This window comes from Dreissena polymorpha, chromosome 15 (assembly GCF_020536995.1).
Source record: "Dreissena polymorpha isolate Duluth1 chromosome 15, UMN_Dpol_1.0, whole genome shotgun sequence".
Classification (NCBI taxonomy): domain Eukaryota; kingdom Metazoa; phylum Mollusca; class Bivalvia; order Myida; family Dreissenidae; genus Dreissena; species Dreissena polymorpha.
In genome coordinates, this window is record NC_068369.1 from 10,990,979 (window position 1) to 11,063,067 (window position 72,089).

The window sequence follows — 72,089 nt, forward strand, 5'->3', positions numbered from 1 at the left end:
CGTTGAGATCAGTATTCATAGAAACGTATTTACATAGTCAACTTAAAACAATGACAATACCTCATATTTTATTTGTTTAAATAATTTTTGGTGCATTTGTGTGTCTGGTTGAGATTGGTACGACCGCTCCGGAAAATCATTTTTACTTTCGATTTCATTTTGTGACACATATGAAGCTCCGCTATGAGTTTTTCACATTGGCAAGAATATAGTGATAATGAGGATAAGTATGTTATTTTTCTCATTGTATAATGCATGTATTGTAGAGTGGCATATATCAGTCCCACTGTCAGTCTGTCCATCTGTCTGTCCGTCCTGCGTGTTTCGTTTCTGGAGGTTTTTTACGCAACGCCTTGGTATGTGAATCTACTATTTGCAATAATTCAACTCTCAGCTTTATAACCCAAAGGTTTGCTGAGAGCACAGAGCTGCCATAGAAAAAATCATCAAAGGCTCTGGGAGAACGTTTATATGGACTAGTGTAATAGCAGGGGTTTTTCAGCACTGTCTGCGCCTCCGGACAACGGAGGCACTCCCAAAGCAAACGGACCTGATCCCAAACCGAAATTATAAAAAAAATTCCCAATTTCCAAAAAAAAAAAAAAAAAAATTTTTTTTTTTTTTTTTTTTTTAAGGATAAAGTGTCTTATAACTTGTGTGACAAACCAGTGTTTGTTTTGGTCAAAAACATTTGCTATAAGGTTTTGACTGTTCAGTTCTTATCACAGAGTGTAACTGTAACTGAAAAACAAAACTGCAGTACTTGAATTAACGTTGAACATGCCCAATATTGCATCTGTTTACATAAAGAAGACAAAATAACAAATAAAAACAAATTTATTTGTTAAACCACTGAATTATTTAAGCATGATTGATTCACAATTTTTTCCCAAATGAGCCGTTTCATCGAAGCAAAAATTCCCAAAATGACCAATTTTGTCGATAAAAATTCCCAATTTGGTCAGACTCCTTTTCCCAAAATAGGCAGAAAAACCCCTGAATAGTCAGAGCTCCAGATAAGGTTTTGTGAAATTCTTACTACCAGATTTGTAAAAAGAATTCTTAACTCAGAAATTTTATTCTTAACTTCCTACTAAGTTTTGGAAAATAATTCTAAACTTTTTTAAATGACCAGAAAATAAATAATAATGGGTGTCATCGTATAAGATCTTTTTTATAATGTCTTTCATAACATTCAACTTCGGCTCGCTTTGCCTAAAATATCCTGGAAGGACCAAATTCCGTGGGGGTAAGAATCGATTTTTAAAAAGAAGTGAAAGTTAACAAACACAACACAAAATTGTGTACATACCTTGATGGAAAAATCCTCTATTTACATTTACCAAACCGAATTTGGCAAATATGTGCTTAAATAAATAAGATTCGGCTTTGTAAAGTAGCCCTTGTCGAAGCTGTCTGCCATTTTTTAGAAAGGACCTAATTCCGGTGACGTCATTCAAAGGGAAATAACTCAAACCTAATGGTGTATTTAGGCCAAGCAACTGCTATTTGTTAGTTTTTCTGTATTATTTTTTTAACTTGGACATATTCTTTATTTTTTTTATAACAGTCAAAATATATAAACTTATTTACAATTAGTTTATGCATTTGTATTTTCATTCGTTTTTTCTTCCTTATCACAACACAAACAGAGTAAAGTGTAACCCCTCTTTAGAGCTCCAACTTATAAATATTCTTTTAGAATAACTCTTTTAACAGTCAAACACATAAAAAGGTTAACTTATTTACAATTGCCAGCAGTTTATTCCTCATGATCTTCACATTCAGCAATTCATTGCATATACTTGAAAAAATATGAAAAAGTAGTCTAAGGGATACGACCACCAACCTAATAGAAAAAATAGGTTGGCCTAATTGAAAAAACGAAAACTTCCGGTCTACTTCTACGAGTCAACTCCAGCCGACAATGCAAACGGACTGTCACATGTTTAAAAGCGAGTTTGGGACCAAATAAAGGGGTTTAAAGGGGGCCATGAATTAGGAATAGTAGAAAACATACAAATTAAGGTGTTAGAAACATTATACACGAGTGTTACCTGTTTTGGTCTCATTTCGAGCGTCTTTTCGTAGGTGACAGTTGCGTTGGCATCTGTCAATATTTACCGAACTGCGCGTGAGTGACGTCATCTAAACTCTCGCGATATGAGACAAAAAAAATGTCACCGGAATTCGGACCCCCACGGAATTCGGGCCTTCGAGGATATGTTAAAAGCGTGTTTTTTTGCACGCTTTGCAGTTTTTAAGGACGTCCTAGGGCGCAGCCATTTTTTTTTACAGAAAGTGCATGCTGCTTTTATTGGAAAAAATGCGCTTTGTAAAACAAACCCGATAACCATTCTATATAAGTACCAAAAAGGTCTTTAATACGCTAAAAGAACTCAATAAAAATCAATACGAACCGATGTAAAAATAATATTAGTAACTTGATTTTGTAATTCTTAATTGTACAACCAGATTTTGAAATAAATACGTAACAGACTTGAAAATTATTCTTAATTACGAAAATACGACCATTACCTGGAGCTCTGGTAGTGAATGTACCTACATGAGCTACAGATAAAGTGTAAAATTTGTTTCATTCCGTTGATTTTTGATGAAGATACAGGCCTTGGACTGATCTAAATTTTGCTTAGGTCCAGGAAAGCAATATGCTTTATTTTTCATTTGGCATGTATTGCTATGTCTATTTTTGACAAGGGGAGTTATCTTTTTTAACAGGATATAATCCAAGCGTGGAGCTTCTATTAATAGAAAGAAAGAGGCATGGAGAATTGAGACGAAAGTGGATAAATTTTTTTTATATATATAATAACCGTTTTCAGGTTTTTTATACAATGCTTTTAGATATTGAGCTGATTTTTGGAATGGGAATCTACATACATGACCTACAGATGAAGTCAGTGTGAAATTATTTTCGCTCCATTGATTTTTGGCGAAGTTAAAGGTCTTGGACTTCAATTTTTCTCTATCATAACTTTATTCAGGAGGTTTTTTAAGCAACGCTTTCAGATATTAAGCTGATTGTTGGTATGTAAGTCTACCTACATGACCTAAATATAAAGTGTGAAATTCGTTACAGTCCTTTGATTTTTGGCACAGTTATTGGTTTTAGACCCAAACATTTACTATAAAATATTAATTAAATAACGGGAGGATTTTTATACCCCCATTACCATTGGTAATGGGGGCTATATAGGAATCACTTTGTCGGTCTGTCTGTCTGTCTCGAAATTTCTTCCGATCTTCACCAAACTTGGTCACAAGTTGTATCTAGATGATGTATAGGTCAAGTTTAAATATGAGTCATGCCGTGTCAAAAACTAAGTCACAGGGTCACTTAGTGTGTTTTAAACCGAAAGTTTGTCCGGACCATAACTATGTCATTTATCGTTAGATTTTAAATTAACTTGGTACATTTGTTCACCATCATGGGACAGTGTGTCGTGTGAAAAAAATACGTCAACATCTCAAAGGTCAAGGTCACACTTGGAGTTCAAAGGTCAAATGCATGTCCGGGCCATAACTTTATCATTTATTGTGAGATTTAAAAATCATTTTGCAAATTTGTTCACCATCATCATTTGGCAAATTTGTTAACCATATTGGACGGTGTGTCGCGCGAAAGATTTTCGTCGATATCTCCAAGGTCAAGGTAACACTTGGAGTTTAAAGAAAGGTCAAATGCATGTCCGGGCCATAACTTTATCATTTATTGTGAGATTTTTAAATCATTTGGAAAATTTGTTCACCATCATTGGACGGTATGTCACGCGAAAGAATTACGTCGATATCTCTATGGTAAAGGTCACACTTTGAGTTCAAAGATCAAAAATGGCCATAAATGAGCTTGTCCGGGCAATAACTATGTCATTCATTGTGAGATTTTAAAATCATTTGGCACATTTGCTCACCATCATTGGACAGTGTGTCGCCTGAAAGAATTACGTTGATATCTCCAAGGTCAAGGTCACACTTTAATTTCAAAAGTCAAAAATGGCCATAAATGAGCTTGTACGGGCCATAACTATGTTGTTCATTGTGAGATTTTAAAATCATTTGGCACATTTGTTCAGCATCATTGGCCGGTGTGTCGCGCGAAAGAATTACGTTAATATCTCCAAGGTCAATGTCAAACTTTGAGTTTAAAGGTCAAAAATGGCCATAAATGAGCTTGTCCGGGCCATAACTATGTCATTCATTGTGAGATTTTAAAATCATTTGGCACATTTGTTCACCATTATTGGATGGTGTGTCGCGCAAAAGAATTGCGTCGATATCTCCAAGGTCAAGGTCACACTGCGAGTTCAAAGGTCAAAAATGACCGTAAATGATCTTGTCCGGGCCATAACTATGTCATTCATTGTGAGATTTTAAAATTACTTGGTACATTTGTTCAAAATCATTGGACAATGTGTCATGCGAAAGAATTACGTCGATATCTTCAAGTTCAAGGTCGCACTTGGAGTTCAAAAGTGAAAAATGGCCATAAATGAGCTTGTCCGGGCCATAACTATGTCATTCATTGTGAGATTTTAAAATTAAAATTAATTTTGTTCACAGTCATTGGACAGCGTGTAATGCGAAAGAATTCAAAAGTTCAAAGGTCAAAATGGCCATAAATAATAATGGCATAATAATTCTTAAAAATCACCATTTAGATTCTCTTGTTTTGTGAAGACAGCTTGCAAAATAGTCTGTGTCAATGCGGCATGTGGGGGTATACGTCACGTCTGTGACAAAGCTCTAGTTACTTTTAGATATTGAGCTGATTTTTGGTATGTGAGTCTACCTACATGACTTACAGATGAAGTGCCAGTTTCGTTGCGCTCCATTGATTTTTTGATAAGTTATGGGCCTTGTTTTCTCTAAAATAGCTGCTGTGGGACTTCAGTACAGTAGAGGGCACTTTGTTTCACAAATGCAGCTCTTGTTTGAATAATGTTTGTATCCACATTTTTGGACACAATATCTGTATCCCCCACCAAAGGCATAGGAGGTATAAAGAAATGGCATTGTCCGTCAGTCTGTCATAAAATTTGTAAGGGCTATATCTCAGAAACTATATAAGATTCAAACATGAAACTTAATGGGTGTATAGATATCAATAAGGAAAAGTGCCCTACACAAGAACAATAACCTTCACTTTCTTACATAAGAGTTATTTCCCTTAGACATATATGTGTAATGCAACTTTTCAGGGCTATATCTCATATATGCTACAGGATTTCAAAATGAAACTTCATGGGTGATATCAATTAGAAGAATTGCAGTTACCATAAAGGGTAATACATTTATAGCAAAAAAGAACAAAATAGTGGTTCATGATCAATATTATTCTTATCTCTTTGTTATTAAAAAAGTTATTGTGTCAACAAGTTATCCCAGCTTTAAAAAAATGCACAGGACAAAACATAATTCTTTAACAATGCTCTTTATACCTATAGACTGGAATAACTCCTCTAAGCAATCTAAATTAATTCACAATTTGCATTGTTTTACTAGCGTTTTAGATTACAATATCATAGTTATTTACAGGCATTTTAATCAAATATCGCCTGAAAGTATAACTAATTAATACAGCTCCAATAAACTCAGTTTGTTTAAAAGCAATCTTTATACAGTCAAAACTTGCCTGGTGGTCAGCTGAGCACAATGGTCAACTACAAACAACAATCAGTTTGGATTCCCACTGACAAAAATCGCTCTTTATTACATTTGAGAATAACTGTCAACTGTCCATAACAGCCAATGGAGAGTATATTTTACTCTGAAAGTTATTTTTGAACTGAGAACAACAGTCACTAGTCTTTAGTTTTGAGTTGCAAAAAGAAAAAAGCACAAACAAAACAGGTGCAAGTAAAAATAACAATGTGTATAAGTAGCAATGATCAGCTGCAGTCATTACGACAAAGCATGAGCGCTTGACAAAGTCAATAGATCTCTATGGCTGATATGGTGTTTAAGTTAAAAACAACACTAAGCTGGCAAATTTTGTGAAGGGAAGGAGATAAAACTTAAAGGATAAGTGATTTTCTATTAAGGAAAAACATACATAAAATTGCAACTTTTATAACAAACAAAATAATTTTTAACAATATTTTGGCGTTTTTTTCTTTCCATAAGAACAATACAGTTGCACCGTACTTTCCGTTTATGACAGCAAATGTGCTTTTTATATTTTGCTTAAGTGATGTCAATGACATTACGAACTGTTTGATTACTGAATGAATGAGATGCAGGAGTAAACAACAATACTATCATTGATAAAGTCATAGATTTAGTTTTAAAATAGGTACCAAATTAAATCAATTATAAGATATTATTCTGTATTATTAAATAGAAGTTATTTATGTTATTATGCTTAGTTATCCTTTGTTTTACACTGTGTGAATGACTGGATGTGGTAGCATTACTACCAACAGGCAACTGACCAACCATCTGATAAATGTTGATTTAAGAACAGCAGTCACTTGTCTACAACAGTCACTTTTGCCATTTCTCTTTACTCGCCTGCTTTTCTCAGTTTTGACTGTATTCTATGAAAAATTGCTTTGAAATCAGATGAAGGGTCACATAACAGTGCAACAATATGTGAGTTTTGAGAAGTTATCTCAACATGTTTTATTTTTTCTAACAGCAGACAGTTGAAAAAGGAATAGTTTATAAAGTATAATCAGGGTTCCCACTGCCATTTTCAATTTGCCAAATGTTAAGGTTTTAGAAAGTGGGGATAAAATCTTTCAATTAGAAAACACAAGTCTCGATTAAAATCAATTAGATGTGAAGAATTGCTGGTCATAAGAGTAGTCTCTGCCATAAGTTGCACCATTTACAGGTCATTACAAATTTGACCATTGAAATGTACAGTCAGGGGCCATAACAATTGTTGAACTTGCCTTTATTAATTGCCTTGTGATATTTAACTTTGCAGCTTTGAAGTTAAATGGCGCAATAAAACAGCACTCAATAATGAGAAAATGGGAAGAGTTAACCTCTGCTTAAATAAAAGTTTTCCTGGCACTGGCAATGAATATATGGGTCATTTACAGATCAGATTTGGGATTTCTGCTGTTAAATAAGATTTTATTTGATTTTTATGCCCCGTGTAGGGTGGCATATAGCAGTTGAACTGTCCGTCAGTTACTATGTAAGTATGTGTGTATGTCAGTCTGTCCGTCCGTCTGAAAACTTTAATGGCCATAACTTTTTCAATATTGAAGATAGCAACTTGATATTTGGCATGCATATGCATCTCACGGAGCTGAACATTTTGAGTGGTGAAAGGTGAAGGTCAAGGTCATCCTTCAAGGTCAAATGTCTAATAAATGGCGTCTGGTCGTCCGTCCAAAAACTTTAACATTTGCCATAACTTTTTCACTATTGAAGATAGCAACTTGATATTTGGCATGCATGTGTATCTCATGGAGCTGAACATTTTGAGTGGTGCAAGGTGAAGGTCAAGGTCATCCTTCAAGGTCAAAAGTTAAATATATGGCGTTTGTCCGTCCGAAAACTTTAACATTGGCCATAACTTTTTCACTATTAAAGATAGCAACTTGATATTTGGCATGCATGTGTATCTCATGGAGCTGAACATTTTGAGTGGTGAAAGGTTTAGGTCAAGGTCATCCTTCAAGGTCAAATGTCAAATATATGGCGTCTGTCCGTCCGAAAACTTTAACATTGGCCATAACTTTTTCAATATTGAAGATAGCAACTTGATATTTGGCATGCATTTGCATCTCACGGAGCTGCACATTTTCAGTGGTGAAAGGTGAAGGTCAAGGTCATCCTTCAAGGTCAAATGTCTAATATATTGCATATGTCCGTCCGTCCAAAAACTTTAACATTGGCCATAACTTTTTCACTATTGAAGATAGCAACTTGATATTTGGCATGCATGTGTATCTCATGAAGCTGCACATTTTGAGTGGTGGAAGTTCAAGGTCAAGTTCATCCTTCAAGGTAAATATTGACCACTATAGTGGTGGGGGACCTATAAACATTAATACCTACTGGGTAAGTGTGTTTGTGTACGTTTTCACCCAAACTGCAATATGTGAGTTGTTTCTGATAAGTGATGATAGGCTTGGTGTATTAAGGGGTTTTGGAAAATGATGCAATGACAACACAAACAAGCTGAAAATGAATGTTTGTTTATTGATAATCCTCAATCAAAATCGGCAAGATAATAACACTTGTGTAACGCTTGATAATTTAACAAAAACACGTTTCACAAATATGACCTTGAAACTGCTTCAGAAAATAAAAAGCCTCTGAGCCTGTATGTTGTATTGGTTGTACGCGTGTGAGCTTTTGCTTAAAGAGGTCAGGCTTTTTTTAGCCCCAGGCCAGGCCTTTAAAAAAAAATTGATCCTTTTCCCTCATATTATAATTATTTAAAAGGATTTCTAGTATTAGAGATTTCTAAGTTAATTCATTAAAATACATTTTTCATACAAACATGGGTGGATAAGAAACTTTAATATGTTTCTTACTGGTAATCACCCTTAATGATAAACAGTGACTGTATCTTTGTTATCTTGTGGCAGTTTAGGCACATTTATATTTAACAGTTCAAATAGTTGTGTAAATATTGCCAGTTAATTTGTTATGACAAGGAACCACACTATTACAGTAAGTCTTCTAGTAAGGATAAACTGGATTCAGGTTGTATGTTTACTTTCCAGATTACATCAGATTTCCTTTGTGGATCATAAGCTGAAAATAATTAAAGGTTTCAATTTGAAATTAAACAAAGATAGATCTGGTCGGCAGACAGTGCATTGTGCACAAGAGCCGTAACTCCAGCATCCATTCATATTTCTTGCTCCCCTAAACACCACTGTTAATGCTGGGCCTGTGTGCTTGCTCTTTGTGAATGTTTGATAGTCTATGGTGGGTCTTTTTTCATTTAAGGACAAAAATGGAAATGTGCCTTTTTAGCTCACCTGAGCAAAACGTGCTCATAGTGATCTTTTGTGATCGCCTTTTGTCCGTCGTACGTTGTCTGTTGTGTGGCGTCAACATTTGAATTGTTAACTCTCTAGAAGCCACATTTATTGTCCAATCTTCATGAAATTCGGTCAGATGATTGGTCTCAATGATATCTTGGATGAGTTCAAAAATGGTTACGTTTGCTTGAAAACGATTGCTGCCAAGGGGCGGGGCATTTTTCCTTATTTGGCTATATATGGCTATAGTAAAATATTGTTAACACTCTAGAGGCCACATTTATTGTCTGATCTTCATGAAACTTGGTCAGAAGATTCATCCTAATAATATCTTGGACGATTTCAAAAATGATACCAGTTGGTTGAAAAACATGGCCCCCAGGGGGTGGGGTATTTTTCCTTATATGGCTATAGTTAAACCTTGTTAACACTCTAGAGGCCACATTTATTTTCCGATCTTCATGAAACTTGGTCAGAAGATTTGTCCAAATGATATCTTGGATGAGTTCGGAAATGGATCTTGGATGAGTTCGGAAATGGTTTTGGTTTCTTTAAAAACATGGCCACCAAGGGGCGGGGCATTTTTCCTTATAAGGCTACATATGGCTTTTGTAAAACCTTGTTAACACTCTAGAGACCACATTTATTGTTCAATCTTCATGAAATATTTGTCTTATTGATATCTTGGATGAGTTCAAAAATGGTTACTTGAAAAACATGACTTCCAAGGGTCGGGGCATTTTTAACCAGGTTTTCCGAAGGAAAAAACTGGTTATTAGATTGGCGAATGCGGGCGGGCTGGTGGGCTGGCTGGCAGGCGGGCGGAACAAGCTTGTCCGTTCTCTAATTCAAATAGTTTTCATCCGATCTTTACGAAACTTGGTCAATAGTTGTATCTAGACAATATCTAGGTCAAGTTCGAATATGGGTCATGCCAGGTCAAAAACTAGGTCACAGGGTCACTTAGTGCGTTTCAAGGATTTAGCATGGTGTCTGCTCTCTAATTGAAGTAGTTTTCATCTGATCTTTACCAAACTTGTTCAGAAGTTGTATCAAGACAATATCTAGGTCAAGTTCGAATATGGGTCATGCCGGGTCAAAAACTAGGTCACGGGGTCACTTAGTGCATTTCAAGGATTTAGCATGGTGTCCGCTCTTTAATTAAAGTAGTTTTCATCTGATCTTTACCAAACTTGGTCAGAAGTTGTATCAAGACATTATCTAGGTCAAGTTCAAATATGGGTCATGCCGGGTCAAAAACTAGGTCAGGGGGTCGAAAAACAGATTGATTTTGAAACAAGGGGGGTAATTGTGATGAACAATCAGTAGCAATGCACATTTTGAGTTGCAATTGTCTCCTTTTATCAGACTTTTTTTATTGAAAACCTGGTTTTGTGACAATTTTGTCCTTTGTTCCTTATATGGATATATAATTATGGCTATAGTAAAATCTTGTTAACACTTTTGAGGCCACATTTATAGTCCGATATTCATGAAACTCGGTCAGAAGATTCATCCCAATAATATCTTGGACAAGTTAAAAAATGATGCCGGTTGGTTGAAAAACATGGCCACCATGGGGGCGGGGCATTTTTATGTCCCCCACTATAGTAGTGGGGGACATATTGTTTTTGCCCTGTCTGTTGGTCTGTTGGTTGGTCTGTTGGTCTGTTGGTTGGTTGGTTGGTTGGTTTGCCCCAACTTTAACATTTGCAATAACTTTTGCAATATTTAAGATAGCAATTTGATATTTGGCATGCATATGTATCACATGGAGCTGCACATTTTGAGTGGTGAAAGGTCAAGGTCATCCTTTAAGGTCAAAGGTCAAATATATGGGTCAAAATCGCTCATTTAATGTACACTTTTGCAGTATTTCAATATTCAAGATAGCAACTTGATATTTGGCATGCATGTGTATCTCATGGAGCTGCACATTTTGAGTGGTGAAAGGTCAAGGTCATCCTTCAAGGTCAGATGTCAAATATATGTGGCCAAAATTGCTCATTTTATGAGTACTTTTGCAATATTGAAGATAGCAACTTGATATTTGGCATGCATGTGTATCTCATGGAGCTGCACATTTTGAGTGGTGAAAGGTCAAGGTCATCCTTCAAGGTCAAATATATGGGTCAAAATTGCTCATGTAATGTCACTTCTGCAATGTTGAAGCTAGCAATTTTATATTTGAAATGCATGTGTATCTCATGGAGCTGCACATTTTGAGTGGTGAAGGGTCAAGGTCAAGGTCATCCTTCAAGGTCAAACATCATATAGGGGTCAAGGTCATCCTTCAAGGTCAAACATCAGATAGGGGGACATTGTGTTTCACAAACACATCTTGTTCCTTATATGGTTATAGTAAAACCTTGTTTACACTATAAAGGTCATTATTTTTCAATCATCATGAAACTTGGTCAGAATTTTTGTCCCAATAATATCTTGGATGAGTTCGAAAATGGTTTTGGTTGCTTTAAAAACATGGGCACCAAGGGGCGGGGCATTTTTCCTTATATGGCTATATATGGCTTTAGTAAAACATTGTTAACACTCTAGAGGCCGCATTTATTGTCCAATCTTCATGAAATTTGGTAAGAAGATTGGTCTCAAAGATATCTTGGATGAGTTCGAAAATAATTACTGTGAAATCATTTATTTTAGCCAGCATGAAATTTCGTCATTTTTATTAAAATGACGTTTTCGTCAGCACTTAAATTCGCCATTTCCTGACTTTGAAAAAAAATGCTTCAGTCAATATCTGATTTGTTTATCCGAAATATATAGCGGTTGCGAAAAATCGTAGTAGGGAAAGAGGGAGGACACTTGAGAGTCACTTGCAGGAGGTGGGGCCTGTTTGTCACATGTCAATATACTAGTCTTTTGTTATCAGGTGATCAGTAATTTGCCCCCATTAGTGTATCATTATTATGATTAGCGGATTAGTGGGACCGAATAACCTTTAAATAGTGTTTGAAACCCGGATTTGAAACAGTGAAGCCAGTTGCCAATTGGTCCTATTCATTTACTATCATGGCCAAACTAATAACAATCTTAACTTTATCGGCGCAAATTAGAGAAGGTGCAAAGATTATTGGTTAAATTAGTGTTAGCAAACTGTTTGGTCAGTTTTCAATAAAGTTTCAAGAGTTTTGCATCGTAAATATTTGATCACTTTAAGTACAATAATTTTCGGAAGTGTAAAATTAACAGTGCATTATCGGACAGCGGTTTCATAGGGCAAAGTTAAGATTTAATTGTAACAACCAATGGACGAGTGAGTTTAAATTAGATTGAATGCAATAGGATACAAAGCAATGTTTTATTGCGTCATACTCAGTCATTCTGAACACGTGATTTCTGGGGATTTCCTGGAAATCGCGCAAAAATAAAAGTGAATTTTTGAAAACAATTTCACTAAGTTTGGATGGAACTAATCGTCATGATTGCTAATTTCTCTTTACCTGTTACGTTTTTAATTGCTACAAGTAACAATTATTTGAAACATGTATCGTAAAACTTGTAAAAGATGTCAATGACTAAAAAGATCGATAGCCCATAAAACGAAGCACAAGCTATTTTTACACCTGTATTGTAGTTAAACGCAAACAACCAAAGACAAATCAAAATGTTCTGTATTTATTTGTAATCAATGCGAAAATGTATACGGTAAGTATATACATCACCATCTTTTCATTTTGTTTATTGTTTTTGATTCGGATCTTATCCGGTGCGTGGAGGCTGTATAATCTTCTGCAACAACACTGAAAAACACAATACACACAATGGGTAATAAAGTTGTTAACAATTAGCGCTTATCATTACAATTGTACCTAAATGAAGTCAACGCAGTCAATACAGCTGTACTGCTTTTGCGTTTTAGAGCAATGTCACGTGTCAATTAAGTACACTGTGTAATCTGCCCCCTTTTGTGTCAAAACCGGATTTATCTTGATTACGTAACAGACGGAGTATGTATGCGTGGATTACGTTGGATTTTAGTGCCTCATGCCTTTGGTAATTCAGTCTTAATTTGTTCAAATATGGGACATAATTGTTCGTTAGGATCTTGAATTCGTCAATCGGTCAACTGACGAAATAAATGAAAATTAATGCCTGACGATATATAATGGTTTCATAGTATGTTTGCTTGAAAAACATGCTTCCAAGGGGCGGGACATTTTTTCTTATATGGATGTAGTAAAATCTTGTTAACACTCTAGAGACCACATTTACTGTCCGATCTTCATGAAACTTGGTCAAAAGATTCATCCCGATAAAGTCTTGGAAGAGTTTAAAAATGATGCCGGTTGGTTGAAAAACATGGCTGCCAGCGGGCAGGGCATTTTTCCTTATATGGCTATAGTAAAACCTTGTTAACACCCTAGAGGCCGTATTTATTTTCCGATCTACATGAAACTTGGTCAGAAGATTTGTCCCAATAATATCTTGTTATCTCAGGTGAGCGACGTTGGGTCTTTCAGGCCCTCTTGTTTCAACTTGCAGGCTCCAGTTTCAATCTTTAGCAAACTTTCACAGTTGTAAATAACCATGAGGGCTAAGCCAAAGCACAGGTGGTTAACGTGTGGCTATGATATTAATTAGTAAAAACATCATTTTGAATGATAAATTATCATATTATAACGAAAAATTTAATTTTATGAAAAAAAAATTCACTATCAAATATATATATATAACAAGGTGTGCAACTCAAAATCACCCCAAAACGGGGTGCATCACTTTTAACAGCCATATCTTCATCAATTGTGCAGCGATTTTCACGATCTCGGTCTTATTCATCGCAGAAATGAATTTTCTGTCTGGAAATGTATATGTCTCTTGCAATATTTTTACAAATGCTGGGTCAACTTTTAAGAGATAACACGATACACAACTCGCATGACCCAGTTGACAATGATCATGCAGTCTTTAAGACTGAAATCTTCATGGAGTAAAGGGCATCTTCCCTACAAAGGTCATGTACTTCGATACCATAATTCAATAAAACGTATGAAAAAACATTATTACCGTTCTTGTTGTTACATTATGCATCAAGACTCACTGTCCAGCGCCGTTTGAAACCTTTGTTTACATACATTTCAACTAACTGACATTTTAAAGACACGAGTGATTTCATTTGTCCAATGCGGAGGTGTGTCTTTACAACTGGAGATTTCATTCATAAAGACTGCATGATCATTTTCAACTGGGTCATGCGAGTTGTGTATCGTGTTATTTCTTAAAAGTTGACCCAGCATTTGTAAACATATTGCAAGGCATATACATTTCCAGAAAGGAAATTCGTTTCTGCGTTGAATAAGACCAAGATCGTGAAAATCGCTGCACAATTGATGAAGATATGGCTGTTCAAAGCGATGCACCCTGTTTTGGGGTGATTTTGAGTTGCATACCTTGTTATATATATATATTTGATAGTGAATTATTTTTTCAAAAAAGTTAAATTTTGGTTATAATATGATTATTTATCATTCAAAATGATGTTTTCACTAATTAATATCATAGCAAAACGCTAATCACCTGTGAGCCAAAGCAAAAAATTGTGGTACAAAATTGCTATGGTCTTCTATCAGGCTTTGGCTTCCAGTAACACTGCCAATGAATCTGGGGTATTATCATACAAAAATGAAAGAAAACCCCTGTTTTACCTCAAAAACCTTTTTAAGGCTCTTAAAGATGGGTGGGCAAAACATGATCAGATGTTTTCTTAGACAGAACTCTTGTGAGCTGTCCAAAGCATTGTACTATAGTATACCACTGCTGTGAGAGAACTTATGTTTAATGTAAATGTGAAAGTTTTTTTTGACATCAATGTACACTTGTTTTGTTGAGAAACAGAAAGAAAATGAAGCCACTTTGTAAAAACAAACTTTGAAAAAGCCTATTTAGGCGAAATATATCAGGTAAGAGTGAAACTTGTTCTGAGTAAATGTGGTAAATAAACAATGTTTTCAAAAATTGTTATGTTTTAGGTTTAACAAGTTGCATAGCTTATTGATGATTATGGTTATCAATCCAATAAATAATAAGTCTGATTTTCAAATCCTCTGTAATGAGTGCTAAAAATTATATTTTTTGGTCAAAGCAACACAGCTGTAAGAGTTTCTTTGATGTGTCATCTTCCTCTGCACAGTATGACATAGCGGCATTGTAAACCTGCATTGCTTATTATGATTGTTCTAATTTATGGATAATGGGTCATTGATTGCCACTGATAAGGGGCAGCATACTGGATGATAATTTTGTTGACCATGTTGAACATGCTATGATAAATAAGTACATAAATAATTTGATAAGTGGCATGTTTCTTGAGCAAGCATTTAACTAGGCATTTGTCATTGTGCATTGACATTAAATCACGCATCCTTATCAATGTATTAATACATTATATAATAATTTCACTTGCAGCTGAATGACCCAACATCTCTGGCTTTCTGCATAACTTTAATCACTAATACTGGACAACAAATTAATATTATTGAACCAATCGCAAAATGGTGAAAAATCAAGTGAAACATATTTGAACTAGCTTTGGACCTACAGATTTCGGAAACAATAAAGAAATTTCTTAAACAAAAACAAAAAGGGATAACACTACTGTCAATGAGGGACTGGATTTTGAAGAAAGGCAATGTCTAATCCAATAGCTGATGGAAACACTAGTATGCCCCATATTGATGGGAATCAAAAAGAGAAGGAGGTAAATAATGAAGTGACTGTCCAAACTGAGCATGGGAAACCTGATATGCCTGACGTTGATCGGAATCAAAAAGAGAAGGAGGTAAATAACGAAGTGACTGTCCGAACTGAGCATGGAAAACCTGATATGACTGACGTTGATCAGAATCAAACAGAGAAGGAGATAAATAATGAAGTGACTGTCCAAACTGAGAATGGAAAACCTGATATGCCTGACGTTGAGCGGAATCAAAAAGAGAAGGAGATAAATAATGAAATGACTGTCCAAACTGAGCATGGAAAACCTGGTATGCCTGACATTGATCGGAATCAAACAGAGAAGGAGATAAATAACAAAGTAACTGTCCAAACTGAGCATGGAAAACCTGATATGCCTGACGTTGATCAGAATCAAAAAGAGAAGGAGATAAATAATGAAGTGACTGTCCAAACTGAGCATGGAAAACCTGATATGCCTGACGTTGATAGGAATCAAACAGAGAAGGAGATAAATAATGAAGTGACTGTCATGAAAAATAGCATTTCTCATAACACTTCAGATAATAAACAAGGTGGTACAGATGGACATAATAAAAATGATGATACTGGTGTTACAGCAACTAATACACCGCTTGAGTAAGATCATTTACTAAATCTATTTTTAGTGTTTATTTCTCCATACCCCTTATTTCCGCACATGTTAAAGATTTATTAACGATTATGTAAAATAAATATCCTTTACTGTAATGTATCCCCTTTACTTTTTTAGCTCACCTGAGCACAATGTGCTCATGGTGAGTTTTCGGGATCGCATTTTGTCCGTTGTGCGTTGCGTGTCATGCAGCGTCAATATTTTCCTTGTTAACACTCTAGAGACCCCATTTATTTTCCGATTTTCATGAAACTTTGTATGAATGATATCTTGAACGAGTTTCGAAAATGGTTCCTGTTGGTTAAACACTCTAGAGCCCACATTTATTGTCCGATCTTCATTAAACTTGGAAAGAACATTTGTCCCAGTGATACCTATCTTAGATGAGTTTGAAAATGGTTCCGGTTGGTTGAAAAACATGGCCGCCAGGGGTTGGGGCATTATTCATTATATGGCTATAGTAAAACCTTGTTAACACTCTAGAAGCCACATTTATTGTCTGATCTTCATGAAACTTGGTCAGAAGGATATCTTTAATGTGTTTAACAAAGGTTTCGGTTGGTTGAAAAACATGGCTGCCAGGGAGCGGGGCTTTTTTCCTTATGTTGCGATAGTAAAACCTTGTTAACACTCTAGAGCCCACATTTATTGTTAATATATCTTGGATGAGTTTTAAAATGGCTCCAGTGGGTTGAAAAACGTTGCCGCTAGTGGGGTAGGGGCTTTTTTCCCATATGGCTATAGTAAAACCTTGTTAACATTCAAGAAATCATGTTTTACTTTTTTTTTTCGTATTGTTCTAATGATATCGTGAATGAGTTTGATAATGGTACATAACAGGTTTGTTGAAAAACATGATCACTCAGAGTGGGGCATTTTTTAGCTCACCTGAGCGATAGCTCGGGGTGAGCTATTGTGATTACTCAGCGTCCGGCGTCCGTCCGTCTGTCTGTCTGTTAACAATTTGTAAACATCTTCTTCTACTAAACCATTGAGCCAATTTCAACTAAATTTCATGTGGAGCATCCCTAGGTCATGGGACAAAAGAATTGTTAAAAAAATTTGATCACATAACCAAGATGGCCGCCATGACCATATATGGTAAAAACCTTAAAAAATCTTCTTGTCAGAAACCGCTCATCAGATTTTCAAAAATTTTCACAGGGATGACCTTTGAAGGCTCCCCTGAAAAAGTTGTTCAAAGAAATTTGATTCGTCAAAAAACATGGCCGCAGGAGCTCGTTAAACTTTGCATGTTTATTTGTTTTTGCCTATTTTGTGAAAATTTTTAAAAATCTTCCACATTTTTTGTCCGATCCTTTCCAAATTTGCACAGTGTCTTTATATCAATGAGGACACGAACCCTACAAAAAATGAGCATTATTGGTCCATGAAGTACAGAATTACCTCCCCTTGAATTGAGAAAATGGTGTTTATGCAATAAAGTCCAAATTTTTCATCCAATTCTTTCCAAACTTGTAAGGATTTAGCATGGTTCAAACAAGGGAAACAACTACGGTTTATGCATGTTCTTTTTATTACAGATTTGCCTCCCTTTAATTCATTCAAAATCTCATTTTACAGCAGAGATTCCAAATCTGACCTGTAAATGAGCCCCATATTTACTGCCAGTGCTAGGTTACCTTTTCCCATTTGATCATTCTTAAGTATTGGTCTTGTAATGCTGCTACTGCTTCTGCTACTGCTACTGCTACTACTACTACTACTACTACTACTACTACTACTACTACTACTACTACTACTACTACTTCTACTACTACTACTACTACTACTACTTCTACTACTACTACCACTACTACTACTACTACTACTACTACTACTACTACTACTACTACTACTACTACTACTACAACTACTATTACTACTACTACCACTACTACTACTACTACTACTACTACTACTACTACTACTACTACTACTACTATTACTACTACTACTACTACTACTACTACTACTACTACTACTACTACTACTACTACACCACCACCACCACCACCACCATTCACAGTGACAAAAAACGTATTCACACGATGGCTGCTACTACAACTTATAGCCCATATAGGGGGGCATGCATGTTTTACAAACAGCCCTTGTTTCTATGGGATTTTAACCACAACTGTTCATGTTTATCTCCGACACATATTTTTAGGTCACCTGTCATGAAGTGACACGGTGAGCTTATGTGATCGTGTGATGTCCGGCGTCCGTTGTGCGTGCCTGCGTGTGTCCGTGCGTCCGTCCGTCAACAATTTGTTTGTGTAGACAGTAGAGGTCACAGTTTGCATCCAATCTTGATGAAATTTGGTCAAAATGTTTATCTTGATGAAATACGGTTTGGGATTGTATTTGGGTCATCTGGGGTCAAAAACAAGATCACTAGGTCAAATAATAGAACAACCTTCTGTAGACAATAGGGGTCACAGTTTTCATCCAATCTTTATGAAATTTGGTCAGAATGTTTATCTTGATGAAATCTGGGTTGGGATTTTATTTAGGTCATCTGGGGTCAAAAACTAGGTCACTAGGTCAAATAATAGAAAAACCTTGTGTAGACATTAGAGATCACAGTTTTCATCCAACCTTTATGAAATTTGGTCAGAATTCTTGATGAAATCTGGGTGGGATTGTATTTTGGTCATCTGGGGTAAAAATCTAGGTCAAATAAATAGAAAAACCTTGTGTTGACAATAGAGGTAACAGTTTTTATATTTATGAACTGTGGTCAGAATGTTTATCTTGATGAAATCTGGATTGGGATTGTATTTGGGTCATCTAGAGTCAGGAACTAGGTCACTAGGTCAAATCATAGAAAAACATTGTGTAGACAATAGAGGTCATAGTTTTCATCTGATCTTAATGAGTCAGGTGAGCGATTCAGGGCCATCATGGCCCTCTTGTCCTTATATGGCTATAGTTAAACCTTGTTAACACTCTAAAAGTCACATTTTTTCACCTGTTTGGCCCCCTTGTTTAGGTTTAAGATTACCCTGAGCAAAAAGTGCTTTTTGAGCTCTAATTTGTATGAGTGACTTCTTTGATATTTGTCCGTTTTCCACACTTTGTGAACAGTTACCACGAGAGACTTTACCTTATATCCAATCTTAACCAAACATGCACAGCTTATGTATTAAGTCTTGGTTGATATTGTTTTTAAGCCAAATCCGACTGGTATAAGTAAGAGTTATTGCACATTTTTTGGATTGCAAACAATTGCCAATTTGTTCTTTTTATAACATACAGACTTTATATTCAATTGAATCTTTTCCAAACTTTCTCAGTTTGTGTGTGACCATAAGACCTTTTCAGAACATAGGGCAAGTTGTAGAACACCTTGTGGAGTTTTGCCCTTTGTTTGTGAAGAGAAGCACCAACAAATGACAATATTTTGGATAAAAACTTGTTTTTTTCGTGCAATTTTCACCAATTTTGAACAGTTTCTCTATATCTTACAAGAAGATTTAAGTTCACTCAAATGTAAGCAACATTAGTCCTAACATACCAGAACTATTGCTCTTTTAAAAAATGCAAAAATGATCGTAATTGACTTAAGCAACTTATTTTTGTAGTACAATCTACACTATTACAATCTACACCAGTTTTGCGCAGTTTGCCAATAACCATAATATTACAATGAAAGAGATATTTAAGAAAGATTTGACTTATATCTCCTAAGTTATTGCACTTTTTGTGGAAAAGATATGCAAAATGGCTATCATTCAGCAGTGATACTTAAGACCTCACATAATCTTAACCAGTCTTGCACAGATTTTTCATAACAATTATATTACTCTGAAGTTAAACAAGCTAACACCAGAAACACCAGAGTTATTGCCCTTTGTGAAAAAATAAACAATGAGAGGCATTATTTACTATTCAGGTTAGAGATTTTATTTTTCAATACAATCATATCTCATATTGCTCAGTTTGATGCCTTCACTGAGTTTCGACGATTAATGTCAGAATTAAGGCCCTTTCTCTGCTTTTGAAGTCCTGAAGTTTGTGTTTTCAATTCCTTTTTAAATATAGGGTGATTTCAAACTTTTACAGTTTAATTACCTTGTCTTTTTCCATGGTAGAATTATATTGTCTAATTTTTGTGCGTTTTCACCTCCTATTTAGTGGGTGGATCTAATTCAGGGGTAATTTACGTAAATTTGTAGATGATCATAGAGAAAAAAAATATTGACAGCGACCAGTTTTGGCTATATTATGACCCTTTGTTCTTGTAAAATTATTTCAATTCAATTCAATTCAATGTTTTATTAGAGTCTCATTCGCAATACAATAAATAATTGTAAAATACGTAGTGGATTTGTGTCTATGTCCAAACATGTGTTTTTAGGGCAACTGTGTATGTGACACATTTTTTTATTATCCAAAAGATTTTAATTGAAGCACTATGGAATCAAGTTTGGACCCAAATCACTGGAGTTATTGCTCTATGCTTCATAATTTTTTTATTCAACAAATGCATATTGTTTTGGTTCAACTTCATTTTATGCAAAACTATTCACTGAATAGCAGGATTTATACTATACACCCAAATGTTGGTGTCTGCATCCCTATAATGGTCTGGTTTAAGAAAACATGCAACATCATCATATTACTGTTTCTACTTTATGTTTTCAATTGAAACTGTTACCAGCAATTAAGGAAAACTATGACCCTTTTTATGCCCCGAAGGAGGGCATATAGTGATTGGACGGTCCGTCCCTCTGTCTGTCTGTCTTTCCGTCACACTTTGCGTTTAGGTTTCGCATTTAGGTTTCGAAAAATGTTCATAACTTCTATGTCCCTTCAGATAGCAACTTGATATTTGGCATGCATGTGTATCTCATGGAGCTGCACATTTTGAGTGGTGAAAGGTCAAGGTCATCCTTCAAGGTCAAAGGTCAAATATATGGCTTCAAAGCGGCACAGAAGGGGGCATTGTGTTTCTGACAAACACATCTCTTGTTGTAATTAGAAATTTTGTTAAGGTAACTTGTTTACATGCAACATCGCAATAAGAACTATTTCTACTACAGGTATATTTAGGTAATTAAGCAGAATTATGCAAATTTGTGTACTTAAAATTTTTGCCTTCACTTTCTCTGTGTTCCTATATTTACAACAGATATTGAATTCCAACTTGACATATGATATCTTTCAGAGCTCCAGATAAGGGCCGTACAGCCGTAAATACGGCTTTTTCATGAAGGTTTACGCATTTATTTTTATAAACTAGACGTACAATTACGACTTGAATATCCCTTTTACGCATTTACGAAAACAATCTGGCCGTACCGATACGTCCGCGTCAGCGCGGCGTGATTTGTTGGTGTCTAACCCAACAGCGCTTTTTGTTTATTTAAATTACCGAAAAGTTGTAGACTGGGTTCCGATATTATTGTCTACTATGTCGCGTGATTTCCAGTATCTTGTAAACCCGTCAATAACAATATGTATGCGCGCAAGGAAAGGCCGGCTAACTTTCGGTTTCAAAAAAAACACTTTGTTGTCATATAATGGCTACATACGGTCATCTAACTATCCTGATATTCAATATGTCAACCCAGAAAAAGACATTGTCGCCCCGATATTAAACAATTTGATTGCATCGGTGGCTACTTTGCAACTTTGACAGTTAACTGCTAAAGCAACGATGCTTTTGAAATGAGACAGTGACATTAGTGTTCATTTACTTAGCTTACTAGTTGCCTCTTGTGTTTTCTTGTCAAGAAAAAATGAAGAAATAGTATTTAGTCATGCGTTTTAATGTGTAGTTTTATTTGTATAATAATGCAGAATGGAAAACCTAATAAAGTAACTGTTTAAGAAGCTAAATGTATTTAATATAATTACTGCAAATGTTTCTGTAAAGTCAGATATATACATTTCAATATAAAGAACACGGGTAGTACAGTACTACCTGTATTTTTGGATATGGTAGTACAGGTACGTATTGATTTTCAGCGTTACTCCTTTTCTTTCTGTCAGTGGCAGTACCGTTACTAATTTCACAAATCCTTATCTAGAGCTCTGATCTTTTAAGAGTTACTTATGAGTTACTTTTGAATATTCAATGAGCAAAAGCTATGATTGTGACCAGCTATTTAGCATGATTATGTCCTTTTTTGTATTTATAAAAGTGTGTTTATAAAGTTTGCATGCAAATTGAAATGCATGTTGAAGTTCACATGCAACAAGTAAAAGTCTCTGTAACTACAGATAATCATAGGAACTTCACAAATTTCTTTGGGACCATCATGTGAAGTCACTTACCAAGGCCTATAAGTTTGACCTGCAATTTAGCATATGGGACTGTTAATCATTGATAAAACTAGCTCAGACAAAGTTTAAGTGCTATTCCTTTATTACTTTATACAAATTGATGAATTAAATTATATATCTGACCATTTCTGTTGATGAAAAATCTGGCAAAACTAGGTCTGTTTATTTAAAGAATGATGACACAGTAGGAAAATATTACGTGTAAGTTTCTTGCATAATGACATGTAATGGACCAAACTATTATTATATTATATGCTGATAATAACATTAAGTTTTCATTAAAGAATGAAGCTAAAATAATAAAATTCATGCTATTGCAATTAATATATTTACTTTTTTTTCAAAACTAGCACCATAATCAAATAATTCCATTTGACAAAATAAGATTTAATCTTAAATGATTTCCCATGGTAACATGCAACTGGCAAGATCCACCATCTTGGTTACAGTTGTTCTTTGAGCTATTTATTTCATGTTTGGTAAATACGCACCAGGAACCATGAAAGGGTATAGATTTGTAAACATGGCGTTTTGTTACCATTTATTAATCTAATCAGATTTGTTTTCAACCTCTGAATCAGAAAAACATTGGGGTTGTGGACATTTCTGTTACTCAGTTGTGGAGGGGAAACAATTATTTTATTTTTAGCCTAAGAGAAATTGTTGATATTTTGTATGTTCATGCTACTGTTTCCGGTCATTACCCTGTTGGTCTGGAAATCATTTTCAGCCTTCTTTAAACCCCAATAATCATCATAGCAAGTAAGATGTAGTTTAATTTAAACATCCTCTTGATCTTGTAGAATCAAACTTCATGTCCAAAACCTGATATGACCATGACCTTTAATATGTTGATATAAAGCATTGTAAAGTTGTCTTTGACACATATTGTTGAAAAGTATTAAATAGAAGTGACTGCTTTCTTATGATTTTAGTAAATGTTTGTGGTTAGTAGACTTTAATTTTTTTTTTAAATGCAAGCTTTCAAATTTGGCATAAAACATTATAGAGCAGATGGAAAAAAAACCCTGCATTTAAAGTGGCTTTTAGGCTCTCAATGAGAACACTATTGCCCTTTAAAAAAATACAGCATGCATGTACATATCAGGGTCAATTTAAAGAGTGTATCTGAAATAGTCCTCATGGCTGTAAAACTTGTTAAGGATAAAAAACTCAGTTTAAAATGTCATATAATTAAAGGTTTTAAAAGTATTTCATTAAAATATGTAAGTTAGGATTACAAAATGTGTTATGTGGATAGAGGGCCATATTTAATATGCATGTTATATCAGTTTTGTCCTTCTATTTGTCCATCCAAAAAATTGTGATCCACATAACCCAAACAATTCTTAAGATATGTTGATGAAACATTGTACATATATAGAATGCCATGTGGGAATTTGCACATTATTTCAGCTTTGTCCGTCGATCTGTCTGTTTACAAAATCGGGATCCTTGATAACTAAAAAATGTAATTCAGCGAAAAAACTTAATTTAATACATAAATAAGTGGAAACTCATATATCTGGATGCTGCAACAACTAAAAAAGCTAGGTAGATTTTTTAAGTTGGTTGATTGAGGTATTACATTACCAAATGATACTGGGTATGTAGATTAAGGCATTTTACTTATTTTGAGGTTTTATTTAGACTTTTTGTTCATCATTATGTAACATTCAAAAGTTGTCCTCTACAGAACTGGCAATGTCCTGGGGATCACAGGATTAACAAAGAAATAAATAGCAAATAGAAAAATAACTAAAAAAGCATCAGGAGTTTTATAATGTGCATGTAATATCATATTTATTTGTCCTCACCAAAGTTATGACATCAACAATTTAATGGTCCTTTACAGGAGATTTTTCTTATAAAGCTGAGCCAGCTTTTTATGCCCCCCTTCGAAAAAGAGGGGGTATATTGTTTTGCACATGTCAGTCGGTCGGTCAGTCCGTCCAATAAATGGTTTCCGGATGATAACTCAAGAACGCTTAGGCCTAGGATCATGAAACTTCATAGGTCGGTCGGTCCGTCGGTCGGTCCGTAGGTCGGTCCATCCAACAGATGGTTTGCGGATGATAACTCAAGAACGCTTAGGCCTAGGATCATGAAACTTCATAGGTACATTGATCATGACTGGCAGACAGGGTTGGCATATTGACCGGTCAATTGAGTATTGACCAGGCCGGCAGTCAATACCCGGTTAAAACCGGTCAATACTGGCCATTACTGGTCAATACTGGTCAATTGAAAATTGTAGCATTTAAACATTACAAAGGAGCCATTTTATATTAAATCAATAATTATTCTGTAATTGATAAACTTTTTTCTGAGTTATTTATTGTAAAAAAAATCTTTAAAGCTGTAAAAAGTTACTTCTTTATTATTTATGGAAGCAGCCTCAAATACATAAAGACTAAGGCAATATCTTTATCTCAGTGTATCACATCTGTTAATAAAGTATTATTACTATTGTAGGTACCATAGCATTTCACTTATCTATTGATATATCTATTTGATAAGCAGATGGACAAAAAGAACTCTTGTGTATTCTAGGGTTATAAATCTGGCCTCTTAGTTGGTAATAAAATGCATGCAGTGTTATGTCTCTGATATTGACAATTAAGCAAATCTGCCCTTAGGCTATTTCATATCACTTACACAAAAGAAGTTTACATTGTACTTGCTATTAATTTAATAGTTACTTCTAACTTGTTTCCTTTCTGTATTAAGAGGGGTTTTTCCCTTTCATATTAAAAAGTTCAATCGGTATTCAAATGAATAAACAATCAAAGTTCTTGAATTTGCCAACAAATAATGTTTTCCAATTGTGGGTCTACTCTTCTTTTCAATTATTTGTTTCTTTTAATAATAGTTTCTGATTATGTTTTTTATTCTTATATCAATAAAAATTAAAGTTTTTTTCACTATTTTGTTTAAAAAGTTTTTAAAGAAATCAATGCAAGAATACATGACAAGTAAGGATTGTTTCAAAAAGGTGCCATTTAAGGCCTTATTATCAGTTTTGGGTGCCCCAACCTGTAAAGGTGAGAAGACTGTTAGAAGACTGTGGGGACAATAGGGTATAAGGAACAACTCATACACAGTAATTGACAGGTTATTGTTGAATCAAGCACAGAATTATCTGAGCATCATAATTCATTAGAATTGAAAAAAAGTTCAATCAACCAGAAAAATCCAATCGACCAACTTTGACTTATTTGCAAAATTTTGAGTGGTTGGCCTACAAATTGCATGAACAGGTATAAAATAGTGGGTATTATTAATAGCTTAAGACATTATTGGCAACATGTCTGTTTAATTTATATTATCAATATTGTTTAATTAGGCATGGAATATAAATAAAAATTGGGGGTAAAGTTCAATCGACCAGTATTGACCAGTAATGACCACTTCTGGAGTATTGACCGGGGCAGTTTTAACCGGTAAAAACCGCCGGTTAAAACCGGGGGCGGTCGATTGGTGCCAACCCTGCTGGCAGATGACCCCTATCGATTTTCAGGTCACTAGGTCAAAGGTCAAGATCACAGTGACTCAAAATAGTAAAATGGTTTCCGGATGATAACTCAAGAATGCTTAGGCCTAGGATCATGAAACTAAATAGGTACATTGTTCATGACTGGCAGATGACCCCTATTGATTTTCAGGTCACTAGGTCAAAGGGCAAGGTCACAGTGACTCAAAATAGTAAAATGGTTTCCGGATGATAACTCAAGAATGCTTAGGCCTAGGATCATGAAACTAAATAGGTACATTGATCATGACTGGCAAATGACTCCTATTGATTTTCAGGTCACTAGGTCAAAGGTCAAGGTCACAGAGACTTGAAACAGTAAAATGGTTTGCGGATGATAACTCAAGAATGCTTACGCCTAGGATCATGAAACTTCATGGGAACATTGATCATAACTGGCAGATGACCCCTAATGATTTTCAGTTCACTAGGTAAAAGGTCAAGGTCAAAGGGACTCGAAACAGTAAAATGGTTTCCTGATGATGACTCAAGAATGCTTACACCTAGGATCATGACACTTCATAGGTACATTGATGACTGGCAGATGACTCTATTGATTTTCAGGTCACTAGGTAAAAGGTCAAGATCACAGTGACTTGAAATAGTAAAATGGTTTCAGTATGATAACTCAAGAATGCTTACGCCTAGGATCATGAAACTAAATAGGTACATTGATCATGACTGGCAAATGACTCCTATTGATTTTCAGGTCACTAGGTCAAAGGTCAAGGTCACAGTGACTTGAAACAGTAAAATGGTTTGCGGATGATAACTCAAGAATGCTTAAGCCTAGGATCATGAAACTTCATGGGAACATTGATCATGACGGGCAGATGACCCCTATTGATTTTCAGGTCACTTGGTCAAAGGTCAAGGTCACAGTGACAAAAAAAGTATTCACTCAATGGCTGCCACTACAACTGACAGCCCATATGGGGGGCATGCATGTTTTACAAACAGCCCTTGTTTAGTTTGGGGATTCATTAAAATGTTTGAAGAAACATGTTTGATTCTCAGCCCAGCAACATAACTTGTGTTTCTAAATTATTTAAATGGCCATTCACCCCTAACCTAAGATTTCAATAGGTATTTTGTCAATTAGTTGCATAAGTTTTAGCAATTAGAAATGGTAACCTATGAGGGACATACTGGTTTGTATAATAAAAATTCCCAATTGATTAACTAATACCATGTCACTGGGTTAAGAAGTGAGCCATTTGGTAAGGTAAGGTGGCGTGGTTTGTTCTTTAATCAAGCTGCATAAATTTCAGTTGGATTACAAAGCTTAATTGTAAGGTCAGGGTTCCAAATTAAAATTGTGTTTTAGTAATTGTAAGAATATTGTGTAGAATAGTTTTGCAAAGTTTGTTTCTATCTAACATTAATATGCAAATGGGATCAAACCCTTGTATATTATTGCAAATTAATAAAATGCACCAAATCAATTATTTTCTGTAGTAACACTTGATTGCTTAAATGGACACCATTATTTGCAGTACTTTATGTAACATAAAATTTGTGATATTTACAGCCAAGATCCAAATTTAAGCCAACCACAACCATCACCAGATCAAACAAAGCAAATGGCTGTCTCTGCAAAATCAGGACAAAGTAAAGTAAATTCGCTGACTGGTAAAAAGAAAGATGATGCTGGTCAACAGAAAGGCAAAGGTGGCAATGCTGGTACCAGTAAAAGTGACAATAATGAATACTATGCTAAACTTGAGGAAAGATTGCAACAACTATCACAAAGGTATGCACTTGTTTTATTAGCTTGGCTGTTTTCGGAGAAAACCCGAGGTATTGTCATAGCCAGCTCGTCGTCCGCTGTTCGCCTTGGGCGTAGTGCTAAAACCGTAACATTGGCTCTAAAATCAAAGTGCTTCCACCTACAACTTTGAAACTTCATATGTAGATGCACCTTGATGAGTTCTACACGCCACATCCATTTTTGGGTCACTAGGTCAAAGGTCAAGGTCACTGTGACCTCTAATATAAAACTTTAACATAGGCTCTAAAATCAAAGTGCTTCCACCTACAACTTTGAAACTTCATATGTAGATGCACCTTGATGAGTTCTACACGCCACACCCATTTTTGGGTCACTAGGTCAAAGGTCAAGGTCACTCTTACCTCTAATATAAAACTTTAACATAAAACTTTAACATAAACCTTTACATTTGCTCTAAATTCAAAGTGCTTCCACCTACAACTTTGAAACTTCATATGTACATGCACCTTGATGAGATCTACATGCCACACCCATTTTTGGGTCACTAGATCAAAGGTCAAGGTCGCTGTGACCTCTAATATAAAACTTAAACATAGCCTCTACAATAAAAGTGCTTCCACCTACAACTTTTAAACTTCATATGTACATCCACCTTCCTCATTTCTACACGCCACACCCATTTTTAGCTTGGCTGTTTTCAGAGAAAACCCGAGATATTGTCATAGCCAGCTCGTCGTCCGCGGTTTGCCGTCAGCCGTCCGCCGTAGGCGTCGTGCTAAAACCTTTACATTGGCTCTAATATCAAAGTGCTTCCACCTACAACTTTGAAACTTCATAAGTAGATGCACCTTGATGAGTTCTACACGCCACACCCAAAATTTTGGGTCACTAGGTCAAAGGTCAAGGTCACCGTGACCTCTGAAAAAATAAATAAAAAAATTCGGACAAGCTTTCGCAGCCGAGCGTTGGCACCGGTTATGTGATGCTTTTGTTTATTTTACACCCAAATAGTGGGATAATAAGTAGTGCAAAATAACAACATGAGCAGTCTATTTAATGGTGCTCATCTTCTTTTGTGTAATTGTAATGACATTAGCAGTCTATTTATGGCAGTTTGACAGGGCTCCTTTCATGTGCATTACAATTACAAAGTAACAAGCAGCCGATTGATACCTGCTGACAATAGAGCATTTTGAAGATTTTACTTTACAGATATTCTGTCAGTTTAATCTGTTTGTTTTAGAGGAAAGAAATATGATTATATACAGAGAGCAAAATAATTTAAATCAAGATTGAAGAAACTAATATTGCAATTTAATTTCTTCAATGTAAATTATGATTGTCAAAGCTTATTTTCACATCCCTAAATGTGTATTCAGCTGGGCGTCTCTGAATTAAAAAAAAACAACAACTCAGGTTTCCCAAGACTTCTCTACTTATCTTTTAGTTAAAAGGCGCTTATTCAAATATGTTAACATGCCAATTAAGAGAGCTGAAAAAATAAACCATGTCCAAACTGGTTGCTATATGTAAGTCTGACATCACAACTTCTTTGATACATTTTGGACTTAAATCTTGGGATATAAATCTAAAGGACAAACAGTTCTGAGACAAAACTTTCTCAAACAGTTGAATTCGTTGTTGAGCAGACGCACACAAATCCGGGAACAAATTATTCAACTAATTATATTGATTTGTAGAATTTATTTATTAATTATCATAATTAAGTTGATATAAGTCTTTAAGAACTACATAAATAATGCCCCAAACAATTTTTAAATTTAATTCAATTGGAACTTCCACCATGTTAACATCAGGGTGTTTATTATATACCACAAAATGCAAACCTATTTCATATGCATGGTGTAGATTGCTAAATAATATCAAGCATTATTATGCTCCCCCCAAAAAATGGAGCATATAGTCACAGCTTCGTCTGTCCGTGCGTGTGTCCGTCCGTTTGTGCAAAATTTTTGTCCGGGCTATTTCTCAGCAACTAATGACCGGAATTCAATGAAACTTTATGGGAAGCTTCACTACCAAGAGGAGATGTGCACATTATCAGCGGGTTTTGGTCGGATGATTTTTCACAGAGTTATGGCCCTTTGAAATTTTCCATTAACTGTACATATAGTGCAATTTTTGTCCGGGCTATTTCTCAGCAACTAATGACCGGAATTCAATGAAACTTTATGGGAAGCTTCACTACCAAAAGGAGATGTGCATATTATCAGCCAGTTCTGGCGGATGATTTTTCACAGAGTTATGGCCCTTTGAAATTTTCCATTAACTGTACATATATTGCAATTCTTGTCGGGGCTATTTCTCAGCAACTAATGACTGGAATTCAATGAAACTCTATGGGAAGCTTCACTACCAAGAGGAGATGTGCATATTATCAGCCGGTTCTCGTCGGATGATTTTTCACAGAGTTATGGCCCTTTGAAATTTTCCATTGTACATATAGTGCAATTCTTGTCCGAGCTATTTCTCAGCAACTTATTACGGGAATTCAATTAAACTTTATGGGAAGCTTCACTACCAACAGGAGATGTGCATATTATCAGCAGGTTATGGTCGGATGATTTTTCACAGAGTTATGGTCCTTTGAAATTTTCTATAAACTGTACATATAGTGCAATTCTTGTCCGGGCTATTTCTCCCCAACTACTGACTGGAATTCAATGAAGCTTTATCGGAAGCTTGACTACCTTGAGGAGATGCGCATGTTATTTGTGGGTCTGGTAAGTTGATTTATTTAGAGAGTTATGGCCCTTTGAAATTTTTAAGTTGCTAAACCATCCATCGTATTATTTTGTCCAAAGTTATGCCCCTCAAGACGTCTCCTTTTTCTGAATATATAGTGCATTATTGTGACAAAAAAAAACTTTGGAGAGCATCACCCGTCTTTGACGGTTTCTTTTTATTATGTGCTCAACATGTTGCTGAAAGGCATATAATAAACCAGGTTTTCCAAAGGAAAACACTGGTTATTAGATTGGCGTATGTCAGCAGGCAGGCTGGCGGGTGGGCTGGCGGGTGGAACAAGCTTGTCCGGGCCATAACTTTGTCGTTCATTGTGAGACTTTAAAAATCATTTGGCAGATGTGTTTACCGTCATTAGACGGTGTGTAAGGCGAAAGAATTATGTCAATATCTCCAAGGTCAAGGTCACACTTTGAGTTCAAAGGTCAAAAATGGCCATAAATGAGCTTGTCCGGGCCATAACTATGTCATTCATTGTGCGATTTTAAAATCATTTGGCACATTTGTTCACCATCACTGGACGGTGTGTCGCGGGAAAGAATTTATTACGTCAATATCTCCAAGGTAAAGGTCACACTTTGAGTTCAAAGGTCAAAAATGGCTATAAATGAGCTTGTTGGGCCATTACTATGTCATTCATTGTGAGATTTTAAAATCATGTGGCATATTTGTTCACCATCATTGGACTGTGTGTCATGTGAAAGAATTATGCTGGTATCTAAAAGGTCACGGTCACACTTTGAGTTCAAAGGTAAAAAGTGGCCATAAATAAGCTTGTCCAGGCCATAACTATGTCGTTCATTGTGAGATTTTCAAAAATCATTTGGCACATTTGTTCACCATCATTGGACAGTGTATCGTGTGAAAGAATAACGTCGATATCTGCACCGTCGAGGTCACACTGTGAGTTCAAAGGTAAAAAATGGCCATAAATGATCTTGTCCGGGTCATAACTATGTCATTTATTGTGAGATTTCAAAATAAGACGGTACAGTTGTTCACAATCATTGGACGGTGTGTCATTCGAAAGAATTACGTCAATATCTCCGAGGTCAAGGTCACACTTGGAGTTCAAAAGTCAAAAATGGCCATTAATGAGCTTGTCCGGGCCATAATTATGTCATTCATTGTGAGATTTTAAAATGACTCTGTACATTAATTTTGTTCACAGTCATTGGACGGCGTGTCATGCGAAAGAATTCAAAAGTTCGAAGGTCAAAATGGCCATAAATGATAATGGAATAATAATTCTTAAAAATCGCCATAAAATGGCTTTTCTTGTTTTGTGAAGACAGCATGCAAAATATTCTGTGTCAATTCAGCATGTAGGGGTATACGTCAGGTCCGTGACAAAGCTCTCTAGTTATAAATATATTTTTTTGAAAACCTGGTTTTGTGACAATTTTGTCCCTTGTTTTATTTAAAGGATTGCAAGTAATTATTATTCTTTCATACTTGATTAATTTTTGTAAATTGTAATGAATAAGTGTGCTATATTATAATGCTGTATAATATAATTGGAAGAAAACACACACATTTTTTAGCTATTAATTGTTGTCTTTTTAAATCCAACATCTATTCTTATGAGTAGGATATTACAATTGTTTCGCTTTACCATACTAGAAATTATGATGTTATGTCTATTTTCAGGTGCACTTCAATGGAAGAAACAATACAAAATCATCAAAATAGGAAAAATGTGGCTTATATTTGGATTTTTAGTTCAGTTTGCATCGTGGTAATTGCATATGCCGTGCCATCATTTTTTTTCAACAAGGAGGGAACCGCATCACCTGTATCAGATTCCAGACTGGAAGCCATTGAAGAACAACTGCGTTTAATTAAAGGTAGTTTACCTGTAAACAATTCTCAACATTTTCAAACTTTACAAGCTGACTTGGTAAGAATTGAAGGGGAATTTAGTTCGAAACACAATGTTGGGAAGCAAGAGTTAAGAGACAGCATTGAAATGACAACGACACGCTTTGAAAATATCAAGAAAGAGGTTGATGGTTTTGATAGAGCAGTTAAAGAAATAGACAAAAAGATAGATAAAATAGTCACAGATATTGAAATTTCTTTTCAAGATAAAAAAGAAATAGACAAAAAGATAGATAAAATAGGCACAGATATTGAAATTTCTTTTCAAGATAAAATTGACGATGTTAAACGTCATATTAAAACATTTGAAAACTTACCAGAACGCGTACAAAATTTGAAAAATCAAATTGGACATGTTGAAGATGATGTCAGAAGTACAAGAACATTTGCTGAAGACATATTGGCTGCTACTAATGAAAAATTAGAAAAGAGAGAAAAGCAAATAATACAACTTAATGAAACCTTGGAATCATTAGATCACGAATTAAATATTACCACAGGAAAATTAAACAGGACCAAGGAAATTCAAGATATAATACATAAAAACACGTTTGACAAAGGTGAGTTAATAGTCTTTGAAATTGTGTTCATTTTTAAACAGCGTTTCTGTTTATATATTTTTTTTCCATAAATTTGTGTATTATAATTTATTGTATATCATACATGTTTGGCTTATTCCTATCTCTTAACGGCTTGGTCTTTTTCAACTTGTTAATAAAATAATTGCTCTAAATTGAAAATAATGGTAAATACATGGTACATGTATTTACCACTATCTTCATAAAAGTATGCATACAAGACACAGTTTCAAGTAAAATTCTATACTTAAATTGTGATTATTCAATTGTAAGTCCTTTAATGAGCTAATTGTTAGCAAATGTGATGATGCATAATTGCAGGTTCCTTGATAATTGTGATGTTAATTATCATTATCGGCCTAGCAGCCCTTGGATTTTATGTGTGCGTTTATAAACCTTGGCAGCCTAGGAATTTCAGTCAAGCAAATGTAAGTACCAATGCTATGATAAAGGGAATATGAGAATGACAATTATAATAAGGATTTCTTCTCGATATGCGCTTTTTATGTAGATTGTGATATCATATATACCTGCGACCTATGCATTCCAAAAATATAAACATGTAAATCATAAGATGAGATCGATTAGAAAAGTATTATTTAAGCACATCTAGGCCAACAGTAATGTTTTCCTCCGTCCTTCTTCTGTCACTATTTGATAAAAATGTTCCCTTGTCCAAAAATCTACAGATAATTTGTATTGTCAGGGAAAGAAAGGTATAATACTTTTTTTATTGATATGTTCATTTTTTTCTTGCAAAACTCTGGGTGATTTTTCAGGTAGATATCCCCTTAGATTTTTAGCTCACCTGATTGCTCAGGTGAGCTTTTGTGACCGGTCTTTGTCCGTCGTCCGTCTGTTAACATTTGTTCGATAACACTCTAAAGGCCACATTTCTTGTCCGATCTTCATGAAACTTGGTCAGAAGCTTTGTCCCAATGAAATTTCATTGATACCTCGACTGAGTTTGAAACTGGGTTGTGTCGGGTCAAAAACTAGGTCACTAGGTCAAAAAAAGAAAAACCTTGTAAACACTGTAGAAGTCACATTTCATGCCCAATCTTCATGTAACTTTGTCAAAATGTTTGCCTAAATGATATGTTGGCTGAGTTCAAAAGTGGTTTGGGTCCGTTGAAAAACATGGCCGCCAGTGGGCTGGGCAGGTTTCCCTATTTGGCTATAGAGAAACCTTGTAAACACTCGAAGTCCCAATTTTTGCCCAATCAGCATGAAAGTTGGTCAAAACATTGGTTTAATTGATATTTCGGGCGAGTTAAAAAAAAATGGTCCAGATCGGTGAAAAAACATGGCCGCCAGTGGGCGGGGCATTTTTCTCTATATGTATATACAAATGTAGTGGCAGTTTTCCCTATTTGGCTATAGAGAAACCTTGTAAACACTCTAGAAGTAAAATTTTTTGCCCAATCATCATAAAAGTAGGTCAAAACATTGGTTTTATTGAAATCTCTGACGAGTTCGAAAATGGTCCAGATCGGTGAAAAAACATGGCCGCCAGTGGGCGGGGCATTTTTCTCTATATGTATATAGTGAAAACATGTAAACGCTCTAGAAGTTACATTTTTTGCCCAATTTTCATGAAATTTGGTCAAAATGTTTGCCTTAATGATATGTTGGTTGAGTTCAAAAGTGGTTCCGATCCGTTGAAAAACATGGCCGCCAGTGGGCAGGGCAGTTTTCCTGATTTAGCTATAGAGAAACCTTGTAAACACTCTAGAAGTCACAATTTTTGTCCAATCATCATGAAAACTGGTCAAAACATTGGTTTTATTGATATCTCGGACGAGTTCGAAAATGGTCCAGATCAGTGAAAAAACATGGCCCTCAGTGGGCGGGGCATTTTTCTCTAAATGTATATAGTGAAAACATGTGAACACTCTAGAAGTAACATTTTTGGCCCAATTTTCATGAAATTTGGTCAGAACATTTGTTTTATTGATACGAGAGTTGAGTTAAAAAATGGTTCCGGTCATTTGAATAACATGGCTGCCAGGGGGGGGGGGGGGGCAGTTTTCTTATATTTATATAGTAAAAAAAGCTTGTGAACACTCTAGAAGTCACATTATTGGCCCAATCATCATGAAACTTGGTGAAAAGATTGGTTTTATATATATCTCAGATGAGTTTGCAAATGGTCCCGATAGGTAAAAAAACATGGCTGCAAGGGGGTGCGGCAGTTTTGCTTATGTGACTAGACAGAAACCTTGTGATCGAACACTATAGAAGTCACATTTTTTGCCTAATCATCATGAAACTTAATCAATACTTTGGTTTTATTGATTTCTCTGACAAGTTTGAAAATTGCTCAGTTCGGTGTAACACACTTTTTAGCTCACCTGATTGCTCAGGTGAGATTTTAGGATTGGTCTGTGTCTGCTGTCCGTCAGTCCACATTGGGTTTGTAAACACTTAAGCATTCATTTTTCTTAAGCATTCTTTATCAAAGTTGCTGAAAGATCTCGGTCAAGTTTGATAATGAGCAAAATCACATAATTAATGCCATAATTATTTCCCTTAGATTGTCCAAATTTTCATTATATTATACAAAATCCTTGTAAATACTCTAGAGGTCACAATTTTGTTTCAGATTTTATGAATCTTGGTCATAATATTTATTTTTGTAAGCAATTAAGTTTGATGTTTGGTAAGGGGAGTCAACTCAAAATATAGGTAACCAGGTCAAATCTTACAAAAACAATTACACTCCATACTCCAGAGTTTTGGTTCAATAATGATGAAACTTGACCAGGATGTTTGTCTGGACAATATCTAGGTCAAGGTTGTCATTTGGTAAAGATTGAATGAACGGACTCCTCTCAGGTGAGCAAGCTAGGGCCATCATGGCCCTCTTGTTCATATACATGTGAGCCTTGTTCTGAGAAAACTGGTCTTAATGCATGTGTGTTAAGTGTCATCCCAGATTAGCCTGTGCAGTCCACACAGGCTAATCAGGGATGACACTTTCCGCCATAACTTGATTTTCAGTAAGGAGGGACTTCCTTGAAACTAAAAATACCATGCTTCACAGGCTAATCTGGGACGACACTTTACACACATGCATTAAGCCCAGTTTCCTCAGAACGCAACTCATGTTTATACTTTACTACTATTTTACACATATCTCAGAAAATAATGACACAAATGTGATGAAATTTGTTATACGGCTTCCGGTAAGGATGGACATCCTTGTCAGATCTTCCGATTGACTGAATTTCCAGGGGGATTATTGCCATTTTGTTTATTATTGTTTTAGACTCTTAATTTTGATGGAGCTTGATATGCAGCTTCTCTTTATTGGTAACATAAGCATCCTTTTAAATTTGTTGAAGCTGATGATTTTATAGTGCATTATTGACCTTTGATTATTGATGTTTATTTTTTTGTGTGCTTGAGATCTCAGACATTTATGGTCTGAATATGATGAAACTTGGTAAGCAGCTTCCTAATAGTGTGACATGTGCATCTTTGTTGGGTTGTTTTAGTCTATTGATTTTTCATTGAGTTATTGCTTTTTATAATAAAATGTTTGATTTCTTTTTGGGGCTAGTTTCCAGAAACTCGATAGGCTGCTTACCAATATGGTGAACAAGTGTAATTTTGTCTTTTTGTTCCAGTCTTATGATTTTTGATTTAGTGATAAACGTTTAATTGAAATATTTCATTAATACTAATAATTTGTTCTAGGTGGAAAACATTTTATGAATTAATGATCCAAAGTAATTGAAAGCTCCTATGCAGTTTCCTAATATTGTGGATATGCATATTGTAAGGACATGCCGCACCATTGATTTTGATAGGAGTTATTGTCCATTGAATAATAATTCCTTGCCTCATTTGATCTTGGACACTAATTTTCTTCATACCCAGCATCCCTAGAGGGTTCACATGAATATATATTCGTGTTTTTACACTCCAATAATTATTTTTGCAGTTGTTGACCTTTGATTAGTTATATGATATGTCTAACACATTTAAAGTTTCTGTGTCAGATCACCTGAACTAATGATCTGAATCATATGATATTTTATAAAAATTATGCTGTATCCCTACAGACTGGGAATATGCATATTTTCTTCTCGTTATGCTTCAGTGAACTTTCAGGATGTTATTGCCCCTTGAGTAATAATTGTTTCCACCCAATTTTATTGACCAATACATTGACACAGTTCATCATTTGGGAGCAGCCATGAGTTTCAGTGATATCCTTTGTTTTACATCGTCGCTGTCGTTCTCAAACCTCGTAGCTCCAAAATTTTCAAAATATTTTTTTCGTCTTTTCCGAATATATGAAGTCTGGCGCGTGTTTTGTGCTATATCCTGTAGCTCTACGCCAATCAGAGCCCTTGAAAAAGCCAAGTGACGAAATGTTGTAGAATGATTGTTGGCTTTTTTCCCGGCGAAAAGTCGTAGCTACGCCATTTCACCTATAGGTACGTCGTTTCGTTTGGATAAATTTGACAAAAACGTTTTTATAAAAAAAATTATTTGCAACTACGCGGTTTCCTATCAGGACGAATTGTCGTACCTCATAAAAATGACAAAACTGTGGTGACAAAATATCGTAGCTACCATGTCTGACTGTCAGTATGACTTATCAGTATGACTTACGCGTCTACGGCTTATACCGTATTTTGCAGCTTCATTTGTTTGGTATTTTTACAGAATTTCAATTTCTAAAACATCGTTATAAAAAAATTAGACGGTTTTTTCTCTCTCCTATAAAGTTGGCATTTTGTAGCTACGAGGTTTGAGAACGACAGCGACGACATATTAAACATTTCGCTAAGGAGACGGAACAGTTTCCCTTATGTGGTCTTATTGTTAAAACCAAAAATCATCTTGCCATATACCTCTGGATTACAAATTTTTCTGTGGTGAGCATCCAACTAATTACTGAAAATTATTTGAATTTGTTATAAAATTGGTTATCAGTTGGGAAGGTAAGAATATTTATTTTTTATTGCCACCAGAAGGGTGGCATATAGCAGTTGAACTGTCCGTCAGTCTGTCCCTCTGTCTGTCTGTCCGTCCGAAAACTGTAACATTGGCCATAGCTTTTGCAATATTGAAGATAGCAACTTGATATTTGACATGCATGTCTATCTCATGAAGCTGCACATTGAGTGGTGAAAGGTCAAGGTCATCCTTCAAGGTCAAATGTAAAAAAATACAATCCAAGGGAAGTTATAAGCTTTAAAAGGGAGATAATTTCTAAACCTGCCAAATGATATATTGAAATTTTATTTCAAAGCGGCGCAATAGGGGGCATTGTGTTTCTCACAAACACATCTCTTGTGTTGGACACAATCATGTCATGTCTGAAACCTTTTTAACCAAGTTTTCCGAAGGAAAAAACTGGTTATTAGATTGGCGAATGTCGGAGGGAGGGCAGGTGGAACAAGCTCGTCCGGGCCATTACTTTGTGGTTCATTGTGAGATTTTAAAATTATTTGGCACATTTGTTCACCATCATTGGACGGTGTGTCGCGTGAAAGAATTATGTCAATATCTCCAAGGTCAAGGTCACACTTTTGAGTTCAAAGGTAAAAAATGGCCATAAATGAGCTTGTCTGGGCCATAACTATGTCGTTCATTGTGACATTTTAAAATCATTTGGCACATTTGTTCACCATCATTGGACGGTGTGTCGAGGGAAAGAATTACGTCAATATCTCCAAGGTCAAGGTTGCCATGACTAAATAAAAAATTGATTTTGAAACAAGGGGGGTAACTCTGAACAATCAGTAACAATGCACATTTTGAGTTTTCTTCCTTTATCATACTTTTTTGTTCAAATTGAAATCAAGGTCCCACGAGTGAAAATAGATTGAATTTGAAACAAGGGGGGGGGTAACAATGCACATTTTGAATTGTCTCCCTTTATCAGTCTTTTTAAAATATTGAAAACCTGTTTTTGTGACAATTTTGTCCCTTGTTAAAAAATATTTGAATAGCAATCATGCTTAATTAAGTGAGTCTTCCAATTGCCTTAAAATTTAGGCAAATTTAACAAATACACTGCTAGAAAATGTGATTTCCAAATGCCAACAAGTTTGGTTTTTACCTTAAAGTATGTTTCCGGGTGGTGAAATGATCTTTTTAACTGAAACATAAATGTCTCCATTTTTAGCTCGGCTGTTTTCGGAGAAAACCCGAGCTATTGTCATAGCCAGCTCGTCCGGCGTAGGGGTCGTGCTAAAACCTTAACATTGGCCATAACTTTTTAAATATTGAAGATAGCAACTTGATACTTGGCATGCACGTGTATCACATGAAGCTGCACATTTTGAGTGGTAAAATTTCAAGGTGAACATCATCCTTCAAGGTCTAGGGTTAAAAAAAAAAAAATCCAAGGGAAGTAATAAGCTTTAAATGGACATAGTTATCTGACCTGCCAAAGTATATAATTTTGTTAAATAAATCAAAGCGGTTAATAGGTGGCATTTTGTTTCTGATAAACACATCATGGTAAAAGGTCAAGGTCATCCTTAACGGTCTACGGTAAAAATTACAAATCCAAGGGAAGTAATAAGCTTTAAAGGGAGATACCTATTTAATATTGAACATAGCAACTTGATATATTTGGCATGCATGTGTATCTCATGGAGCTGCACATTTTGAGTGGTGAATCTACAGTCACGGTAGTGGCTTTTAGTTATTTGTTGGAGACAATTATTTTCAAGGGAAATAATTTATTTAATTATAAATGCCATATTATATATTTCCTTACCAAGAATTGAAGTTACTGTACAGATTGATTATTTTGATTATTTATAGCTCAAATGATTGATTTGTCAAAGTTGTTTTTTTAATGATATAATTATCATTAATTTTCTTTCATGTTCATTACATACCTGTGGACTTGTGTCCATAGATACATGATCAAATCTGGCTATGCTCTCTATTAAACCATTGGACAAAATTCAAGGGAAGTAATAAGCTTTAAAGGGAGATGATTTCTATACCTGCCAAATGTTAAATAGCAATTTTATTTCAAAGCGGCGCAATAGGGGGCATTGTGTTTCTGATGAACACATCTCTTGTTTTAAATGATATAATTATCATTTTTTTACCTGTTCTAATTTGTGAATGCTAGTTTTCATTAAATACCAGTGGAATAATGTCCATAGATACATGATGAACTCTGGCTATAGCCTAGGTTGTCAGTGATGTCTGACTTGGTCATTTTTGACTGTTTACAGACCCCCCCCCCCCTCGTCCCGGTTGGATTGGACAAAACCCAAGGGAAGTAATAAGCTTTAAAGGGAGATGATTTCTATACCTGTCAAATAATAAAAATAAATTTTATTTTAAAAAAGTGGCGCAGTAGGGGGCATTGTGTTTCTGGCAAACACATCTCTTGTTGGGTCACTAGGTCAAAGGTCTAGGTCACTGTGACAAAAAAAAATAATAATTTCTTACAAGCTTTTGCAGCTGAGTGTGGCACCTGTTATGCGGTGCTCTTGTTATCAATGTTACAATTGAATCTTGTTAATATTTTTGTATGCCCCCCCTTTGAAGAAGAGGGGGTATATTGTTTTGCTTGATGTTGGTCTGTCAGTATAGACCAGCTCATTTACAATCAATAACTCTTCAACGAATCGACTGATTGGCTTGATACTTTCCATGTTCATTGGCCTTGGACAGTAGATGACCACTATTGAAATTGGGGTCACTAGGTCAAAAGTCAAGGTCACTGTCACAATTAGTGTGAAAATTGTTTCCGATCAATAACTTGTCAATAAATTGACCATATGGCTTGATACTTCACATGGGCATTGGCCTTGGACAGTAGATGACCCCTCAAGCTTTTTATAACTATATGCAATTTCATTTGAAACCAATACTGTTCCAGTAACCTTTACTTAAGAAAATTACACCATGTTTTGTACAAAAATAAGCAAAGGGAAATAACTAAAAAACACTAAAGAACCTAAAGAGGATTTTACAGACAAATGTATGGTTGTTGTAAACTTCAGTTCCTTTCATTGTATAAATAAAGGAATTTTTATTTGATTCAATTCAGTACTTATGAATTTACTTTTGTTACATAGCAAACCATGGGCCTTTAATTTGTAAAAAATGAAGAGAGAGTTATGATTCTTGCGATTGACTTATCTCTTATTTGATCTTTCACTATATTAAGGTTCATTTGATTGCCTTCAATACTTTCAGTAGGTAGTTATGTACCACTCTATACAAACTTTACACACAATAAGCAATTTGAAAACCTCCTACAATACTGATGAGATAAGTGTGGTTCTTTTTCTCAGTTTTCGCTATCAATAGAAAAAGTTTACTTCAAATATCTGAAATACTAAGAGAGCTTTGCTGCGCTCAAAAACTGAGCCCAGTAAATGCTGAGGTAAGAGTGATTGTTCTTCTTCTGTCTCAGCACTTCCCCTAAAAGCCTTTTTTATGTAATTTTATTTAAATCCATTCAATACTGACTTGTGCTTTGGACAAGAAGTGATATGGACAGAACATCAAAAAGGACTAAAACGACACAATGTGATCATTATATACCTTCCTATTGGGGCCTAAACACATTGTCTAAATATCTTACATCGTCAAAGACATATTGGTGATTTGTACTTAATCTAATTTTTTTAGCGAGGCTGTTTTCGGAGAAAACCCGAGCTATTGTCATAGCCGTCCGCCGTAGGCGTCGTGCTAAAACCTTAACATTGGCTCTAAAATCAAAGTGCTTCCACCTACAACTTTGAAACTTCATATGTAGATGCACCTTAATGAGTTCTACACGCCACACCCATTTTTCAGTCACAAGGTCAAAGGTCAAGGTCACTGTGACCTCTAATATCAAACTTTAACATAGGCTCTAAAATCAAAGTGCTTCCACCTACAACTTTGAAACTTCATATGTGGTTGCACCTTGATGAGTTCTACATGCCACACCCATTTTTGGGTCACTAGGTCAAGGCCACTGTGACCTCTAATATAAAACTTTAACAAAAACCTTAACATTGCCTCTAAAATCTAAATGCTTCCACCTACAACTTTGAAACTTCATCATGTAAATGCACCTTGATGACTTCTACACGCCACACCCATTTTGGGTCACTAGGTCAAAGGTCAAGGTCACTGTGACCTCTAAAAAAAAAAAAAAAATCTGACAAGCTTTCGCAGCCGAGCGTGGCACCCGTTATGAGGTGCTCTTGTTTACAATTATGCTTTTAACATTGCAATATGATTGTTCTAGGTTAGTGAAGCACAACAAGCACTCAGTGCAGTTCCTAATCGACCAGTTCTTGGCAGTACGGTTTGCATCATCAGCTTTAAGTTAAATCGGAGCGCAGAATACCAAGCTCTCGTCAGATCGGCACTCAGCACCAGTGGCTTTGCTGACATAATGCATGAAATCACAAAGCATACAGACATTCCTCGTTTACCCCACTGTAAAATGTACATCATGTGCGTTGAATTTTCTGAAAGGTAAAATAATTTTCTCTCTTGGTTCACAGTTGCTTTTCACCAAAAATGTGATTGTTGCAAAAAGAGGAAAAAATAATTTAAAGACAAGATATATGAAAGTTTAAAGTAAATGTTTATTATTTGGGTATTGTTTGGACATACATGACACATATCATTGTGCACTGTTTTCTCTTAAAAAATCAGGTGTACAATTCCTATGATTCACACTACAAGATTTGAAAATGAATTTCTTAAAACAGAAGCGTTTCTATTCTTTATGCAGGCATGTTATAATAGAGGAGCCTGGTATTGGATTGGGTGACATGAAAAGGACAACATACGAGGCTGTCAGCAAATTAGGAGGTATTGTTTAACAGGCTTTGCCATAACTTTTGTTGTGCACAATTTAATGTTGCATATGGAAAGATAATCATTGATTCACTAAAACCTTATACATTATTATGGTTTGTTGAATATTTATTGTTAAAAAGAGTGTAAAACCCTGAACACATAAGTATTGGTGCATGGTGTATGGAAATATTTACCTTTGTATGTTTTATGTGTTAAGAATTATAACTTGCCTCAGTACATTGACTATAGTAGTTTTGAAATATTAAAAAATTATTTTTATCACATCTCACAGGCTTGATATCGAAATAATTTTCCAGGAAATGTATATTGGCTTAAAGAAGATAAGTCTGTCTAGGATGTTGTACAATGTTGCTCAAATTGTTCTGTCTTTCATACACAAAACCAAATTAAAAAAGCAAATGGTCTTAAGCTGCTGGCAGCCATTTTTAAGCCTGTGGAGTGTTGCATACCCTCAGATGCATTTTTAATTTTAATAGGTTACAAATGGTGTACTTTAATCCTGTAATGTAGACTATGATTCAATTTATATAAAGGAAACAAAACATTTTTTTATTGTTTGACAGGCGTCTTAGTTATTTTGTATGTGAACCACCGTGGATCCAGGCGCATACAAGATTTGTACAGCACAGAGATTTACTGCATTAACAGGCAGCCGCAGTTGAAGACTCTTGAGACGCATAACCGGTTTATTAGTACCTATGATCAGCTGAATGACCGTCAGAAGGATGCATTGAAACAAGCTCTCAGAGAGGCGCTTAACTGAAGAACGTTTTCTAGTGGCACCTGCCCTGAAGAGTAAGCCAACTAGAAGGCTGAGTGTAAATGATTCATTTGAAAACTTTATTTGAGATTGTTATGTCTATGTAATAAAAATGAGACATTTTAATTTTTTTTTAGAAACAATGTACTAGATTTTTATGCTCCCCCCAAAAATTTAGGGGGAGCATATAGTCGCCGCTTCGTCTGTCCGTCCGTGCGTCCGTGTGTCCGTCTGTGCACAATTTTTGTACGGGCTATTTTTCAGCAACTAATGACCAAAATTCAATGAAACTTTATGGGAAGCTTCACTACCAAGAGGAGATGTGCATATTATCAGCGGGTTCCGGTCAGGTGATTTTTCACAGAGTTATGGCCCTTTGAAAATTTCCATTAACTGTACATATAGTGCAATTCTTGTCCGGGCTATTTCTCAGCAGTTAATGACCGGCATTCAATTAAACTTTATGGGAAGCTTCACTACCAAGAGGAGATGTGCATATTATCAGCCGGTTCTGGTCGGATGCTTTTTCACAGAGTTATGGCCCTTTGAAATTTTCTATAAACTGTACATATAGTGCAATTCTTATTCGGGCTATTACTCCCCAACTACTGACTGGAATTCAATGAAGCTTTATCAGAAGCTTAACTACCTTGAGGAGATGCGCATGTTATTTGTGGGTTCTGGTTAGATGATTTATTTAGAGAGTTATGGCCCTTTGAAATTTTTAAGTTGCTTAACCATCCATCGTATTATTTTGTCCAAAGTTATGCCCCTCAAGACGTTTCCTTTTATATGAATATAAAGTGCAATATTTTGACAAAAAAAAAACATTTGGGGAGCATCACCCGTTTCCGACGGTTTCTTGTTGTTTTAGTTCTAGTTGACAAGTTTCACCAAAGAATTATATAGCCTTTGGTGAAATAATTGTTTTCGTGACAATTAATAGATATTAAGTAAAAGTGTATGATCTGTTAATATAAGATGTATTAAAAGAAATTTTCATTTTTAATTATTAAAAGGGTGATGGGTAACGAAAATCAGACATTGTCAATTGTTCAAACTTTTTCATTGTGTTATTTCCCTTGGTTGTTTTTATTGTAACTTGAGTTATATTTCAGAAAATATACAAGATTTTACAATGAAACTGCATGGGTTTGTTGATATCAATGAGCAGAAGCGCCATGCTTAAGAACTATAGCCATATACATCCTTTTCAGGGCTATATCTCAGATACCATACAAGATTTCAACATGAAACTTCTGGGGTGTATAGATGTTTATGAGAATTGCAATTCATGAGCACAATGCATTTGGGATATCTATTCAACAAAACTACTTGTTCTTTTGTACGTGTTTTTTTTTTGTAATTGGTTGGCTATTGATCACTTGCTTATAATAAAAAATGGTACTGATTTCCTGCATGTTAACTAGTCCTGAATCATTTGTCTGTTTTAAAGTAGGAAAGCTTAATAAATTTATATATTTTCTCTCTGCATAAAATTGGAATTTTTATCGTTTTACAAAATAAATATTAAATGACAAAGATGTTAGTATCCTATGTCTGAAAAATCACAATATATTGTGTTGTAGCATGAATTTAAGTGAAGTTTTGTTTGATGGAGTAAGGGGCTTGTGACAGTTGTCTTTGAAAAAAGTTCAGAAATCGTGGCCTGAAATTTAGTTTTGTTGCTTATATTTTAATAGTGTTATTGCAAATAATAATTTAACTTAGTCTTTTTAATAGATTTAAAGTCTTTTTAATAGATGATTTCTTAACTACATTATGTTATCACTTGTGATATCAATATTTATTATAAGGGTTTATGTTCAGTTATTGTGGTAACTCAGTGTCCGGCGTTCTGCATAGAGTGTCATTTACTGTAAACCTTCAGCTTGTTTCCTCTATAGAGGTAACTTTTCTAATCTAATCTTGATGAAATTTGGTCAGAATGTTTATTTTGACAATATCAAGGAATAGTTTTAATCTTGATTGTGTGGGTCCTAAAACGAGGCCACCATGTCAAATTAATATACACCTTGTTATTTCCTAAAGGCCTCCTGTATGTCTCAACCTTGATAAAACTTGGTCAGACTGGTTATCTTGAAATAACTAGGCAAAGTTTAAATCAAGTTCACAAGGTTTAAATACCGGTTCACCATGTCAAATGTTAGATAAATCTCTTTACCCCATAGAGGCCAAATGTGTGTCTTAATCTTGATTAAACTTTGGTCAGAATCTTGACAATTAGGCCAAGTTCCGATTTGGGTCAGGTGTGTCTAAAACTAGGTCACCAGATCAAATCTTAGGAAAACATTGTTAACACTATTGAAGCCGCATTTATAATTCTTCCTTGATAAACCTGGTCTAAATTTGTATCATGACAATATCTAAGCAAAGTTTGAATTCGTGTCGCAGGCGTTAACAACAAGGTCACATGGTCAATTCTAGACAAATGTACCATTTTAGAGGCGATATTGATGGCTAAATATTTGTGAAAATTATCAGAATGTTTATCTAAACAATATCGAGACTGTGTTCAAATCTAGGTCACATTCGTTTAAAACCAAGGTCACTAGGCCAAATCGTAGAAAAACATTGTTACCACCATAGAGGCCAAATTTATGACTCAATCAAGATCATCCCTATAAAAATGTTTATCTTGGTAATACTTAAGTGCGGTTCGATTTTGGGTCACATTCATTCAAATACTTGGTGGCAAGGTCAAATCTTAGAAAAACGTAGTTACAACTCTAGAGGTCGCATTTCAATGTCATGTTTAAGTTTTGGTCAAGTGTGGGGACAAATAGTTCACCAGATCAAGTCCTAAACAATAGTTGTTCTTTTAACTCAGATGCATTAGGGCCATCACGGCCTGTTCGATTATATATTGATTTTGATGAGATGTTATAATTCATATATATACCTCCTAATTTGCTGTTATATCAAAAGCTTTATTTGTATTTGATTATTTTACTGGTGACGGTAGTGTATAAAATTGTGTTAAAACGCTTATGCTAACTTGAACATTATATTTGCTTAACTTGTATATAAAAATGTATACTAAATAATAATAACTTTTCTTGACATGTCTCTGGCAAAAAGGTAAACTCAATATGCATTTGAATCAGACTAGCTTCGTCAAAAAAAAGCGCGTGCCTTCAACTTCTGCGGACATTCGCAAATACGATCTAAACGCTTTATGTGCCATTAGAGACGAAATTAAGAAGGCCTTACCAAGATATTCTATATAAATAAAGACTGAAACTATAGCTGTGCGCATTCCAGTTTCAAGAGATGTCGAAGTTATTGAAAAGATGAAGGTAATGCCTTTGGAAAAAACGACTACGGAGCATGTCTTCTGTCGGTTCATTTGGCTTTTGTTTGAAATGGTGTTCAGGCTCGGATTATGACGAGAGGTATCTCTTAGCTTAACGTATATTTTGAAGCTGAACCAATGACAACTTGCTGCAGCTTTCAGAAATCATCTAGCGTTCAGCCGACTATGGGAACGTGCCTGGCATGTGCGACGCTCTCAAGCTTGCAGTTGGCCCCGAGGTCAATAAGTCCGCTCAAATTAAGTCTTCCACTAGGGAGGCGATCACTGACCGCGACTAACGGAAAAAATAAAAAACATGGATAGAGATTTTCTCAGAGCTATGATAAGAGTTACTGGTGTCACATAGCCTATCATAGACGCAATCAGTGACTTGCACGTAATGGATGAGCTTGACACCCGACCCGCTGTCAAAGAACTTTCCAAAGCCATCGACTCGCTGAGCTGTGGCAAACCCCAGGAAGAGACGACACCTCACCTAGGGCAATCAAATACGGAACAGAAAACAACCATACATAAGCCTCTGCCTAATTTTCTGCTAAGTGTTTTGTGAAGATTGCGCAGAACGTCATTACACGCAAGATGCCACCATTGTCACCCTATACAAGAACAAGTGTCACCGTAATAACGGAAATAACTACAAAGGCATCTCTCTGCTGATAGCGTGGTTGGGAAGGGTTTTCCCGCACTGTTCTAAACCGAATTCAGACTCTTGCAGCACGAATCTACCCTGAGTCTCGGTGTGGCTTCCGTGTCGGTAGAACCGATTTTTTTGTGTCGACTTTAACATGTTAAGAATGCTCATGGAATTCTGTACTCTTGCTGAAAACACTGGTTGTTATTTAGTTTTGCTAAGAACTGTATTCCCGTACTATAAATTCAACAACATGTCACTGTTATTTCTCATCTCATTCTGTTAAAAAAAGTCGAACATTTAGATATATAAGTTCGCGTTTTATTTTAATCAAAAGTCTTTCCAAATGTCAATATCTTCTCATGTCAGCGCAGATTAGCTAAAGACAATAGTTTTATCAGTCGTCATAGAAGATAAGAAAAATATTTTGAGTAGAAGTTACATTTATCTGTGAGAAAACAGAGATGAATACAATGCATTGTAAATATGGTGTTTTCTTAATTACCGCGGAAGTTTATAGTGTAAATACTAATATGAAGTTTACTACGCAGTTCTTAACCTCCACTCTAAAAACAATTAGCTTTGTCTCAATACCCCCAGTAGAAGAAAAAAATATGCTTTCAGATGCGAAAAAAAAGCAAACAACATATTGTTACCTTTGGCATTTAACTTATAACGAATTTATGAAGGGTTTGAAACTTTATTATCGTTGTATCAGTAAATTTGTTCTGAATATTCAGGGGTAGTAGTTATTCTTTAAGATTAAACACTCGTTGAAAGATGTTGATACTCATTTTAGATTGCTACTACATCATGCAAGCTTTACGGTGCCCGCTCACGGTTTGCGATTGGACTTCACAGGATCTTTGCAAAGCATTTTCTGCTACCTTGATAGCCGCCATGCAGATTAATAATCTAACAAATCATGTATGGCAGAATCCACAATTATCACAAAAAATCAAGTTGGATCCATCGACTATCGGTGAAAGACGTTACCCCGACAAATGGTATGCATTCACAAGGCAGTTTACATGTACACATGTGAAATGTCTATAGCTAACAATTCCCTTTTTACATGCGTTTTTCTGCTGCTGCAACATAGGCCAACGTTCAGACATAATGAGAGATTTTCAAGGATGTGGCTGACATAACAGAGGACGATCTATCTGCGATCAAGTGGCAACTTGCAGTGAAGAAAGTCAGTGCCCTAGTTAAACGAATAAGGCTCAACCGAATGACCAAATCTGTGAAGGCGACTATTCGAACATTTCTGGAACGTATTCGATGTAATTTTGCTCTATGTTTGCACAGGGCTACATGCAACGAACCAGCATGTACACGTTCTTGAATGAAAAGTAAAATACCGAGTGATTATCATCTTACAAATGAATTCGATTATCCCCTATAATGAGAGGCGGTATAGTTAGTTGGAGGTGTGTTTAGCCAGTTTTTTCGTCAAAAGTATGCTTATAGGTAAACTATGTAACCATCTGTCCAAGTATGTTGCCTATGTTCTGAATTGAAAAGCACTGTTGGTGATTGTTATGGTGACTGTTGATCAATTACCAAACCCAGGTAGAATTTCTATGGGGTTTCTCACAACTTTATGTCGCTTTAAGTAATAAATTACAAAAAAATCATTGTAAGTTACGTTAGATAGAACAGACGTCCTTAAAATAAGGCTATCAACTTCTCAAGTGATAACATCATCATAAACGTATGTGCCTGGCGATTTGTTTGCTTGCTGCAAAATTGTTTTTGGAAACTCAGCTTGGTAGTTCACGCGTTTAATTATTTATCTGTATTTTGAGTCTAAATGTTATTTAAATTTTAAATGTTGTCAATATTTTATCAATGATAGACTTAACCGAAAAGAAATCCTATGAAAATAATGTACATAAAGGGGTAATATTTACCTACCTTTTATGTAGAGACCAAGTTAAGATACCACCACCACTTGCGCTTTATAAAACATTTATCGGTATGATAAATGGTTATAATCGAACAAAGCATTTACCTTATGTATATCATATAGCTTTATCATCGGAATAACGCTCAGTGACACTCATCAGCAATTTCTTTCCTTATAAGCATTCGACATTGACCTATCTTACTTACTTTCTTTATTAATTTAGCACAAGTGACTGTGCTGATCTAAAAATTACTTTCACGTTCTTTAAAATATAAAACATATACTTAACATGTATTTGACTGTAATATTATAATATTAGTTATATGAAAATTTCAATAGTATTGTATCAGTCTTGCATACACAATAAAACAAATAATTACAAAATTGATTCGTGGTTGATAACTTGCATGCAATAAAACTTAACAATAAACATTGTAGATTATTTACTTCATTTTTTTCTCTGTCGCAAACAATACAGATTTTTTGCGGCATTTATTTAAAACCATTTATTTCAGTCCGAAAATATTGTGCCACATATGCGTAAATTTGTTCCTTTAGATTCTCAACCGCATATCTTTATTCGACTATTGGGCCCGTATTCAGAATCGATAACTTATGAACATGTTATATATGAAGCATGTTTTTTGTAGCTAACGAAGTATCACTTAGATTCTGCGAACAAAAGTTATTTAAGTAAAACATTTAAACTGTAAAGATTGTTTTGTTATTATTTAAGTTTTGATACAGTACATGTGAAGGAAATATTATGTTGTTACTATTAACATTGTAGCAAGTAAGCCGAAGTTGGTCTAAAATGGGATGCCCGTGTTTATCCGCAGCAAATAAGTAAATATGTTTCCTCGTCGGTTATACCGGGGTTGATATACATGTACATCATAGACCAAATATGCATCATCGAAACTATTGTTGAATGTAGTATCTTTTAATCAACAACCTTTGATGGCGTAGTACAAAGTAAACATTGAAAGTAAAGTGTCAAACTAAAAATGCTAATCAGTATGTCTAGTTAATGGATATCGGAACAACTAGTTAAATCTTATGAAGCTCTGTCATGCGACGTTGTGAGGAATTTAGTGATAATAAGGCGAGGTTTGTATTTTTTTTACCCTTAGTATTTATTTTAAAAACTGAAATTTCGAAATCGGAGAAAAATCAACAGACGAAGGGCATAAGATATGACTCAGCTGTGAGGATTCTATACATCGCTACGGGGTTGCTTTCATCTTCAGGAAGGAGGTAGTCACCAGCAGAACCACTAACACACCAGTCTCCATCATACTCATTTCCATCCGTTTATCAGCGAAACGTTACAACATCAAACTCATCCAGGTCTACGCACCAACAGCTGACTACAAAGACGATGAGAGTAAACAGAACTATGAAAAATTCGAGTGCATCATATGCAAGATCCCTAGGAAAGACATTCTAATTGTCCAAGGCGACTGGAATGCCAAGGTTGGACAAGACGCATACCAAGACTGGTCATGGACAGAAGGAACATTTGGCTTCGGAGAGACTTCTGGAGTTCGCCAGAAGCAACCATCTCACCCTTGCCAACACGCTGCACTCACACAAACCGTCAAGAACAGCGACCTTGCATGCTCCAAACGGGCAAGTACAACACAAGATCGACTTCATACTGGCGCCGCAACGGTTCAAGTCCAGCATTAACAAGGCGAATACAAGAACATTTCGTTTGTTCAAATAGCCTCTAGGGAGGGGGATTGGTGAGGGGAGTTTCCTATAACAACTAAAACGAAAACAAAATATCATCCAAGAAGTCGACTGTTTATACCTCTTCGTCTGTCTGTCTGTCTATGTGTCTGTTCGTCCGATCTATCCGTCTGTCTGTCCGTTCGTCCGACCGTATGTCTGTCTGTCCGTTCGTCTGACCATCTGTCTGTCCGTCCGACCGTCTGTATGTCTGTCGTGTGTAAAATCCAAGTCCGTAACTTCAGGGTCAGACTAGAGGTCACAGGTACAATTTTGCCATCAAACAGCTTTGATATTCTAGTCACAGACATACCTTTGCCATAATATTATGTCGAAAGCTTTAAAAATAATTGTGCACAAGGTTTAAACACAAAAAAGCGCACGCAACACTTCTCGACTCCAAATTTCAAGGACACGAAACAGCTTGTCTGGACTGTAACTTTGTAATTCATAGTTCCATTTTGAAATTACTTACACAAATAACCACCATGAGAATTCAGTGTGTCACATGTACTACCTGTGTCCCTATCCAAAGGTCAATGTCATGCCTTGGTCACACTGTCACGAATAAGAGCTAAGATCGAGCTACTTTTCGGCTTAGTTCGTAGCTATCCCTACTGGACCGTGGCTCTCCGTACTTGATCCGTGATCAGTCGTAGTAGTTTTTGAATGTCCGTAGCAACTCTTGACAAATTTTGAACATGTTCAAAAAAATTGCTACGAATGTATCGACCGTAGCAGTCCGTACTAAACCGTAGTGATCCGTACTTGTTCGTAACGACAGCGTAGTCGTCCGTACCTTTTCGTAGGCCCAAAGATTTTCAAGGACTTCTACGGTTGGTACGAAGAACTACGGAGCGGTACGGTTACGCTACGTATTAGCTACGATTATTCTACGGATATACAACGGAAAGACACGGTTCTAGTAAGTTGTACTACGGATAGGCAGGAATTTGCACGATCTTGTACGATGTACTACACTTCAGCACGAAACAGTACGGACATGTACGGTCCACTACAATAAATTGCTACTGAAATACATAATTGACATTGAAGCAACCGTACTTGCATTTGTTGAGTTCACAATCATGAACCGCCATCAAATTGCGTTTGCGATAAATTTGTTACACTTAGATATTGATATGGCACACAATGCAGTGGCCGTGGTCGAGCTGCTTGACGATATGCAGAGAGGTAATAATGATTCAATATTGTTTAACTAGTATAGCTTTGTGCTAAAGGTTACGTATTTTGAAAATATTAGAATTTTAACTTACTATTAATACATTTTTTTATTTGCAGGTAAATGTCTGCCGCCTATGCCTTTTGAATCTTGCTCTTATTTTTACGTGATTTAATAATTGTTAAATTAAGAGCCGATATAATAAAATACAAAAGTAATCATACTTTCCTAAGCATAATCTATATTTGTACATCAATAAGTACATACTTTATCTGGTCAGAGAAGAAAAAGGAGGTGGTCGATAAGAGACTGGCTTTTAAGACGACCCGCTCTCGGTCAATACGAGACTTTGATGGCTGAATATCCGGCGGCTTTTAGAAACTTCACCAGAATCGAGCCTGATATGTTCCATTTGCTATTGCAGGTCGTTGGTCCCAGGATCACGAAGAACCACACCTGGTTCAGACAGTCCATCAATCCAGATTTGAAGTTTGCAATTACCTTAAGGTTCTTGGCCACAGGGAACAGTAACCGTAAATTGATGTATGGGTTTCGTGTTGCACACAATACGATATGAAGTATTGTACAGGACGTTTGTGAGGCCATAGTTTCAGCAAATGCTGGGGATGTTATTCAGACTCCTACTGAGCCTGACGAGTCGAAGGCCATAGTCGATCAGTACGCGGCTAAATGGCAATTTCCACACGTCATTGGAGCTCTAGATGGAAAGAATGTTGCCATACATGTCCCAAGGGTGGCTCATTATACTATAAAGTTTACCATTCTGTTGTGCTGATGGCCCTGGTGGACGCCGATTACCAATTCATATGGGTAAATATTGGATCGCAAGGAGGATGTTCCGACGCACATATCTGGAATCAAAGCGACCTCTAGTTGGCAATCGAACGGGGGTTGATTGGCATGCCAGAAGCAAAACCTCTTCCAGGTGACGACAGACCAATAGGATACTATATCATCGCAGATGATGCATTTGTCATGAGGACATGGCTCATGAAGCCATTCTCACTACGAGGCATTGAGAAGGACGAGCGAACTTTTAACTATCGCCTGTCTAGAGCCAGGAGAGTTGTGGAAAATGCTCTGATTCTAAGGTCTGTTATTACGTCAAAAATCAGTAGACCGTAACGGAACTCGAACTTGATCTGTAACTCGTGGTGTTAGACTCACACACCAAAAATAAGATGACTATCTGCAAGCTTTCAGATAAAATGTCTGGAAAACTGCTATTGTAGAGAAATTTTCTATTTCCAAGGGCCGTAATTCCGTCGAAAATCAGTGAACCGGAACAGGATTCGAACTCAATCTGTATGGCATGATGGTTGACGCACAAAACAAAAATTTCATGAATACCTGCGATTGACTAAATGCAAGACAAAACTTTTCATTAAGAGGACCAGATAAACTGTACCAACAATGAATATTACCTGGAACCAAGTCAGAATGTCGTCTTGTTGCTCATTTGTTAAATGCAATGGCTGCTGATGTTGGTTTTGTTGGTTCCTCCCGGCTCTTGGTTTTGAATGGAGGTAGTAGACTCTTCCACAGACACGGCTGATTCCATTATTTCTGTTACGCGCTGTTGCTGCCGCTTGCATGTTCTCTTTTTGGGAGGCATTTTGTGTATGACAATGCAAGAGGCTGTGTGCGCAATGTTCATCGTAGTTCGTTACTACCTTTCCGTACCAGTCCGTCGCAATTCCCACCGCTTCGTAGCGGACCGTTCTAGTTCGTTCTTATCCGTACTAGACCGTAGCGGATCCGTAGTTAGATCGTACTGATTCGCGTAGCATCTTACCAGACCGTAGCAGATTCGAAGTTTGATCGTACCGATTCGTGGCGCTCCGTACTAAATCGCGTCGATCAGTAGCAGTCCGTACCTTTCCTTGTTCGTTTGCCAACATTTTGATGGCAGATTCGTCTAAATCCGTACTCACATCGTTGTGCTCCGTACTAAAATCGTAGCGGCCTACAAATTTTGATAATTTCGTAGTCATTCGTAGCCGATTGAATCGTAGCTCAATAGTAGCTCTGATTCGTGACAGTGTGACCGAGGCATCACACAGAAGTCAAATATCATATTTGGTCACAAAACAGAATTTCCGGACAGTAACTTCGTCTCTCACTATGCAATCGTAAATAATCTGAATACGTATTACCACCCCGAGGAGGCTGCGTTTGGCGTGTAACGCCCACCGCAATGTCCGATAAGGGTTCGGTAAATCAAACATAAGTTATCCACTGTCGAATGCGAACTATATCCTGAATATTCTACGTACAACAAACGATGTCTGTTATAAAAATAACCTACTCCAGTAGCGCAAATTGTATCATTACCTGAACAGTTTTTTGGCAAACACCTAGCATTTAATGATAAGAGGATTGCACTTTAATTAAAGGAACTCATTTAATTACCGAAGTGCCGTAATAAACCATTTAGCGTTCAATTATAATATATTTTTTAATAATGTATAGACTGCTTCAGGGTATTTTGCGATCTCCAGTTATACTTATGGAAAACGTCTATGGATCGATGAAAAGAAGCAAACCAATATTTAGCTGCTTTAAAGCTATATCTTACTTTTGGTACCTTGAACTTTGATAGAAAAATATTATTTCTTAAATAAAGTCTACATTAAAAAATCCGTTTTTGCACAATAACCAAAGTTTTCGGCATGTATACGTAGTTTAGGCCACTCCAAATTGATGTGTTGGTCTACGGATTTTTAAAAAAAAAAGTTAAAGAGGCGAGCGAAAAAAATATTATTTTTTTGAAAACAGGAACATCTTTGAGCGAGCGAAGAGCGAAGAATGAAAAAAAAATCACATTTCGATAGAAAAATATTGCATTAACAAGAGACACAGGTTTAAACAGCTATAGTTTACATTCAAATAAATTCTTATACAAAGATAAGAATTTATGTGCAAACAAGCAATAATATATCTATGAGTTGCATAGTTTTAAAATAAAAATGCACTAAAATTAAATTTCAGAACTTAAACTTTAAACTGTAGAACACATGTCTAAAGCTAGTGTTTTCATATCAGGAATAGCACTACTTGTAAGTTTTAATTAAACATCTTCTAATGCAATTAGTAAAATCATGTTTATATTTTTATATTGAATAACTCTTCCATGAAGATTCTGCGCTGTTATTTGAATTTGCAGCCGTTAAACCTTCCGATATGATATCATGTCGGTACGATGCTAAAGCAAATTGACGTTAAACGATATGAGGTCGCATATTTATAGGAGTAAGTTGCGTATGACCTTTGACCACTCAATATAACCATATCATTGAAGTGAGGGACACACGTCTACCTACTGCTGCTTATATTTGTTCGATGTTTTCAGTAGTGGAAGCTGTGAAAAGGTATACCATGTTGCAAGCTGTGAAAAGGTATACCATGTTGCAATAGCACTTGAAGAGGGACAATCATCAAAATGATAATGACAGACAGTCGGACAAAGGCCATGAATATAATCCATTGTCGATACCTTATTTTAAAAGGGGCATATTGATGGCTACTCGCTAGTACGGTATTGTATTTTTCTGAAATAAATGTACACATTACAAAGAACTGTTTTGATGTTTCTAAAATACACGGACCTAGCTGTAAAACATGTTCCGTCAACCATGTATTTTAATACTTCTAAAACATTGTCCAAGTGACTCTTTTAGAACCAGCCTTTAATGATTTTATTTTTATTTTTTGTTTACTTTAAATCGTGTTATAGGAAACATTTGCCTACATATAGGGAAATACCGTTCATGCCCATTTAATAAAAAAAATGCATAAAAAACTTACGTCATGTTTCCCGATGTTGTTTAAAAATAAACATGCTTCAACGGTATCTGCTGATAGTTGCATGTTCGAACGTGAGCAAACACATTCAAATAAGTCACAGAACGAAGCAGATTTGTTTATATTTATAAGGGTTTCCTGCGGAACTTTTCACCGCAATTCGTTAAAACGGTCATGTAGGAAGCCATTTGTCTGGTCGTCTCGATCGAATTTTCGAGCGACTGCAGTTATCGATTACAAAGGTTACGAAACACTATGTTTGGCATTCATATTCAGCGTCAAAATCGTTTCTGCGAGAGTACTTTTTTATTTTTTTTCACAAATTAAAAAAACACATGCGGTATGGTTACAGAAGGAAACAAAAATGAGTTCGAGCGGTAGTTTTTTTTTCCATTTTGAAAAAATAGGTGCGGCAAATCCGACGACCAACAAATCAATTTTGAGTGGCCTTACATGAAGACCCATTTTGGGATTCCGTTAAGGGTAACCGGTCAAGGTGACTGTTACTCAGAATATATTTCAGAAATAATATTTTTCGATCATGGTTTGTTGTCGAATAATCCACAATAAGGAGTATAGATGCGCAGGTATTAAATCACGATTGCGAAGCACGAGTGATTTGATTTAACACGCATCTTTACTCATTTCTGTGGGTTATTCGACAACAAGTCGTCATATAGAATTAATATTTTGATTCTTACACGATTCTGATTGATTTGGTTCAAGGTTTTAGACGTGAACTATATTTTTCAATACTCCGCCCTTCTTTGTATAAAGTTCACTATTTAGTGACGTCATTGAATTGTACAAACATGACGTTGTTTTCATTCATAAATATTTTGCAAATGACGTCCGTTTCATTATGAACAACAATTATAGAAACTAAATGACGCCACGTTTATTGGTACTACTGAAAGGCTGACACGCTATAAATGTTTTCTTAATTACGTTTCATAACAAATAACATTCTTTGAAGGCGTTGTTATGCCACTTATCACCAATTATACAATTTGTTGTTTCATTACATTTATATACATGCTACATTTATTAGATTTATTCTAGAGCGGGTTTTAGCACGTGCATTTTACTGCAATATTTTATTTATTTATTCGGAATTTTTTTCGAAACATTAAGCTCCGCCCATAATTATTGCAGAATAACCCACACTTGATTTCCTTCTTTGTCTATAGAAAACAAGTCGCGTGAAGTGTTAGAATACATCATTCCGCTCAAGCGTTTCCAATGAATGTTTGGGGCTGATTTGTGAAGGTATCAAATATGCATTAAATTTAGAATTGCACAAATAATTTATAACAATTTTTGTTGTTGAAAATTTGTGAAAGCTTGCTTTTTGTTACATAGCCATTTTTCTTTTTATACCCACGCAAATTAAGTTTGAGCTTATTGGAATCAGTGCCGTTTTATCAATCGGTTTGTGTAGCAAAAGAATGTTAATTATACATTATACACAAAGCAGGGTGAAAGAATAGTCGCGCTTGATGCCTTTTGACAGCTCGTGTAAGCTAAACGGATGATGATCAAAATTTCTTAGAAAAGTCCCCGTCATGTATTGACTAAATTCCATGTAAATTTAAAAAAAGTAAATAAATGGACACGTAAAAGGCTCATATTGTTCAACCTTTTTCAGTAAAAAGCCAATAACAAAGAGATATACACTCCATCAGGGCTAGCCCGTCATTATTATAAGCCAGCAGAAGCGGTGCTATATATTTAAGTCTAATGCAGAAATGGATCAAGTATTGTTCAAAAGACTTAACGAAAGGTTTGTTCTCTTGTTTATTTTTATTTTTTACAAATGATGGTAACGACTATGTATGTCCATTTTAAGTGTGTCATTAAATAAGAATAAGAATGCTATGTTATGGTTATCTAAAGGCAATACAAGTTGTTTTAGCAAGTAAATGTATTGTTTTCTTTGTTAATTCAGCGTCTTCTGTTGTAAAACTAAGTTATGTTAACAATTTTCAATTGATTTTACTTACATGGACGAATTTGAGATTAAATGTTTATATCTTTTTTTTAGATGTTCTTCAATGGAAAAAAGTATAGAAAGTATGAAAAAACTTCTTTGAATTCTATGTTTTCTTTGCGTCATTTTAATTAGTCATGCTGGGTATAAATTAAGTTTCACTAGGGTGGGAGACAAATTCCCTGCTCCAGATTCCAGACTAAACAAAGTTGATCATCAACTGCGTTTGATACAATGTAATTATGTAAATTCGCAAACTTTAACAGATGAAGTGACAAAACTTTAAAAGGACTCGCATTATTAACACATTCGTTTGAAGCAGGAGTGGAAAGGCCACATTTAAACGCAAATTAACAAAACTGAAACTATCAACGAAATAAGAAAATAGTTTTGATATTACAGCTAATACTATTGAAAACAAAGATAAAAATATTGAAAAAATCAATCAGACATATCGAACAGAAACTTCACAGTAGCTATTGAGATGTCAAAAACTATTTAAAAACCATAACAATATTGCATGAACACTAGGACTGTTTTTAATAGAAATATAACATGTTGAAGATTGCGTCATAATAACGAGAGAACTTGCTATTACGGAATTTTATCTATTTAAAGACCATATAAGACAGATGGAAAATGCAGCTGAAAAGGAGAGAGACCTTATTCATCAACTTAATGAAGCAAGGGAACTGTTGGAACTTGCAATGAACAATACAGAACGTAAATTAAGAGAAACCTCTGGCACGTTGAACAGAACTAATGAAATGCAAACATTAATACAAGAACACACATTTCACAAAGGTAAATAGAGTTTTAATTATTTCCTTCAGAGGTTTTGATCTGTTGATAACCAAGTATGTAGTATCTTTAAATACATATCGAAATTATGTGCGTTTGGATAGATATTTGGTTACGTTTCTTGCTCATTCCTATTTCTGTATAAAAACTAGACCACTTTGCTCAGTTAGTAGAGCAATAAACCAGAATTCCAACAAACAAAGATCAATGATTTGATTCTTTAAACCAAATCACCGCCGCAACCACTTGGCATATTTTCACAAAACTACTAGAGAATGATCCTTTGGGTACATTAAAACGTCTTTCAAATCGTGGGGGTAACTTTCTATAAATAAATAATGAAACGTTTAAAAGAATCATCGTCTTGAATGCCCAAGAGGTCTGGTATTTGGGATATTACAGCATCTAGTGTATCTGTAACAATATATAAGGAAATGTGACTATGTGGTCAAAATTATCTGCGCCCTGTAGATGACTTGTTTATCTTCTTTTCCAAGTTAGGGTTACGTTAAAAAAAAACTTTTTTTCTTATTGCCTACAAATGTTTGCTGCTCATGTTGGTTTAAGGTCACTAAAGTTAAATAATATGAACTTAGAGAGACCATAACCGTCTTGTTCCAATTTGTTTCCTCATTAATGAGTGTAATAATAAAGAATGACAATGCATATTATTGGGTTTTATGTATGTGTATAGACCATGGCAACCTAGAAATTTAGGACGAGCTAAATAAGTACCATTTTTTATATATAAAAAGTGTTTGCTGTAAAACTGGTAAAGAAGTATAGGCATAACGAATATGAGATTGATATGATCGTTAGTCTTGATCAGACCTAAACAAATATGTGTGTGAATTAAAAAAAGTACACTTTTTTGGCATGTACTCTCAAAAATCTATTAATCGGAAGAAAAACATTATGTCTTAAAAAAACTAAATCAAATGTTGACAGCGGTTGAGAAATGATGGTGTTTGGAATTCCGGTAATATTACTGGTATTCGATATATACTTAGGAAACAAACTATTTTTAAATTGTCTGACTGGTATTTTAGTGATTTTGTTAATGTACTACCGTGGGTCATGTCACATTCAAGATTTGTACAGCATAGATTATAACTGCGTCAACAGGCAGCCGCAGTTTAAGACACTGGTGAGTTGTTACCGGATTATAAGTACCTATGACCAGCTGAATGAACGTCAGAAGGATGCATAGATGCAAGCTTTCAGAGAGGCGCTTAACTGAAGAATGTTTTCTAGTGGCGCCTGACCTTTAGAATAAGCCAATCAGAAGGGGCTAAGTGTAAATGATTCATTTGAAAACTTTATTTGAGAACGTGATGTCTATGTAATAAATATGGGAGAGTTTTTAAGTTCTTGTTGACAAGTTTCACCAAAGATTTATAATGCCTTCACTTAAATAAAAATGCAAGCTTATTTTTTGGTATTGTAACAAATTGTTATGACAATAAATAGATAGTAAGTAAAAGTGTATTATCTGTTAATTTAGATGTATTAAAAGGTTACTGGAAATTTTCCACTTTCATTACTAATAACAGTGATGGCTTTTGAAAATCAAACATTGTCCATGGTTCAAACTCTTTCAAGATGCTTTTCTATTTAATCTGTATAATTCATTTTTTCCCTAACATTCCATTAGGGAAAAATGAATTATACAGCTTAAATAGAAAAGCATGCATTCCGCATGCAGTCATTGCAATTTCACTCTTTGGTTGGTTCATTTTTAGTTTGATGTCTGGCTTTGTAGCTAACCTGAGCACGAACTGCTCAAGGTGATCTGCTCTGGTTAGTCTATGTTTGTCTTAAGTTTTTGGTTGTGATGCGGTGTGACGTTTCAATTGTATGTCACAACTCTAAAGGCCAGAATCCATACTTTTGACTAAATATTGATGCAACAGGATCAGAATGCTTATCTTAACAATATGTTAGCAAAGTTTAAAAATCAGAATGCTTATCTTAACAATATGTTAGCAAAGTTTAAAACTCGGTTGAGTGTGTCTAAAAACTAGGTCACCATGTTTTATCTTAGAGAAATCATATAACCAATTTAGATGAAATATATATGACTTTATTTTGATAAATTGAGGTCAGACAAATTACATGGACAATATAGATGCCATGTTTGTATCCTGCTATCCTGGTTAAGTGCAGTCTGAAACTAGGTCACTAGGCCAAGTTTTCGACAGTGTTCGTTGAAATCAGTTACACACCGTATGGCCATCATTTCAAAAGTGTTAACGGTTGCTGATAAACTTGAACTTTAATGCTAAAATGATAACCTTAGTATTATTATCACCCCAGAAGGCAGAGGGATATATTATTTGCATTGTCTGTCCATCCCTCAGTCCATACGTCTGTCTGACAGTATGTGACAAATTTTTCATGTGCTAAATCTCTGAAACTATGTAAGATTTCAACATGAAACTTCACATGTGTATACATATCAATAACGAGATGTGGCATGCTCAAATTAATACCTCTACACTTTAAATATAAGAGTTATTTCCTTTGTTGTTTTAGATGTAACTTGAGATATATTTTAGGAAATATATTTTTTAGATGAAACATTATGGGTGTATAGATATCAATAAGGCGAAGTGCCATGTTTAAGAACCATGACCATATACTTCCTTATATAAGAGTTATTGCCCTTAGTTGATTTTTTATGATGTAACTGTTCAGGGCTATATCTTAGATACTGTGCAGGATTTCAACATGCAACTTCATGGGTGCATTTATATCTATGAGTAGAATGACAATTCATTACCACACAGCATTTTGCCGGGGTTATCTATTCAACAAAATTGCTTGTTCATGTGTATGTGTTTTATGTTTGTGTGCTGTATTAAATTGGTTGCCTATTGGTCACTTGCTTATTTTTTATATTTATTACCTGCATGTTAACTGGTTCTCAATCAGTAGTCTGTTTTACACGAAGGAAGCTTAATAAATGTATATATTTGAGCTTTGCATAAAGTTGGCATCTTTAACGTTTTACAAACAAAAATATTTAATGACAAAGTTGTTTGTCTCGTAAGTCTGAAAACTAACAATAACTGAGTATATTGTGTTGTAACATGAATTCAAAGTGAAGTTGTGTTTGATGTAGTAAGAAACTTGTGACAGTTGTCTTTGGGAAAAGTTCAGAAATCGTGTTTGGAATTTAGTTTTGTTGCATATATTTAATAGTGTTATTGAAATTAATAATTTAAATTTCTTTTTAATAAAAGGTAGCATAACTACATTATGTTTTCATTTATGATATCAATATTTATAATAAGAGCTCATGCTGAGTTATTGTGATCACTCTGTGTACGGCGTTATGCTAAGAGTGTCATTCACTGTAAACATTCAGCTTGTTTCCACTGTAAAGGTATCGTTTTTAATCTAATCTTGATGAAACTTGATCATAATGTTCATCATTAAGAACGAGTTTTAATCTGGTTTGCGTGGGTCCAAAAACTCTGCCACCATGTCAAATAAATATAAAACGTGTTATCTCCTAAAAGCAAACTGCATGTCTCAACCTTTAAAAAAACTTGTCAGACTTGTGATCTTGAAATAACTAGGCGAAGTTTAAATCAAGTTCACGTGGTAGCAAACACTAGTTCACCAAGTCAAATCTTAGATAAATCTTGATTAAACGTTTGTCAGAATCTTGATAATTAGGTGTGTCTAAAACTAGGTCATCAGATCAAATCTTAGGAAAACATTGTTACCACATCCGAATTAATAATTCTTTCTTGATAAAACGTGGTCTTAATGCTTATCATGACAATATCCTAGCCAAATTTGAACTCGCGTTATAGGCGTAAAAAACTATGTTACCAGGTCAATTATAGAAAAATATACCATTTTAGAGGCGATATCGATGACACAATATTTTTGAAAATTATCAGAATGGTTATCTTAACAATATCTAGGCCAAGTTCAAATCTGGGTCACATTTGTCTTAAATCAAGGACACTATGTGAAATCCTTAAAAAACATTGTTACCATCATAAAGGCCAAATTTATGACTCAATCGAGATCATCCCTATAAGAATTTGTATCTTGGTAATATATACGTGCGGTTTGATTTTGGGCCACATTCATTCATTAAAAAAAATTGGTGACACTGTTATTTCTCATCTCATTCTGTTCAAAAAGTCGAACATTTAGATATATAAGTTCGCGTTATATGTTAATTAAAAGTCTTTCCAAATGTCAATATCTTCTTATGACAGTGCAGGTGAGCTTAAGAAAATATTGTTATCAGTCTTCATAGAAGATAAAGAATCTTAAGTAAAAATAATATTTTTAGTAGAAGTTACATTCACCTGTGAGAAAACAGAGATGAATACAATGAAATTGAAAATATGGTATTTACTGAATTAACGCGGATGTTTATAGGGTAAATACTAATGTGAAGTTTACTGCACAGTTCTTAACCACCACTCAAAAAACAATTAGATTTGTATGGATACCCTCAGTAGAAAAAAAATATGCTATCAGATGCGAAAGAAAACAATAGCAAACAATACCATATTGCTACCTTTGGAATTTAACTTTAACATAATTGTATATAAGTGTTTAGAACTTTATTATCATTGTATCAGTAAAGATGATTTTTGAATTTTCAGGAGTACCGGTAGTAGATTTTCTTTAAAATAAAACACTCAGTTGAAAGATGTTGATACTCATTTTAGATTGCTACTGCATCATGTAAGCTTTACGGTGCCTGCTCACGGTTTGCGATTGGATTTCACAGGATCTTGGCGAAGCTTTTTTTCTGCTACCTTGACAGCCGCCATTTAGATAAGTTATCGTACATATCATTTATGGCAGAACCAACAATCATCACCAAAGCTCAAAGTGGATCCTTCAACTACTGGTGAAAGACGTGACCCCGACCAATGGTTTACATCTATACATAGCTAACAATGCCCTTTCCACATGTTAATTTCTGCTGCTGCAGCACAGACCATCGTTTAGAAATGATGAGAGATTTTCAGGGATATGGCTGACATGACAGAGGTCGATTTTATATCTGCGATTAAGTGGCATCTTGTTGTGAAGAAAGTAAGTGCCCTTTTTCATCGAATAAGGCTAAAACCGAATGACCAAATCTCTGAAGGCGACTATTAGAACATTTCTTGAACGTATACGATGTTATTTTGCTCTATGTCAGTACAGGGCTACATGCAAAGAACCAGTATGTACACTTGCTTGAACACGGATAAATGAACGTACATACCGAGTGATTATTATTTTACAAATGATTTTGATTTGGACGATATCCGGTACAGTTGGTTAGATTTGTGTTTAGTAAGTTTGTTCGTCAAGAGTATGCTTATAGGTAAAAAATGTATCCAACTGTCCAATTATTGTTCCTATGTTGGTCATTTCAGCATTGAGAAGCACTGTTGGTGAGTTTTATGGTGACTGTTGATCAATTCCCAATGCCTAGTAGAATTTCGTGGGGGTTTCGCACAACTTTATGTTGCTTTAAGAAATAACATTCTAAAAAGTTCATTGTAAGTTATGTAAAATAGAGCATACGTCCTTCAACTGATTTTGGCGATCAAGTTCTCAAGTTATAACATCATTTTGAAAGTATGTGCCTGGAGACTTTTGTTGGCTTGCTGTAAAATTGTTATTGAAACTCTTATAGCTTTGTAGTTCACGCGTTTATTTAACTGCAAATTGAGTCAAAATGTTCTTTAATCTGAAATATTGTCATTATTTCAAATATGTTATACTTAATTGAACAATGCATTATTATAATGTACATAAAGTGGTAATTATATCTACCTTTAATGTTAAGCACAAGTTATCATATCACCACCACTTGCGCTCTATTAAATCATTTATCGATATGATAAATGGATATAATCGATCGAAGCATTTACCTTATGTATATCATATAGCTTTATCAACAAAAAGACGCTCAGTAACACTCATCAGCAATTTCTTCCCTTATTGACTTTTGACATTGTACCACTAAATATAAGATTCAATCACTTATTAATTGATCTAAACATATACTATACTGGACTGTAATATTACAATATTAGTTTATGAAACATACAATAATACTGTAGTGGTCATGCATACACAATAAAACAAATAATGACAAAACTGGTTCGTGGTTGATAACTTGAATGCACTAAAAACATAACAAGAAGCGTTGTAGATTATTTACTTCAATTTCCTCTGTCACACAAAATAGAGATTTTTGCAGCAATTGTTTAAACCTTGAGACAGCTTCGTTTCAGTCCGGATATGCCTCAGATGCGTAAATATGTGCCTTAAGATCCAACATCGCATATCCTTATTCGACTATTGGGTCCGTATTCAGAATCGCTATCTTATGAATGGTTATATGAAGCATGTGCTGACTACAAAAATGGATCATGATATTAGGCTATAGAAGCAGGCATTTTATTAGAAGGAGGAAAATTCATAATTTCAGTTTTGGTAGCTCAAGAAGTATCACTTTGATACTGTAAAAAAAAGATTTAAATAAATGATTTAAACTGTTAAAATTGTTTTATTATTATTTAAGTTTTCATACAATACATGTTAATGAAATATACAGTTACAAGTAACATCCTTGCAAGTAAGCCCACGTTGGTCTCATATGTTATGCCCATGTTGATCCACAGAAAATGAGTAAATATGTTTCCCGTGGCGTAAACCGGGGTTGATATACATGTTTTTCATGGACCCATGTGTAGTAGAAATATACATCGTTAAGCACGTTCGTCTTATAATGACTGTTGTTTTGCAAGTCAGGTTAAAACTGATTGATGTAATTTAAATAATTATAAATAATCTATATTATGTTATTTAAGGCTCCAATTCTAATGCGAACGTAAGAATACTCTAAAGACATATACACTTGCCAATTGCTAAATATGTTCTTCTAGAAAGGATTTGATGGTCGAGGTATCTACAATTGCATGTTTTAATATCCCCCCCCCCCCAAACTTTCATATGCGATCGCCAAACAAAAGTATATATCGATATGAAAATACTTGAATTTATACTGCAGAAGTTAAAATATGACTCAGAATGTAATGATTGCCTAACAACTATTCTCCTCGATGTATTGTTAAACCAACCATAAATAATTATCAACCTCAAATAATTATCAACCATCGTTCTCTAAAATACACCAGCAAACGTAAATAAGCATTAATTCCCATTGAGCAGAAGCGATCTGTATTACAGTTTCTCATTAGCTGATAATGTTGCCAGAACATGACCACAGCAGTATGCCATAACAACAAGACGGGACGTAGTGGGTTTGGGTGACGGCGTTAAATTAAAACAAAGATTAATGTATTTGATAAATTGTGCACATATTTTTTTAATTCTTCTTCCTGCATTAAGGAAATTTCGACTTAATACAACGAGTTGTTACTGAAACGCGTGTGATCAAAACAGTTAAGTACAGTACATAATTGTAATTTAAATAGGTGTAAGTCTTGTTTCAAATGTTAAGGAATCGCACGCACAAGGTAAACGGAAAACTAGACGTAACTCTTTACATTCTTAAAGGGACCTCTTCACGTTTATGTAAATTAACCAAATTGAAAAAAAAAATGTTTCAGATTCGCAAATTTTGGATGCAGTTATGATATTTATGAGGAAACAGTTATACTGAACCTATACAATGCTATAAAATATCCATTATATGCATCTTTTGACGATTAAAAAACCTAAAAATTATAAAGCGTTGCAACGCGAAACGATTGAATAATTTGGAGAGTTTTGTTGTTGTTATATTTTCTGATACTACGAGGATGCATTACATAAAGTATAAATACTTCTAACATTGTGTGAGCATGGATGGCCGAGTGGTCTCAGCCATAGACTTTTACTTCAGTATTCCAGAGGTCAGTGGTTCGAACCCAGTTGAGGGTTACTATTTTAAAAATTGTATTCATGTTTTTTACTGAAGCTTTTAACATCCATTTTATTTTTTTACAAATTTTCAATATAAAGCATTTCATGACAAATTTCAAAACATGCCAAAATCTGTAAAAAGGCCCCTTTAATAAATGTTTTTTTTGCATTTGTTGAGATTGGTAACAACGCACCGGAAAATATGTAGTTTTACGTTTGATTTTGACTAGTGTTTCATGTAGTATTTTTGAATCAACAACCTTCGATGACTAAGTACAAAATAAACATCGATAGTACAGTGTCAAAAAATATAAAAATATGCTATCAATATGTTAATGTAACGGATATTGCAACAACTAGTGATATCGTATGAAGCTCTGTCATAAAATATTGTAAATAATTAAGTGATAATGAGGAGGGGTTTGTAATTTTGTTGTCTCATTCTATAAACTTTAAAAACTAAAATTTCGAATTCGGAGAAAAATCAACAGACGAAGGGCATGCGATATGGTTCAGTGGTGAGGATTCTATACAACAGCACGGTGTTGCTTTCAACTTGAGGAAGCCGGTAGTCAACAACGTAACCACGTACAACCCAGTCTCCAGCTGACTAATTTCCATTCATTTATCAGCGAAACATTACAACATCACACTCATCCAGGTCTACGCACCAACAGCTGACTACAAAGATGACGAGATTTGACATTTTGAATGAAGAATTAGAGCGCATCTTGACGTAGGTCCACTAGAAAAACATCCTCACTGCCAACGTCGACTGAAACGCTAAGGTTGGAACAGACGCATACCAAGACTGGTCAGGGACAGTATGTAGATTTGGCTTAGGAGAGATCAACGACAGAGGTTTACGGCTTCTTAAGTTCGCAAGATACCGACAATCGAATATTGCCGTTAAGTATGACCAATAAACTCAATCTTTTTATTAGCAATTTTATGTACTAAAAAAATAATTTACTATGAACTAAAATGTAGGATACAGTAATGTGTACATTTCCAGCGGTTGTCTCAACGTTGTTTAGAACTATCAAAGAAGTTTTTGCATTTCATTACCACAGAAAACATTTGAAAAAAATAACAATACGCAATACATAAATAACTTGTTAAGTATCATTATTAGTGTGTTAATGCGATCAAAGTTATTGGTTATTAGATAATGGGTCATTTTTATTTGATAGGATATTCATAATGTAAGATTAAGGGACCTATTAACAGATTTTGTCATGTATTGAAGTTTGTCAGTTAATTCTCTTTATTGATAAATGTCAACATTGGATCTACAAAGCTCCAGTAAAAAACAAGAATAAAATCAAAGAAAGAAAGAAAAAAGTAATCCTCATCTGGGCTCGAACCACTGACCCTGGAGTAAAAGTCTATCACTTAGAACACTCGGCCATCCATGCTCATTACAATATTAAGTGTATTTTATACTTTATATAAGCAATCCCCGTAGTGTTACAAAATAAAACGAGAACAACATAACTATCCAAATTATTCAATCGTATCGCGTTGCAACGCTTCATCATTTTCAGGTTTTTAACTGGTTACAAGATGCATATAATGGATGCTTTAGAGGATGGGAAATGTTCAGTATTACTGTTTTCTCATATAAATCATGAATACAGCGAAAATTTGCGAATCTGAAACATTTAAAAAATACTTTTGTCAATTTACCAAAACGTAAAAAAGCCCATTTAGGGTCAATATTTGCAATATTTACTTCTCTTCAAACTTATTCTTATTCACACGAATAATATATATCATGTGGAACCAGCCCCTGCAGAGTATGGTGATGTTGATGTCATTCCATGCAAACACAAGTTGCATCTTTCAGACATAACGAACATTACAAAAGTCATAGGAATTATCCCAGAATGTGTGTTTATCAGTGTTAATGTGCTTTTTTTTCTACTTCTGAATAAATACATGACTGTATGTAATGTTTTGTTTCTATCATTATTTGCGAAACGTTAATTGTATTGGAGACACGTACATTCGTTTAATTAATATCTCCGGCCGATCAAATTGTTTTCATTAATGGGTGCAGATGGATGGATAACTGTAAAATAACAATGTGTAAAGAGTGAGTAGCACAGCATTACAGTAAAGGATATTACACATGTTGTTATGTATTTAAAACACAAACAAATACGCACATTGTGTCTCCATTGTAGCACATACAAATATTCTTAACGTCCATTAAACACAATGTTTAAACAATGTATTATTAAGATTAAACTGGCTAATATATATATATATATATATATATATAGAGAGAGAGAGAGAGAGAGAGAGAGAGAGAGAGAGGGAGGGAGGGAGGGAGGGAGGGAGGGAGAGAGAGAGAGACCTATATATATATTATATATTAAATCATGACCGTCGTACACTACTTTAATTATATACATATTATTCGTTATAATACTTATACTACTACTAATGATAATAATCCTAACACACACACACATGCATACACGCAAGCACAAATATTCGCACACAAACAAACACATACGCACGCATACACAAAAAAACACAAATCGCCAACACATTAATTCAAATACAATATTATATTTGAAATAGGTGCTGAACATCAGTGAACTGTCAGAAGCTCTAGGTGTCAACTATTGCGCAGCCCTCTTAGGTCTTCACGTTTTCACTTGAGAAGATGTGACAAGTATATTTAAGGGCAAGGGAAAGATAGTACCACTCAGAAAGTCACAAAGTTATCCAAAATATCTAGAAACATTCAGGTATGTGCATGAAAACACAATTCATGAGATTTTCTCCCACACAAGTTTAATTGGAATAAATTAAAAAATAAAATCTTCATATAATATATATATATATATATATATTTATGTATTCTCTTTGTCTTCACTTCGTAGGACGTTGGGAGATGCATGGGTAGTGGCAGAAGAAGTGATACAAATTCTTGAAGCATTTGTTTGTTTGATATATGGATTCCCAAGGGAAAAATCTGTAAACACATGCCGAGCACTTCTTCTAAAGAAAATGGTTGGAGAAGACGAAGTTTTGACTGTTAAGTCTAAAGTTGACCTTTCAAGGTAACCACCTTGCCAGGACAACCTATGTCAGCATGTCTTCAGGACAAACTATCGTCTTGCCATATTGAAGAAGGCCAACAACTCCACAATAGAGTGTCCAGAACCATTTGACGATAATTAAGGATAGATTGTAAAGGACAATGTGTTGGAACAACACATTCACGCTCTAAAGTATGTTTTTAATGACACTGTTTGTGTTAAAACAAGTATTTTTAATTTGTATTTGTTGGCTTCTTACCATTGAAGTGAAATATTACCACATTATCTGTTATTTGCTTACTGTGAGATATTATAATGCGTTACTTTTGTATATAAATGATATGTTTTCGTGTTTTTTAACGGTAAAAATACTATTATCAGTTAGGAAATGCATTTAATATTAAAAAACATTGTGAATGCACTTGTAAGTGTCAGAAACAATCTTTATACATAAACATAATAAGTTAAAAAAGCTAGTACGTCTCAAAATATATTAACATGCACATTAGGAATTTTTTCTTCAAATTTGTTATTTAACCCATCCACTTTTATTGTCTTATATATCATAATAATTGATAATATTCACATGAAATGTTATATTATTATATTCCTTAGTCCCATACGTGTACATAAATGTAGTTAGGATGATAATTGTATTTAAAATGCTTTTCAGGTACAAATTAAAACATGTCATTAGCCAAAAAAGCATAATTTTTGGTAGCTTTTTCATAAATATAGTCATTTTTTTCATAAAATGTATAATTTTTCACAAAAAATGTATTTGTTTAATAACAATTATATGTTATTAAATGCTTATATTAAAAAGCTTACCAAAAGCTAGGAAAATAAATGTTGTTAGTGTCATTTGCGAAATAACGGTATTTTCAAGTTTTTTTTATCGGCCATCTTGGCGGCCATCTTGGATTTAGACCCCATAGGAACACTTTTTTTCTTGGGAACAAAAATTTTCTTTTACCCAAGGCAATGTAGAACATCATCAGCATACTTAAAAAAACACTTCCAATCATGCATGGTGGACCTCCGTTCCTCATAGACTAGAGTGAGCTTGTCTGTCGGTCTGTTGGTCTGTCGGTCAGTTTGTCGGTCGGTCCGTGTCCGCTCTCTAATTCAAGAAGTTTTCAACCGATCTTCACCAAACTTGGTCAGAAGTTGTATCTAGATGATGTCTAGGCCAAGTTCGAACATGAGCATTGCCGAGTGAAAAACTAGGTCACGGGTTTACTTAGTGCGCTTTAAACATTCCTCATGTTGTCCGCTCTGTAATTCAAGTAGTTTTCATCAGAGCTTCACCAAACATGGTCAGAATTTGTATCTAGATGATGTCTAGACCAGGTTTGAACATGGGTCATGCCGGGTCAAAAACTAGGTCATGGGATCACTTAGTGCGTTTTAAACATTGAGCATGGTGTCCGCTCTCTAATTTTAAGTAGTTTTCATCCGATCTTCACCAAACTTGGTCAGAAGCTGTATCTAGATGATGTCTAGGTCAAGTTCGAATATGGGTCATGCCGGGTCAAAAATTAGATCCCTGGGTCACTTAGAACGTTTTACACATTCAGCATGGGTCTGCTCTCTAATTCAAGTAGTTTTCATCAGATCTTTACTAAACTTGGTCAGAAGTTGTATCTAGATGATGTGAAGGTCAAGTTCGAACATGGGCCATGCAGGGTCAAAAACCAGGTCACCGGGTCACTTAGTGCTTATTAAACATTGAGCATGGTGTCCGCTGTTTTTTGTGAAGACAGCATGCAAAATATTTTGTGTCAATACGGCATGTGGGGGTATTCGTCACGTCTGTGACAAAGCTCTAGTTTGTTCTTGGACAGAGCATAACTCATTAAGTACTGAAGTGATTCACATTAAACTTTATTTAATTGTAGTGGGCGCGAAGGTGAAGTGCAGACTACAAGAACCATAATTATTTTTGTAGGATTTACAGATGCATAACCCATTAGTCAAATATCTTTGAAGGGCCTTACAGCTATAGTATTTAAAGTACACAGATG

At 35.1% G+C, this 72,089-nt stretch overlaps 1 protein-coding gene across 12 annotated transcripts; it reads left to right on the plus strand.

Moving 5' to 3' along the window:
* Window positions 1-8,556: 8,556 nt before the first annotated feature.
* On the plus strand, window positions 8,557-50,279 carry LOC127860147 (putative leucine-rich repeat-containing protein DDB_G0290503). Of its 12 annotated transcripts, none has more exons than XM_052398018.1 (9): window positions 8,557-8,658; window positions 15,399-15,690; window positions 15,853-16,304; window positions 27,678-27,899; window positions 32,295-33,085; window positions 33,425-33,531; window positions 42,342-42,574; window positions 42,837-42,916; window positions 43,489-50,279. In XM_052398018.1, exons 2-9 carry the CDS (start codon window positions 15,622-15,624, stop codon window positions 43,686-43,688), a joined length of 2,154 nt encoding a protein of 717 aa, XP_052253978.1. In that variant the 5' UTR covers window positions 8,557-8,658; window positions 15,399-15,621; the 3' UTR covers window positions 43,689-50,279. The 12 variants fall into 12 exon arrangements, with proteins under 12 accessions (XP_052253978.1, XP_052253983.1, XP_052253984.1 ...); XM_052398023.1 differs by having other exon boundaries at window positions 8,558-8,658; window positions 15,399-15,771; window positions 16,096-16,304; XM_052398024.1 differs by having other exon boundaries at window positions 8,558-8,658; window positions 15,399-15,771; window positions 16,177-16,304.
* Window positions 50,280-72,089: the final 21,810 nt, after the last annotated feature.

Coding starts and splice junctions, on each gene's coding strand:
- LOC127860147 (XM_052398014.1), top strand. CDS start 15,622: ATGTCTAATCCAATAGCTGATGGAAACACTAGTATGCCCCATATTGAT. Junction 16,305..27,677: donor GCAACTAATACACCGCTTGA/GTAAGATCATTT, acceptor TGATATTTACAG/CCAAGATCCAAATTTAAGCC. Junction 33,532..42,341: donor GGAATTTCAGTCAAGCAAAT/GTAAGTACCAAT, acceptor TGATTGTTCTAG/GTTAGTGAAGCACAACAAGC.